Source organism: Protomyctophum parallelum (assembly GCF_964188405.1).
Source record: "Protomyctophum parallelum genome assembly, chromosome: 14".
Taxonomy (NCBI): domain Eukaryota; kingdom Metazoa; phylum Chordata; class Actinopteri; order Myctophiformes; family Myctophidae; genus Protomyctophum; species Protomyctophum parallelum.
The window spans coordinates 39,781,077-39,853,165 of record NC_139709.1 but is presented as its reverse complement, the minus strand read 5'-3'; the positions used below and the strand labels follow the sequence as shown (position 1 = coordinate 39,853,165).

The following is a 72,089-nucleotide window of genomic DNA, read 5'->3' as shown; positions in this document are numbered from 1 at the left end:
CACGTGTGAGCGAGTGAACATGCTGTACAGTAAAGCCATATGGTTCTCAACTGGTGAGTGCTGACACAAAGGTGCACACTGCACAGTTAATTTATCCATTTTGTATCAAGCTAGTCCAAGCTACATTTGTAGGCCTACACTCTGATTAATGCAGGGGATTCTGCTGTGTGTGGATTGCATTCTCTACTCTATACTCATTGCAGTAGCTAGTTTATTCCAAAAGGCCAAAATATCCATAAAAGTTACTGATTGGCAAGTGGCCATGGGATTACTCACTCCAAGCAGTGCATTGTAATTCAAGTTGTTTGACATGCAGGCACCAATTGCTTACAGTGCATACTGCATATGCAGCCATTCCCCCCCACACACAATTTCTACTATAAAATATACATTGGGTGGGTAAAATGGGAAGATTGCATTGAATAAAATGTGTATTGTGTGTATTTTGGATTAGCTCAGAATTCCATCCAATGTTGTCATTGTGGCATTAGCCTCGGGGACGGCAGGCGTTTTGGGGGAAAAAAGCCTGGGCGAACAAGCCAGGAAAAGTGGCATAAGAGTGAGAGTGAACCTTGTGCATGCCCACACATGCAAATGTGCATCATAGTTAGGTGTGCAGGGCATGTTATGGCATGGCATGGTGTCACATTAAATGGGCTTTAACTGAACTGACGTGTGCGCATGCCCCAAACCAATATCAACGTGTGGCCATGAATGGCGCTAAAATGGCCTGGAGTGCATCTCAGAGTAAAAAAACAATGAATAAAGCAAGAACACTACACACACAACTGGCTAGAATCTAGATTGTCAAAAGCCTACCCAAAACGGCATGTAGTGGAAATGGAACATGCAATTGTTTGTGACTACCGGAGGACGTACTGGAAACGGAAAAAAGGCATATGAATGTTGGCAGGATTGAGATTATGAATTCACAGAAATAACATGGTTTGTCGCGATGGGTTGGAAAATTAATATTCTGGTGTTGTCATTTGCAAGATTATACTTTAGAGACACACATACGATGCGAACAAACACAGGGGTGAAAACGTAACCTCTGCCGCTGCCTCTGGCCTGGCAAATATTAAAAAATAAATAAATAAAATAAACACCCCTGGAGGTCCCAGTCGCTGGCTTAGATGACAGTTTAGAATTCATCAGGGGAGACCTGAGAGAGTACAGAGAAACTTAGAAGTTAGGCAGAGAGAGAGAGAGAGAGACGGAGGAAGCTGGCTATACGTGTGGAGGAACTCAATTACACTTTCAAACAACGTCTCAGTTTCTCCCACTCTACTCCCTTCACTTCACCTCCGTCACGTTCCACCCCCTCTCAATTATTCTCAAACTGCCTCTTGTCCTCGCTCCATCTCTCCCTGCACATGTAAAATCCTGAGTGGTTTGTAACCACATTTCTCTTGAGTTACAAATGGATAAGATTTTAACATGAACTACCTCACTCACCCTCCATCCATCTCTCACATTAAGTGCATGCTACCTTACTTGCGCATGCATGTGCGACCGCTGACTGCACGCACACGCACGCATACAGAAATAAATACGCTTACTTATTGGACTTGGCTATAGTGAATATAATTCAAATTCCTAATTCTAGCACATTTCACTCACAACACTGGTTCTCAAAGTAGGGTCCGGGGACCCCTAGCTGAACCCTCAGTGCTCCTAGCTTGAGAGAGTTAATTTGAGGGGGTCCCTAGGTCAATTATCGATAGTTAGGTACCCTTACGGGACCGTGCAAATGGAACCAAATTAACCCGTAAGAGTGAAAAAGTGGCAATGGTTTACTTAACACACGTTTTCTGCCAGAACTTGCAGATGGATAGGAAACTACAGGACAATATCTGACTCCAAGTCTTAAGAATTAATTACTGTGTGAGTACACACGCAGTGCTACAAGTTTAAATGCCTTTAATGTCAAGCCCTGCACTTGCAGATGTCATGAAACAATAGGAGTCATTTTGGAACCTGGTAAGTTGACAGTCTACTATCTGGTTTATTATGCGTAAATCTGCACATAAAATCTGCAGGACCTGCTGTAGCTGAGTTTTCCCCAGTCGTCTACACTGAAAAAACAGTTTTCGTCTGGTTTTCCAGGCTAAAACGTGCCTGTTAGGAACCTCATTTGTGCACTTGGATTGCTGCCGTTTGCTATCCACTCCCAGGCTAATTAACTAAATGAACCTGAGAGAAGTGAGAAGTCTCTAAACAACTCTCACTTTAGAGCCCTTGAGGGTGCTACTTATACACAAACGTTCCGGCAGCTCAGCAGAAGACAGCGCCCCCAATCCCTCCCCGTGTGTGCATGTGCGTGCGTGCGCATGTGCAATTGTGCATGCGTGTGTAACTCCCTTTCAATTATCACTCGTCAACGCCCCAGCTTGAATAAAGACAAATCTACTTATCTACATATTCACCATATGTCCCCGCATGCCTTGGATTTCCTCTCGTTTCCCTGTCTCTTCTCCATCCTCTTCCCTTATTCATCGCCATGCCCATACCGCCCGCTGCCACTGCCCACCCAGTCCTCCCTAACCGCCTCCCATCACACTTATATAAACTCCTATGGCTGTGGACGACACCTGAGAACATCATTAGGTGTAATTGTGCAGTTAAGAGTCTGGTTATGTTGCGGTCGGGGGGAAGGAAGGTCCATTTACTGCTTCCGTTTGGTAATGGGGTTGGAGTTCTGGGCCACAGTCACAGCTAAAGCTAGGGGCCCCGATTCAAAACAACTGGGACAATGATGTTCCCAACCATGGAATGTAATGCAAAGTGTGTCAAAAGGTGAATGGGATTTCTGCTTTTCCCCCTACTTTCTTCTCTTGCAATGCATACTCTAACTGTTAGAGTATGCATTGCAAGAGAAGAAAGTAGGGGGAATGTGTGTGTATGTGTGTTAGAGTCTAACACACATGCACACACGCACGCACACACACCCCTTAATCAGCTCATGCACAACGGGTGCACTCTTCAAGTCCTCTCACTCTCTCTAGAGCTGTGCCTGGCACAACAGCTGAGAGGGTGCTGCTAAAGCTTAATTATGCTGTTTACACACACACACACACACACACACACACACACACACACACACACACACCCTCACACACACACCCTCACACACACACACACACACACACACACACACACACACACACACACACACACACACACACACACACACACACACACACACACACACACACACACACACACACACACACACACACACACACACACACACACACACACAGAGAGACCAGGCTGAACAGTGGGAGAACGGAGCCAGTAAACGGGAGGCTCCTCCTAACATCTGTGTTCATTCGCAGTAAGCAAGCAGCAGAAGAGATGTTCTTTTCGGTTCCCGTTTGAAGCGAACGGTGGAGCGGCGTGTTATTTCAGGCCGGCGTATTGTACGGGGCCGAGAGGGTCTCGTAGCAACACTGGAGCTTGTTCATGTTCTCACCTGCATGAATAATGCCTTTGGGGGATTCAACTACTCTTAAGGATTCATACCCTCGAGCAGTGGTGGAAATAACTAAGTACATTTACTTAAGGATTCATACCCTCAAGCAGTGGTGGAAATAACTAGTACATTTACATTAGTACATGTATTTCAGTACAATTTTGAGGTATTTGTACAATTTACTCCACTACAGTTATAGGGGGAGAGTTATATGTGTTGGGAATGTTGCTGAAGGTTATGTTATTTTGTCAGCCGACACCCAAATCCAAGAAACCATACAGCGTGTATTAAATTATTTGATATCTCCGACAGTCAACGCACTGCAAGGCTACAATGGAAGCATAATTCTGACGGATGGAATGGACAAGTTAGGGTATCAAGTTTGTTATTTTGTCATCCGACACCCAAACCATACAGTGTTTATTTAATTTTGTATATACATTTTATATCTAAAATGGTATGACTCCACAGTGAGGCAGGAAAATGTAGCCTAGCAGCCTACTACTATAGCCTACTGGTAGGCAGGAAAATGGCAACCAGAATAACCCGTTCCGAGTGAAACTCCTCCCTATGCACTGGCCCTATATGAAAACGTACTTACTTTGTAGATTCTACAGAACATGCATTAACCACTTCCCCTAGATATCCCTATATAGCCTACATCTGAAAATAGCCGATCTACAAGCAACGGGACGCATTGTGAGCTTGTAGTTCTAAAACATGTGAAAAGGGGACATTCTGCATAATGAGTACTTTCTACTATTGGTACTTTAAGCACATTTTGATACAAATACTTTGATACTTTTACCTAAATACATTTTTAATTCCAGACTTTGTACTTTTCTGACCACTGCCCTCAAGGCTGAGAGACAACATAGTGAACATACTAGGTGTAATATTACCCGCGGCAGTAATGTGGAGGGCCATTCAAGCCTCAAGCGGAGCCTGCGGCACCACCAAGGGCAAGGTGGAGCCTGCGGAAACCGTTGCGGCTCGAGAATCCACCATTACTGAGTAAAGTGCCTGGTGCTGGGAGTCTGGCGCAACGCACAGGGCCTGACCTGGTGAGAGCAGGAGTGGACCTGGTGAGACGTAGGAGGGGCCCGGACAGGAGTCAACCCACAGAGCCTAGTCCTTCCACGCCCCAGTCCCGGCAGAGTAGTTCAGGAGGAATGGATTGTGTGGCCCTGGTTTTTCCCTAATGGGACTGAATCGAGGGTAGCTACTGGGACGTAAGTCAGGACTTGATCACCCCGGCTGGGTCACCTGAGTGAGGGGTATGATGTTGGGAGACCCGAAACCCCGATGGCCTTGGGATACATCACTGAGGATACGTCCCAGGTGCATCCATGTATGTATGTATTTAGTTTTGTGTGTTAACGACTTGCAGTATAGACAAATTCAGAAACGGGTCTCATGGCCGCAGCAAACGTATTTCCTGTAGGCGGAGACGACATATCTGATAATCTGCCAGCTCTTCTACTACATTGAATGGTAGAGTGACTGATGTTAGTCTGCTCAAACGTTACTCTTTTACCTGCTTTTTACTAACACTAACTTTACAAAGAACATCTGGATGAACCTGTGTACAGTAGTGGCAAGTTTGGCAACATTCAACTTTGGAGAGAAGCGGAATGTCATAAAAATACTCCACGGTGTCTGAGACCAGAGCCATAGAGTAATGGTTGAGACGAAGCAGTGAAAGGTCCTGAAAGATACATAACGTCAGTCTTACACAATACCCAATATTTGTTATATGAACACAACAGTACTTTATACCTCACACTTTAAATGCTTAGTATGAAACAATCACACTTTCCAGCAAGATGCTCAAAAGTATGTGCCTTTGTGTCACCGAGGCTGCATGATCCTCTCATTATAGGCAATACATTCTAATATTTGAGTAAAGTTGTGTTCTTGGCCACATTGTAAAGAGGATGTTTAGCTTTACACAAATTATTATGCCAATTTACTGGCAATAGGATGGATGAGAGAGAGGTAAGCCCAACACACACCGGGCGCGCAGCGACGCGGCACAGGCGCCCGGAAAATAGAACAGTGGCGTATCGGAGCGTCAGGCGAGGCGTGAACGCGCGTCGGACGCCGCCGGTGTGGGATAAGGTTCATTGAAGACAACGGAGGCGGCTGTTTTGACGCGCGGCGTTCGCAGACGGTGTGTGTTGGGCTTGAGACAGACATCGAGGTTTATAAATTGTAGATGAATGGCACTAAAAATGTTCTCACTTGAATTGTAACCGTATAAAATTTTTTCTGAAAAGCAAGTATTTCCCTAAATTATTTGTAGAAGAATAAAGTCCCTTTGCACACCTACAAAGACGGACAGGAGCGTCGGCCTAATGAACTTGAACAAAAGAAAAGGGGGAGACCTACACACTGCAAAAAAAGATATACTGATACAATGCTTCGGTCACCGTCATCAGGCATCACGCTGGTCTATTACTATTGACATTATGCAAGGCAAGGTAAACTGCATTCAAACAGTTTTTTTGAGGGGGGCTAGCCCCTCCTATATCCAGCTTTTGGTGTCTGTCCACAAACTTTGTCCTACACAAACATTAAATTCCCATTGACCCTCACTTCAAACCGGTGTGATTTTTCATTAATCATTTATTCAGTTCATGATGACAGTACATGTAGTTAATTTAATTGTAACAGGGTGAACACCTTTTTGGAGTTACTGAAAAAAGAAACAAACAGGACAACATAATGGTCCTAAAAAAAATTTAACTTTAATTTTACAATAATAAAGATAATGTAAATGATGCTCAGATTGTGCTTGAAACCTCACCCACATTTGGAGTCATACGTCAGTGACGGTCAGTCATTGACGACTTACTTCACAGGCTGAAGTCACCAGCCTGTGAGTTACTTCTTTTTTGATCAAAGTTTCTTTATTAATTTTTCAAGTCGCATACGAGTCAAAAATAGCGTACAAAAATTATTGAAAGTTTTTACCCCCCGAGTTACTTCTGAGATGCAAATGGGAGCCACACCATTCTCATCTGGAGATGGACATGACCCAATGTTTATTATGTTTTAATGCCGTGGCTCTGTAATGAGGCCAAACTATTTCCTTATTATTATAAAAGACGGGTCTGCCTCATTTCGGGGCAAATCTCACAAACCAAAGCCAAATTTGATTTCCGTTTTACTTTTCCTCATCTTACTGATGGCCTTCTGCAGGTCCGACTGTCGGATGGGACGGATAGAATCCTCCGAACCAGACTCATTCAGGGGTTGTACAAAGTCTTGGAGACACAGCAGTGCGGCCTCGCGACATATCTCTTTGAGGTCACTTCCTGAAAACCCCTCCGTTTCCTTGGAAACGTCACAGAGGTCCACGGACGAATCCACCCTTTCATTGTTCAAGATCACTTTCAGGATCTGTTCTCTCTGCTTCAGACTGGGGTGCTTTATGTGAAACCTAGAGGGCATTCTCCTCAGGATGGCTGCGTCTATATCTTGAGGACGATTAGTAGCTCCCATTATAATCACTTGATGGTTGTCGTCAGTATCCAGGCCGTCCCACAGACTCATGAACAGAGCTTTGATCATGGCTGTGCTCTCGTGATCCGAAACGGAGCGATTCCTCAAGAACGAATCGATCTCGTCTATGAAGATAATCGAGGGCTGTAGTTTGAAAGCCAACGTGAACACGGCAGTGGCCAGCTTCTCCGATTCACCGTACCACTTGTCCGCCAACGTGGACGGCTGCAGGTTGATGAAGCGAAACCCTGCCTCCTTGGCTGTCGCCTTGGCGATGAGCGTCTTACCACAGCCAGGTGGGCCGTACAGCAGCACGCCTTTAGGTGGTTTTAACAACTTGGAGCCTCCAAACAGGTGTTTCTTCTGAACAGGAAGGATGACCGTGCCTTTCAGCGCCGTTATGACCTCATCAAGACCAGCGATGTCGCGCCACGTCGTATGCACACCGAGGGGGTCCACCAGAAGAGCCGCTATGATCATCTCATAGTCTGACAGTTTGACTTTCCCGACCCCAATCTGACACATCAGCTTCTCTGCCCGTTTCTGAGCTTCCACTTTCTTCTTCCTGGTGGGATCGACGGTGTCTATCCATTTGAAGGCGAGATAGGTGAGGGCTCCACATGTGGTGAGCATGAGGAGATGGCCCGCGATGGCCTCCTGGCGTCCCAGATGTGCCATGTTGTCTCTGCTGAGAATCGCACCTCGAGTTATCTCCTACCACGCACACAACGACTCGTCACGTCCGTGTTGCGCTAGTAAAGTCAATAATAATACACACGATCGCTACACTAGTGTCCAGTAAGAGCGTGACCAGCGATGTCTGACCCCACGCTTCAGGAATAGTACCGCCTATTGTTAGTGCAGAGGACGGCACTGTGGAGGTTGAGGGGCTCCCTTTGTAAACGATTAAGACTTTTAGGATCCTCTTGTAAGCACCAAAGAATGCATACTATATCTTTGGCTCACACTGCACTTCTTCACACTGTGTGAATCTACTTTTATGCTGACCTGCTTACGTCATTACCATGAGGTATTCACTGACCTCATTTGGCGCTTTGGCATGGGGGGTCAGATCAACATGGAATGAATCCTGTACTGGCCATATAAGGAGCATGTCTTGAGCGTACAGGGTTTGATGAGGTCAGATCCACATTATGGAATGTCAGAACAGGTCAGCTCCATACAGTGGAGACCTAAAGCAAGAGTGTAGAAGTAGGTCTTCCTTCAGCTGTGCTTTGTCCCAGATGTCCCAGAGTCATCTGCATTGGATGGATGACCTTTATATGCCACCAAGGTCAGATAGACAGGACGGCTTGTCATTGGCACAACATTGTTATCAGTCACCATTACACATGTCATAACTCCTTTATGATCCACTGTATAAATGCACATCAATGAGAACGATGTCTACATCGACCTTGGTTTGATGGAACCGCTAGTCGACAGAGTCCCAACCACCATAATGGCCCATAATGTACACTATGAATTATATATACACACATCTCAATGCTTCCCACATTATCAGTTCACTACCGTATGCTCCATGGTCAGCTATGGGGACTCATCGAGAACAACCCACTGACTTTGAGGAAATGTCAGCTGAACACCGATCAGTCATAACATCCACCAAGACACATACATTTTTGAGCGGTGCTAACCCCTCCATCAAGTGACTTTGTGTGTGTGTTATTTCCAAAAGGTCTGCCCCCAATTCTCATTCATGTTGATGGCAAAATAAACTAGAAAGATGCAATCCTGTGGGATTGTGATTGCCCATCTCTATAGGAATATTGTTCAATTAGAAGAGTCGAGTGGGTATGTCACCATATACTGCCCAATCAGATGAGGGCAAAGGGTTCCGAATTGTGGCAAATCAGGGGGGAGAAAAGAGTTATTGCAGCCCAAACCCCGGCGATGACCTTGGGATACATCACTGAGGATACGTCCCAGGTGCATCCATGCAATGTTTTTTAGTTCTCTAAACGATTTAAGCTCTGGAGTGCAATAACAATAGTCTGCTTGCCCATAGGCAACCACACTAATTACTATGATGTCATGTGATAGATAGTGGGTGCAGCAGATCAACTCATCAAAGGCAAATCTCACTTCACACTGGGGTGTGATTTAACCCATTCTGACCTGAGATCAGATTCATACGAGGTTTCCACTGGACACACACTGGTCTGATTAACCCATTCTGACCTGAGATCAGATTCTAAAAATGTCAGTCGTTCTTCCATTATTCAAAAATAGCAGACCTACAAGCTCGTATCGCGCCACTCGGTGGCGCGATATGAGCTTGAAGATCTGCTATTTTTCAATAGCTAAAGCATAACATGATGCCAACACCAAAATGGGTGCCCGGTCAGAATGGGTCAAAGGCAAATCTCACTTCACACTGGGGTGTGATTTAATTTGCCATTTAGCTGAGCACCTGTGCAGTACCCAGTGAATTGTGGAACCCCAGAGCTATCCGCTCAGCACCCACTCACATGCAGCACTGATCAAACTCATATCCCTCATCTACACATCACCTGCTTTATACAGTACAGTAGCCCGACGTGGTAAAAGGACGTATGTAAGTAAGTACAGGAGGTAGAGCTGTCCAATATAGCGCCGCCCATGGCAGCTGTGGTATAACTGCAATCTGTAACTGTACTACCGAAACAAATTCCTAACATGTTTACATGTATGGCAAATAAAGGCTTCTGATTCTGATCAGGAGGTAGAGCTGTCGCCTGGGAGCCTGAAGATTCTGAACCCCGAACTGCTCCCGATGAGCACCTTGCATCATGGTTGCCTGTGTGTGAATGTGTACAGTTACACAATACTGTACAGAGTAACTGTGTTCCGCTGTTGTGGTGTCTGCACGTGAATGGGTCAATGGATGTGAAGTACATTCAGTCAGGCCTATAGGCCAATACCTATAGGCTGGGTGCTGGATCAAAATGTAATATAATAAGTTTAAGAACACCCATAGAGAGCAAGCCTGTCCCAATCTGTCCCTACCCACCCGCTCAAAGTCATGACTTTCAGTCCAAGCGTTCTTACTAATAACTCCTTAAGTGGGTTCCAATCAGTCCCTCTGGGGAATATTTAAATTTCACTCACTTTGTGTGTTTATACCATTACCATTACAGGGCTATTCCAATTATTATGTGTGACGACAGAAGGCTTGACAATCTCTCCAACGTGGTCTCACCTAGACACACGGAGGCTTGAATGTGTGCAGACGGGCATGTGGGAGTTCTGCAGCCGCCTGCTTTAAAAGCAGCTCAAATCCTTATTCATAATCATATTCTGGCTCCCCACCATGTCTCCTTCACATGACCTCTGCATCGGTAAAGAACCAGCCGTGAGTGAGGTACACGACAGCGCTTGCGCGAGCACACACACGCGCACGAGCACACACACGTATGTACTTCTGAGGACATCAATATTTTATACTGTATTTTATGAATACCATTTTTCTCCCTATTCCGAAAGACGGAAATATAGGCGAAGCTCACATCATGTGATGTGCTGCGAGCTTGTTGATCTGCTATTTCAAACTAAGTCTAATTCAAGCATAGCTTTAACCCTATAACCCCTAAAGCTAGAATCTAACCCCGAGATGCCTTATCCTGACCTATAACCCCAACCTGAATCTACCCCTAGATGCCTTAACCACAACCTGACCTTACAATGTCCATTTCTCAAATTCTACTATATACTTTTGAGGGCCAAATGTCCCCACAAGTAATGCAAGTACACAGACACAGTGTAGCATGCACACAACTGGACCATTGGAGCTAGCAAGTCTCTATTTTTTTTTGTTCAATCAAATCCAATTACTTGTTTGGCTGGTACAGCATGCAGTAGCGAGGAGGGGTTGGGAGTGAGAGACGGTGCAGGGGAGGAGGGGGGGTGTGAACAAGGCAGACCTGTAGGGGCACATGATGCAACGAGGAAAAGTGTCTGAAGGCACGGATGGGAGGGATGCAGATGCACAACATCGCTGTCAGGCAGAAACCTTGTATCTTCTGTTGGCTGCATTACTTAGTTATAGCAGGGCAGTGTATGTGCAAAAGTAGATCTAAAATAGCCGATCTACAAGCTCATAACACGTTGCATCTGATATTCTTGATACTTTTGAATGTTTTTAACCATTTTTGTCTGTATGCCCAAAATAGGAATTCATGCCAGGTCGAAGTGGTCTGTATTTATGTAACCAATGAAACGCTTTAACAAAAGCTTGTGACTATACCGTAAATAATGACTACACACACATTCTTTCATTCCCTGACAAGAAGTAATGTTAAAGTTTTCTGCCTGGCATCAATGAACAAAATTAATGGTGGAAGGATGGAGTGAGAGGGAAAGGGAATGAGGTATCAATAGACACATGGATGAAGTTGTGCTCAGAGAGATAGTGGTGGATTTGACCCATTTTGACCTAAGATCAGATTCTAAAAATGTCTTCTGCATCCTGACAGTTCTGAAAAAGCTATGTCAGTCGTTCTTCGATTTTTCAAAAATAGCAGACCTACAAGCTCGTATCGCGCCACTCGGTGGCGCGATATGAGCTTGTAGATCTGCTATTTTTCAATAGCTAAAGCATAACATGATGCTGACACCAAAACGGGTAAGACAACTAGACTCTAGAGCCATGTAGCCTATTCCTGCTGGCCAAAGACTATATAGTGACAAAGCCTTATCTCCTGTGCTGTATCCCCATCTACTTTGCTGCTAAGCTAATAAAGACATTCCCATACATCCAAATAGAAAAGTCCAATCTGATTGTATTAAACAGAGCTGTACGAAAAGCGTATCCTCTTTCTATCTGCAATTGTTTGTTTCATGAAAATCCACCATAGACCATCATGAGCTATGCTTCCTGTCAAGAAAGTCCTTGCAGGCCCTGTGTACCACCTGTTTTGAATTTGCACACAATGCAGGAGGCAGCACGAGGAGGTTTCTTTACTCAAAACGAGCGCTTCCAAACTCCAACAGAGCGTGTACTGTAGATCTGCTATTTAAGCCATTTTACAATAGGGGGGAGCAGCAAGCGACTACAGCTATTTGGGGGTCATTTCCTTAAAATTCCTTGGCATAGAAATGTTTGGGCACCCTACAAAAATAAATATGGTCCTTGTAAGGCACTTTGGATTAAAAGCGTACTGTACACCAAATGGCACATGTTCAATTATAAAGAGCACAATATATGAAAGGAGTGCGGAGTTGAATGCGGAGACATGTCGAGGCTGTGAGAGGATATGGGCAGGTTGTATAATAATAGAGCTCTGGTACAGTAGTTACAGTAATTGCATTGAAAGCAGAACCTGAAACCAGACAAAGACCTAACACCTGCTGTACGCCCAGAGAGGAATACCTGCCAAGGAAAGTGCAAATGTGATGCGATTCCAGCTGAATAAACAGAGCACGTTCCCTAGACCACTCTTCTGAGGCAAATTCAATTATTATACTGGGTTCAGTGTTGAGCTCTTTGCATCCTTCAGTTCAACTTTAAACAACATTTCAGAGATTGCAGACAGAGACAACATTTCATGTTTTCTGGGCTGGAGAAGTACCCACAGCGGAGTGTAGCCGCAATACCATTCATTGATTGCCCATTCATCCAATTTGCATCTGCGATCTGCTTGTATTAAACAACGTTAAACTCATGACATTTTAGCTGTAGGCCAAGCTTGAATTATCCTCTTTCGAACTGCAAAGCTTTTGTTTCATAAAAATCCCCCGTAGACATGTTATGAGCTACTTTGTCCAAAATATTCCTAGAATATTCCGAGCGACGATGTTTACTCTGTGTGCGCGACTAGCCGTCAAACAATTTGTGTGGGAGAGTGCTTGTTTTACCTGCGTGAGCACCAGGTGTGCACACGCAGGTAAATGCCCAAAGAAGACGCTGACGCAGGCGACGCCCCGTCACACACTGCGTTCTATTAAACTAGCCCTCTCGCACACAAATTGTTTGACGGTCATCGGAAAGATTAAGAAAACAAGGCGGCTCGGAATATGCTGTGCAATATTTTGGACAGAAAGTAAATCACAACATGTCTACGGTGGATTTTTATGAAACAAAAGCTCTGCAGATTGAAAGATGATAATTCAAGCTTGGCCTAGAGCTGCAATGTTGGCGAGTTTAACGTTGTTTAATACAAGCAGATTGCAGATGCAAATTAGATGAATGGGATGTCAATGTATTGCAACTCTAGATTCATCCCATTATAAGAAAATCTAGAGTTGCAAAATAAGGCTAGCGGAGTGGAGAGGTGGGTTTGATTAAGCTAAATTATATATTAACAGTGGGTGTGTTGCGAGCGGATTCAATCATGATCAAATGATGGCTTTTCATTACCTTTCGGAGCAGCTAGTGTGCTGAGCTGTTGCTGGTGATGTTCCACAGTGTCACTGAAAAGGTAATTTCTCCCATGATCAAATTCCTTGTGCCCGGAGGGACAGTACGTGGATTCAACAGCATTTCTCCATTACATGGGGCTGATGAAGTGTGCTTCATCATCCCCATCCATAATTGATGATGACTAAACTACACAGGTGACCCACAAAATGGCGGCATGCATCGAGGCACAGGAGGTCTCCTCAGGGTCCCATTTGGGCTAAGGTCCTGTTTGTGTGGACTGCACCAACTCCTTGTAAAGCTATACACTTCACTTGACTGCTTGGATGTTAAGTCATTTTCAGGATTTTTGACAAATTGGCACTGTTTGTTGGAGCTAACCACTAATGCGGCAGCCATCTTGGCCTGATCCAAGTAGGTGGGCGGTGGCGGTGACTGCCAAATTGCAGTGGTGAAGTGGTTTCCACAATGAATTGCATTAGGGATAATTTTGTGTCATATCCCCTGTTTTACCTTTTCCCCCATTCAGCGTAATTTTGTCTGGGCATGAACTCAACAACATGTTGAAAATGTTCCATGGAGATTGGAGACCCACACAGCTGCCTCCAATTCTTCCCATAAGTGGTGTTGAGCTGGCTGGTATTGCTTCCAGTTCCATCTCATGCCACAGAATGGACTGAGATGAGATTTGTGGACCATGGAGGCCTGGATTAAGCTTCATTCTAACGTTTGTGGAACCGTTCCCAAGCTTTGCAAACAATTATTTTATTCATTCATTCATTATCCTGTAAAAAAAAAAAAAAAAACAATTTTCAGAGGGAATCACTGCTGCCATGAAGGGATACACCTGTTTGGCAATGATAAAAATCCAGCAGCATTCAAGCAAACATTGCTCCACTTTTATTGAGGAGCCCGACATACAGTGCATTGAAAACGCATCACACGCAAACACATGCCTTGTCTAGTTCTGAAAGAAGGTATAGGGCCTATAGAGTGTTGCAGTCCCACCCCCTGCGAGGGCACCAGGAAATTATTCCCCATTCATTTTCCCCATAGACATTTCAAAAATTATTTATTTAAAGACCTTAAAAACCTCAGACAAAGCCAACTGGGCAGGTGACAATAAACACATTTGACAAATAGAAATAGCTTTCTTTCTTTACGTGACCGAAGCTGACTGGAGGGCGCAGTCATCACACAGTTGACAGTTTTTCACTAGAGTTTGAGAGGACGAGAGGTTGTTGTTGTTGTTTTTTTTATACAAAATGAGTTAATAGCACAGGAAAACTACATATAATAAAGCATGTCAAGTTTTGTCACATAAAACCCCCCCAAAAAGTGCTTCACAAGAACAATGTTGATGTAACTCAGAGATACACTCAAAACAGTTTTTCACGCATAGATTATCAAGCCAACTTTCACACTCATGAGTTTCACTTTCACGGGACAATAAGTATGAAAGTTTACACATTATTCTACATGTGTATATACACATTATTCTATGTTTCCCCATTCTGGTGTTTTTTTGTCACATTTCACACCTCCACCAGCTGCTGACTGAATCTGAGTGAGCTTATAAGAATTGTGTTTAATTAAAACAGAGCATCGCGTTGGCCCTCGATGGGTGTTGTTGACGCAATGTGATTTCTGCCCAGTGCTCTGAATGTCAAAGTGAAGAAATTAAATCGAGCGCGGGTAAACGGCGGGAGTAACTATGACTCTGCAGACAGCAGAGTGGTATAATTGAGAGAAATGGAATAAATAAAACATAACATAGAAATGTAGTCATAAAATGCAGTGAAAATGAATGCACCACTTTTAAGCCCTATATTATGCTTTATGCCAGGTCCTTGGTCCCTTTTTAATGGAAATAGCTCTACAAGCTCATCTGCTATTCTCACCTTCTCACATGTTTTCCCCAGAATAGGGACGCCAGGATTCATGTGGTTGAATGTAGGCTGTAGTGTTCCAGGCAGAACAGCAGAGACCGCCCCAAAAAAAAGATTTTGGCATGCAGCATGATGGAGCCACCATATGCCCTAGCCAGTGGCCACATCGTGCCCTAAATGCTCAGGGGGAGCCCGCCTTAACCTTGTCAACTCCGAGATCTGCCCCTGTGTCGCAGCCACTGCACGAGCTCTCTCCACTGGACCAAACAGCTGTCAGTGGCCTCCACACCAATGGTCAGGTAGACAGCGAAATCCAGATGATTTCTTGGAGAAATGTAGGCTATTGCTCATTCATTTGCATGAAAATGTAGTTAGGCTACTGGACAATGAATTAGCAAATTGTCATCTGGCCTTGAACAGAATAACCCACTTTATTAACAGATGAACATTATAATGTGGCTCCGACATTTTTATTGGACTGCTGGGCCCTATTTTCATCAGTGCGTTACCCCTTCTTTGCCTTTTTTTTTTTTTACTATTTTGAAAAACATAAAAGAATTGTTCAACTAGCCGATATACAGCCGATATACAGCCGATATACATCGATAGTATCGAAACGTTGTGTGTACTATTCAAAAATGTAAAATAAAATAAAAAGAAAGGGCAAACAATATGGGGTAAGGTATTGACAAAAATAGGGCCAAGAGTCTATCAGGCACATTTCTGTGTTTAAATAACTATGTAACCATACGTCAACTATCAATGAGTCGGCTGGCGACTGGAAGTGCAGCGGCAGCCCAAGCCGAATGCGGAAGGGTTGGATTGGATAGAGCCCATTGTGCTTGTATGCATGCTGGGCCAAACCATAGATAAAATCACACCTCTGTGAAGTGAGTGGTGCAACTCTGTGTGGGGGTCCCCGTAAGTTCCCACCAGACCCACAGGAACACGCCCAGGGGGGGCGGGCCGATTCCGGCGAGCCGCCCCACTTCCGAAACGGTTGAGAAATGACAGTTACCGTGTGGGGGTCCCTCTACTGTACTCTCTACTGTACTGTCACTGTACTGTACTGGCACACCCGAAATCATCATATATACAGTTAATATGTGCGTGTGTGTTTGTGTGTGTTATGTTGCGCACAGGTGGTGAAAAACACCATGCTATTTTCGTGCTAGCCTCAGACCAACCCAGCCAGGTACCCAGCCACCCACCCAGCCACGTACCCAGCCACCCAGACAGGTACCCAGCCACACACATAGCTCCGTAAGGGAGTGGTTGTACCACTTAAAAATATATAGACGCCTCATTGGCCGCTGCAGGTCAATGGAGCGATGTGTCTCCAGTGTGAGGAGGAAGTTAAGCTGAAGTGCGGAAGGCACACTGCGTCACTGCCACTCAAGTGACTACTGGCCAATCACAGCACGTCTTTTCCGGGGAACAAACGTTTACAGCCAAAGCAAATGCCGCTGAGAAAGAGGGAGTCGCGCCTCTGATTGGCCTATACTGAACGTCCCCTTCCGTTACGCACGCAGCTTCCGCTATGCTTCGCAAAGGAATCTGGGGAAAGCTTGCCTCCATGTTGCCTCCCCTCGAGATACAGACACCCCAGAGCCGAAGGAGGTCCTTTTTATGGGCCAAGCCAGAGGCACCATGGAGGATTTTGCACCCCGTCACATGAGCTCCCCATCTTTTGCCATCTTGATCCAAAATGGAGTCCAACTGGGCCTGCTCAGCATTTTAATACAACGCCACAAAACATGCAGAACACCTGTATGGAAGCATCTGCATTCATTATATTTCTCCACTCATTTATTCTCAGGCACTAGCTTTCTTTAATTTGTCACCCATCTGTAGATACATGCTGCATATAGACAAACCCTGCCCTATAGACAGCTTGGCTTTCTGCCAAGCCATGGAAACCAGCAGCCGTTCTTGACACATTCGATACAGAACACCTGGCACCTATTATTATACCCCACTTTTCCGCTTGCACATTACACTAAATATTTGGCATAAAAAGTAGATCAATTTTGGTGGATGTATTTTTAAAAAGAGCATAGACGCAACGCATGTCCAGTTTTTTAAGTGTAAAGGGTCTGAGTGGTTAAAGGTCTGAGGCGTATAGAGCTGCGACATGGCTCTCAAAGAGTTGGAAGTATAATGTGGAGATTAACTAAGTACTTTTCTGCTTCTGCTAACATGATTTCACATCTGACATAATGTGTGTGCACAGTCTGCAAAATGTGTTAATTTAAGTGTGTAAAATAGTGTAAAATAGTATCTCATCCATTTGGACCCTACAGGGTGCATTTTTTTTTACACTCCATACAGAGTACATATTACAGGCACATGCACTTAATCTCTATTTCAGTTTCAAGTGAAAGTAGAAATCCTGTCCTCAGGCTATAGATTAGAAGACATGCTATGGTAGGATCACCAAATGTATGTTCATCCTCTGAGGAGACTGTAGGTGCAAAGCATGTAACATCATAGATTTCTCAGAACGTGGAAGTGGAATACTGCTGGAGTTGGTGGTTTGTGAATTTGGTGTAAACAGGGCTAAAAAGAGAAATGGAACCCTCGGGCCGGGGGGGCGACAGACAGACTGGAGCGCAGCCGCTTGGCGTCCCGATACAACCCACCATTCGGGCGCCATCGCCGTTTTAAGGCAAAAAGCAACGGCTCCAGAAAATTGTGACTGGGGGGGACCATGGGTGGGCTGGCTATTTAGAGTGGGGGCTAAAGCCTGCCCCCCTAGAGCCCCCCTGCCGGCCAGCTGCCTGTGTCCGCTCTGAGGAGTGCTGTGCTCGACCACTGTGGACCACTCACTACAGTTCAAAGTTCAAACGTACAGGTATCAATACAAAAACTGGAAAAGCACTAAGACTTGTATACATCAGGGTCCTCCATTCCAATTCATCAGAACATTTAAAGACGTACAAATATACACTTATATGAAAAAAAGGAAATAATCATAAAGAAAGTGTTAAATCTTAAATATAACAATAATAGTTTTTTACAAGGGCATGTTGATTTACAATTAGTATTACACTGGCAACTCTAGGACACAAACTGTTACTACGCAAAAATGCAATGATCGCCATGAGAAACATGTTGTAGGGCAGACTCAGAGATTAGCTAAACGTTTCAGCTTGAGTCTCAAAAGGTAAATGTGATGTTTCCACCCGAGACACAAATATAAACAAATATCTTATGAATTAACCACATAGCCGATCTCACAACAGGTCTCTATGTATTGCGTTGTGAGCTTGTAGATCTGCTATAATCTATTTATTTTATCCTTAGGGAAAGGAGGAGGGGGGGGGGCGTGTATGTGGGCTAAACAGAAACCGCGCAGCCACGGTCCACGTCCAGCTATACAACTGTTAGCCTCAGTACCCAGGCTTTTTTTTTCTTTTCTTTCGCGTTCGGCTCATAGACTGTAAAAAATATGGACAAAGCGTTCCCCGGGTCTAACATGAACCTAAAATGAAGCCTGTCAGTCCTTGAATTGTAAGTCGCCATCTTTCTAGATCCGTTTGGGCCCAGCTGGCCCATTGGCTGGCCCAGACAACGAGGCGGGACTTCCCCCCTTCTTCTTAGTTGGTTTTTATTTTGACTCGAGTGGGTGGGGAATCCCGATCATAGACTGTAACGGTAGCCACGCCCCTCAGAACATGCGCGACTTTATGGTCATTTTTTTAATAAATGGGACCATAGTTTTCCAAAAAGAATATTATGACATTAGAAATGAGACTTTAAACTAGTGACTGGAAGCAGAAAGTATTCATGACCATGTTTATTAAGGTAATGCAGTCTAGGTGAAGTTGGGCCCAAATACATGGACTTCTATGGGGCTATGGGTTTTTCTGGGCCCAATGACAGCGCCACAACAGGCCATTATATGAACTTTCAGGAAATCCCGATTTCCTTGTGGCTTCACAAAATATCTGTCTGACTGCCCCCCCTGGTTCGGCTACACAACTGTAGCCTGCAGTACACATTGCGCTAGGAATAATTAGGATATCTGGCTTGGTTCAAAATTTCCAATACACTTGCCTTCAAATACACAAGGCAGCCTTGTTTGTAGTACACAAACAAAGTTGTGGCTGTGTGGAGCTATTGGTATTCTTCACACATTGTTTGTGAAGCCTTCAGAAGCCTTCCGTGCCTTTCAGCTTTTCTACCAATTCCACAAAGTACCCATTTTGCTGTACGTTATATTGGACCATTTTTGCTCACATTATCCTGCAGGTGTGTAGTGTATACAGGAGTGGGATGGACAAAACACCTCTCCTATTCTGATAAATCAATGAATGCTCATTATGTTGATGCTATTCAAAACTAAAACACTACTATGTACAACAACAGTAAAACAGGAACCAGTATGCCTATGAGACAGAGCAGGAATGGGGGCTGAGGAAACTCGTGAAGTGCAGTCAGTGTACTTCACGCATCTAGATAAGTTGTGTCAGTATTACAATCCACACTGACAGGCAGTCAGTCTACTCCATTACACAAATCAATCACTGACTAAATATTACGCTCATCAATGCACAAAACTCAGATGAACATGATGCCGTGGAAAACATTTTGTCACAGGCCCAGGCAAGTTCATGAACTGCTCACATGCATTATGAAGTTCTGTTGTTCAAAATAAGGGGACGTCTTTAGATATAGTTTAACACAGCCACTGTAATACAGAAGAGGCTGTGTCAATCCTGTTCAATACAATCACATTATTGTCTTCCTATTTAGAATAAAGCACATTCACCTTTCTGCCCTCACCAAGTCATAATTGCCAGGGGCCAAAACAACATTTCCATACACACCATTTTCTCCTGACTTGTGCTTAATAAAATGTGCCCCATTGTACGACAGTAGGCCGGCTATCACATGCCGAAAATAGCAAATGTTCACAATGTGTCGCGGAGCTTGTAGATCGTCTATTTTTGTACTGTACAACAAAGGATTAGACTTTGGTCTTCCAAGTCACGGAGGAAACGCGTTGACATTGTTGTCTCCACCAGGCCGAAGGCATGGGGGGAGAGTATGTTTTGCACTCCGTCCGTCCGTCCGTGTGTCCGTGAGCAGCTAATCTCCGGCACCGTTAACCCGGTCGATGCCACATTTTGCACACACTCCCTGGATGCCAACGATGAACCTCTGCCCCAAAATGTCCAGAACGGCCTGTTATAGCGCCACCAGGAGGCCGCTTTGTGCAAAACAAGTTTTTGCACAGTACACCTACAGATTTTGTCCAAACATCGCGCAAATTGGTACACAGTCTCTCCATAGTCATGTGCTCAAGACGGATGTGTCTGATATTTCATATTCCATCCTAATTGGCTAACATTGGCTTTCAAATTTTGCAGGATTGGCCTGTTTTGAACAAAAAGCCTCAAATCATGAACGCAGCGTGCAATTTGACGTGAAATCTTTCACGCACTTTCCTACTAGGCTGAGGAATATAGCCCACCCATTTCACATTGGCCTGTTATAGCGCCACCAACAGGTGGATTGTGCATGCGTGCGATCAACACGGATCTGCACCATTTCCCATATTCCATCCTGATTGGCAAAGATTGGAACAAACAAACAAACAAAAAACATGTTTATATTACTCCTAAACATTCCTATCCTCCTGGTGGAGACCTGTGCCCAGAAGGGCACTTTTTCTAGTTGATAATGTAGCTCAGCCCCGGCTGTTGTGATATGATGCCGTCACACTATGACAGAGACAGAGAGAGGAATGGTTTGTTTGCCAAGTCAGCTCAGGGTGATTTAGAGAGGAAAGGAGGGGAGACAAGTGGCTGTGCTATTGATGGGAGTCATTCCACAGAGAGAAAGTGAGAGAGACTGAGGGAGATAGTGGGACTGAAAGTGAAAGAGAAATGAAGAGGAAAAGGAGAGTGACGGTGGGGATGATGGCACATCAAATAACCGGAGTACAAAGGCAGCGTGAGTGATGACAATGGCAGCTCTCCGTCTTCCCCCAGAAAGTCAAAGGGAGCCGTGACTCTTTGAAAATCTATGAAAGACAATGACAGGGCCGGTGGGAGATTGCAGTTGAATGCATCATTATATAGCTCGCAGAGATTCAGAGAATAGACATGGAGATGGAGACGGGATAGGACGGATAGAGCTTCTTTTAGAGATCAAAGTGCTGCCGTCAGCTTGCCGTCTAGTCTGTGGGTTTGAAATGAACATCAAGTTCATTTTGAATGCACCAAATTAGAAATTCACATGTCAAATTACTTTGGATTATTTCCATGTACTGTACGGAGCCCAGATGCATAATGCTTCTACTGAAATGACAAAAAGTAATTGGTAAACAAGCGAAAAAAGAAGAAGGAAACGAAGGGAAGAAAAAAAGAAGAAAAAAAGAAATGACAGTGTCACTGTCACATGCGCACGCATACAATGAATATAATGGAAGCAGCTGAGCCAGCTATGATCCATGTCAAAAGAGATGTTCCAACTGAACTCACTCATCAGAACCAGCTCTGCCCTGTCACTCCACACAAGATCAGCTGCATCGATCTCCATTAATGATACACACCGCCCCCCTCCCCCCCCCAGTGGATTACATACTTTTAGGTGACTCACTTATCCGAGGAGTATCGACCCCTAACTGTGTCACTTACTCTTTCTCTGGTGCTAAGATTATTGACTTGATCACCCACATTCCGGACATTCTACGCCACCCCTCTGCTCACACAGTCATTTTAAATGTTGGCACAAACGACATCAGGCAGAGGCAAGCACTCAAGATGCAGACAGATTATGAGGCATTAGCAGATGCTCTCATGAATATGAATAGATCCATCATTTTTTTAGGATTAATCCCCACCCTCATGAAGGGCCCAGAAAACTTCAGCCGCATTTATTGTGCTGATAATTGGCTGCGGAATTTTTGTTCAGCCTGCGGCCACGGCTACATCAGCAACTTTGACAATTTTTGGAAAACCCCATCACTGTACCGGGACCTAGTTCACCTTAACCGCACAGGTATACAAATCGTGGCCGATAGCATCTCTCTCCACATCTCAACTGTATGACGCCACTTTAATACTTTACCCAGTCAGTTTAATACTATACCCAGTCACAACATTTCTACTGTTATTTCAAATAGAGTATCCAACACAAGGAGTGGTCTGCAGAGAGAATGCTGTCTGGTTACTGTACCTCACAGGCATCACAGCCCCCAAAAATGTGATAACAAGCTTAACCTTGCCTTGTTTAACATCAGGTCACTAACAAATAAGTCCTCCTCTGTAAATGATATAATCTGTAAAGAGAAGCTAGATATAATCTTTCTAACAGAGACATGGCTTGGCTCGGATGGAGCTGTTCTCCTAGCGTCAGCCTGTCCCGCAAACTACAGTTTCATTCACTCTGTTCGCGAGGCTAAGAAAGGAGGTGGACTGGCAATATTTTTTTCAGACACATTCAAATTCAAGGCTCTGACCCTGGGCAGCTTTACATCCTTTGAATACCAGGCCACTATATTACTTGGTCAATCCTCTATGCCAATGATTAGCATTTATCGCCCGCCAAAATGCAGTAAAGCAATATTTCTAACAGAAATATCAGAACTTTTATCTATCTGCTCCACTAACTATGACAGAACTCTTATCTCAGGTGATCTTAATCTGCACCTGGATGATGCTACAGATGCTGTGGCTATGGGTTTCTTAAAGTTATTGCACTCCTTTGAGTTTATCCAACATGTTGTTGGGCCTACACATAAACATGGGCACACTCTGGACCTGGTGATTTCTAGAGGGATGAACATCACTGTGGAAAGGACTATTGAAAGGCCTGAGCTATCAGACCACTATTTGCTGTGTTTTAATATGACTGTCTCTGATCTAGAGAAAAACATCACTGAATATACCATAACAAAGCGTTTTTTTAGCTCTTCTGCAGCTGACGAGTTCTCTCGTCATCTGGGCCCCCCCCTGCCCGATACTCCCCCAGTAAATGATATGGTTCAAAATGTTATTCTTAAACTAGAGTCAGCTCTTGATATAGTGGCTCCCTTTAAAACAAAAAAGAAACATAACACCAGAGTAACGCCCTGGTTAAATGAGCATACACGCTCACTGAAGCAAGAATGTCGTAGAGCTGAGCGAGCTTGGAGAAAAAATAAACTCACCATCCACTTAGAGATTCTTAAAAAGTCAACAGTCGCCTATAACAAAGCCTTGTGTCTAGCAAGGCAGGCATATTTCTCTGGCATTATTAATAAGAACAAGAAAAATGCCAGAGTCCTATTCTCTACCATTGAACGACTTTTAACCCCCCCCCCCCCCCCCCCCCCCCCAGTCCTACAGTCATTCCCGGCCTCTAAAGCTAAGTGTAATGAGTTTGCATGCTTTTTTGATAACAAAATCTTTAACATTAGAGCTGATATTATGAATGGTGCTGCTGCTAGCGCAAACCTTCAAACAGCAGCTAATGGTCCCAGGGTAGATCTCTCCAGGGGGAGCCTATTATCGTTCTGCGCAATTGATGAAGACGAACTCCGCAAAACAATATCAAAGATGACATCATCCTCCTGTTCATTGGATACAATTCCCACCACCTTTCTCAAAGAGGTCTTAGACAGTGTGATTGGAGATATCCTTACAATTGTAAACAGCTCTCTACAATCAGGCGTCTTCCCAGACTCACTGAAGACTGCCGTAGTTAGGCCCCTACTCAAGAAACACAATCTTGATCCCTCTGTTTTGGGTAACTATCGACCCATTTCAAATCTACCCTTTCTGGGCAAGGTTTTAGAAAAATGCATCTCTCATCAATTGGATGTATTTCTACAGAACAATAATGTGCACAACAAATTCCAATCTGGCTTTAGGAAATCTCACAGCACAGAAACAGCACTTGTAAAAGTAATGAATGATCTTAGGGTGTCTGCTGACAAGAAACATGTATCCGTTCTCTTACTTCTAGATTTAACGGCTGCATTTGACACGATTGATCATTCAATTTTAATACAGCGTTTGGAGCACTGGATAGGCCTGTCATTACCAATCACGGAGTCAATTTTCATTTCTATGCTGATGATACCCAACTATATCTCTCTGTGGCCCCAGATGATCCCTGTGCTTTAGACCCGCTGTTGACCTGTCTGTCTAGCATCAAATGTTGGATGAGTGAGAACTTTCTCAAGCTAAATGAGGATAAGACAGAAGTTCTCATCGGTTCGAGCGAGCAGAAAGAATCAATAATAAGCAGACTTGGCAACCTGACTGTAGAAAGTAACAGTACAGTAAAGAACCTGGGGGTTATTATAGAAAGTAACAGTACAGTAAAGAACCTGGGGGTTATTATTGATTCTGAATTGAATTTTAATTCACACATTAATCATGTTACCAAGATTGCCTTTTTTCACCTTAGAAATATTGGACGATGCTAAAACGCTAATCCACGCCTTTGTTTTTTCTCAGCTTGATTACTGCAATGCACTCTTTTCAGGACTGCCTAAGAAAACAACTGACAGATTACAACTTGTCCAAAATGCAGCAGTTAGAGTTTTAACTAGAACTAAGATGAGAGAACACATTACTCCAGTTTTAGCATCACTGCACTGGCTTCCGGTTGTTTTTAGGATTGATTTTAAAATTATTTTACTTGTCTATAAAGCTCTCAATGGTCTCGCACCTTCCTACCTACATGACTGCCTGCCTAAATATGTCCCAAACCGGCCCCTAAGGTCTTCCACTGCTGGCCTGCTCGCTTTGCCTAAAGAAATGGCAACTAAGAAATACGGGGAAGCAGCTTTTTGCTTCTACGGGCCGTCGGCATGGAACAAGCTCCCACTGTACCTTCGTCAGGCAGCTCAGCTCAAGACCGACCTCTACAACATTGCTTTTAAGTGATCTTTTATTTTTTATTATTCATGTCCTCACTGTATTTTATTACTGCTTGTTTCTTTTGTGTCGTTGCCTTGCTTTATCTGTTCTTATCTTTGTACCACTGCCTTCTCCTGATTTGACACTGCGCTATTGTCCTATTGTTTTAACTGCATGCCTGTTTTAATGCTGTTTTGCTTTGCTTTTGTTTTTATTATCTTTTCTGCTCTGTAAAGCACTTTGAGCTACATTTATGTATGAAAGGTGCTATATAAATACAGTTTATTATTATTATTATTACTTAAATTGCATTAAATTAATTAATCCTCGTGAAGGCAAATTAATTGAGAGTATTAGAGCTTAATATGAAGGTGTCATACTAGAGAAACAGAGATAGGGAGACAGGGACAGATGCCGGCTCAAGCATGATTTTGCTTTCAGTTCAATATCTGTCTCAGTATATCACAGTCAGTCACTCATTCATAGTAAATTAAATACACTCTTGTGCACAACTGTATTTAGATTTGTTGAAGTTGGTCGGTCCCATATATGGGCACTGCGGTCACTTCTGTGGCTCTCTATCTGAGTTCTTGTCCCTTTCATACCCATATGGAGGTCGCTGATGTATATTCAGTATATTCCCTTTTGTGTCCATATATGGAGCTGGCCGGCCGGCTCTCCCATTAGCCAATTTTATTAAAGGGATAGGATATTTAAATGTGGTTTGGAGGTGGGGGGGGGGGGCATCTCCAGCTCCTGTGTGAAATGTGTGATCTGTATTAATTTGAACATGAAACTCAACAGACGGGCTACAGACACCATAGTCAAGTGCACTGTTTCCCAAACAGTGGGTCGGGACCCATTTGTGGGTCACGGACCAATTTTTATGAGTCACGACTAGAGTAGAAATCGCATTTTCTTTTCCTACATAATTCAAAAGATTTTGCCCTAGTAAAAAAACATGCATTATATATTTTATACATTTTGGTAGTAGTGGAAATAGGTCATCTTCAAGCTCACAACGCGGCACGAAGCGCCGCGTTGTGAGCTTGTAGATCTGCTGTTTTCACTAGTTTTGGTCTCTTTTGGGTCACGGGCTAAAACGTTTGAGGTTTCAAGTGCAACATTCTGCTTGACTCTACCCTTATGCTTTGTTTTCCACCACATTTCATCAGTCAACTACTACGCTGTCTAGAAAGATACTACAGATACACTGGAGACCTGTAGTGACCCATTTATTAATTAATGAAGTCCCCTGAGCCTAGAAGGGCCCCTGGATTTAGAAGTGTTATATGGTAATAAAGAGAATGATGACAAACATCTAAGCTAGAAGGTATAGAGTAGACTGGTATAATGAATCATGAGTTTGCAGCATAATTATAATCTAAATGATTTAATTGCTTTTGAGCTTTTAGCGTTATGCTTTTCAATTAAGATCTGATCAATTGCATGTACCATAACCTGAGAAATCACATTTAAGAATTTAAGTAATTGTATCAGAGCTAATTACATTATCAACTGGCAGATGGGAGAGTTTGATCACGACTCAAAAACTTCATCTTGAAGGCAGGGATCAATATGGCCTTAAGTTACGCCCCCTGGGAGAATGACATTTAACCACATTTAACCACTTTCATCTAAGATATGTAATGTAAAGCTAAAACAGACAATACACTAGTATAGAGCCCTGAACAACTCCAGTCAACGTCATTGAAAGATTTGCAAAATGACAAAACCACTTTAATGACAAATTAAACCACTTAAATCCTAGAACACCAACGTTGGGAGAATTTCACCTGAACAACAATTGTAATTATGTGATTTTCATAATGTTGCTGATGTCTGAAGTGGGTGGGTCCTAGGGTACCTTCAGGATGCTCACTGACTTTTGTAGGTATGCTGTGTGTGTCGATACATAAATTAAGCATTACAACGTCGAGGAGAAAAGTCAGGGTCGTCTGACTTGCTCACTTAATCAGCATGTATGCTACGTGGAGCACTGTGCTGGGCCGACGGGACACATCACCATGGCACCAAACCAAACTGTCCCCTTGACCTCTCAAATCATCCATGGAGCAGATAGCAGCCAAGTCAAAAGCCAGTCTAGGGCCTACTGTATATACTGTATCACCCGTATGACTGTGTTTCTCAGTAGGCTATATTATACAAACTGGATGGCATTCCTACACAAAATGTGGCCCAGGATTACACTACAGACAATTGACACTGAAAAAAGGGTTACAAAAATTGTGAGAGAGAGGGGAAAAAAGATGGTCATTTGCCCATGACATGTGTGGTCCAGCCCTATGAAATGTATGGAACGCACAGAAATATGAAGTTCATCAGTTGCCAGAATTCTAAATTTGGTTTAGGCTGAAATTGAGAATTAACAGTGACTTCTGTGTTTTGATATTAGACTTATAATAAAGCTTATAGTTCCGCAAAAAAGGCAAAGTAAAGAGAGCCTTAAAACAGACACTCCACTGGGGAGGACCGCAACACACGGTCTCAGGGAACTGTAGGAAATAATGAAGTTCAGAACAGTGTTCGGGAATCCAAGAGTCCTAAAGATATGCATTAAAATCTTAGAAAACAGAGTGAAAAGCAGAGGTAACCCAGATGTCTGTGTTAATGTTGTAAATGTATTGGTGTCACTGCCGTCTGTGTATTCCTGTGGGTGGGGATTCCAGTCACAGCAATCAACAGCCACCGACACGAGTGATTGCAATTGGCAATCACTTACCTGACCCTAGTAGAAAACAGTGTCCCATTTTATAACGAAATGTAGAAATTTTAAAACTAACAAATCTGCCTATTTACATAAATACATAATTAAGAAGCATTGAAAATAGCTGATCTACAAGATTGCGGCGTGACATGGCGCTTGTTTGGGTCCCATGCAAGCAAACGTCTAATCTCATGGGTCTCGACCATAGACTGTAAAAAATATGGACAAAGCGTTCCCCGGGTCTAACATGAACGTAAAAAGAAGCCTGTCAGTCCTTGAATTGTAAGTCGCCATCTTTCTAGATCCGTTTGGGCCCAGCTGGCCCATGAGACTTTAAACTAGTGACTGGAAGCAAAAAGTATTCATGACCATGTTTATTAAGGTAATACAGTCTAGGTGAAGTTGGGCCCAAATACATGGACTTTTATGGGGCTATGGCAGCGGCGTCAACTCCGCGGGTGCTCAGGCGCAGAAGCACCCACGGCAACCACGTAGAGTCTGTGGGGGCCACAGGGACGCAGCCCCCATGAAGACTCCCAGGGCCCCTTTAGGCCCCCATGAAGATTTTCGTGGACATTTTACATTTACATTACATATTTTCTGGGAATTCCAAACATTTTGGACCTCTCCGCCGGCAATATGAGAATCCCATCGTCAAATATTCGGGAAAACAGCGCCTCCCCTGTTGTTCCTCAATTGTTGCAGGCAACAGTCTGTCTTGAGAGACTATTCCGCCGGCCGTCCAAGAGGTGTTAAAAGGTCTCAAATGCTAATCGGGTTTCCACAACATCAAAGCGTGTCAGAATTTCATGGTAGTTGTTCTTGAGTCGTGACATAATAACACTGATCAAGAATTCACCAAAGAGACCTAACCCTACACAGACTAGTGAGACTACACACTGACTCGAGAAAAGACCCATATCGTCCAAAATAGGTTGATCAGTCGTTGTCTGTGTATAGGCTAATTCATTGGTAAAAGTATGCTAAAATAACTCATTTTTAGACCATTTGGGAAATAAATAAATCCGCGGCGGCGGCCTCGCAGTCCCCCCCCCAACGCAATTCTGTAGCCTACCCAAAGTTAAAACGCACCCGCCGCCTATGATCTCTCTGTCTCCCTCCGTATCTCTATATATCTCCCTCTCCCTCCCCCTCTCTCTCTCTCTCTCTCTCTCTCTCTCTCATAATAATAATTGCGAACGCAGTGAGCCACTTACTATGACAGCAAGGGCTGAATGTCTGTGTGTGTGTGTGTGTGTGTGTGTCACGCTGTTACACCACCCGCCCGCCACCAGAGGGCGCAGCTGTAGCACACACACACACACACACACACACACACACACACACACACACACACACACACACAGGGCGCAACTGTAGCACACACACACACACACACACACACACACACACACACAACCACACACACATGAGCTGCGTTCGCTTCCCGCGTTTGCGCGTCTTACTTGTAATATAGTCCTGAAAGTCCTCACCTTGGCTTGGACATTGGCCTATAGAAGCTGCTTTAAAAGTAGGCTACCAGCGAAAACAACAACTTATTTTTTTCCCGCGCTGCGGCGGGGGACGGGGGGTGCGGGGAGGCGGGGCTGCGGGGGGGGGGGGGGCGGGCCCCCTTGAGGATTGATCAAACTCTTCGGCTCTGACCCACGGGCAAAATAATAAGCGGCGCCAATATCAATATGCAGTATATGCACCAGAGTATTAAAAGGATAGAGACTAAACTGGCGCGAGGCTCCGCCCCCTCCGCTATTCATGTCAGTGGAAGTTGCTCAGTGGCGTTTTGAAGCACCCGGAAGGCTGCCGGAAGTACCGTCTATTTCCGCATTTTTCCGCTGATTCAGCATTTGGGCACCAAATTTTGGTGCCCAAATGCGGAAGTGCAGCTGGGCTTTAACATTGAGCGCTCGGTTGCACGGGGTTTCCTCGTCATGAATCCACGGGTCCTCCTGCAGTCCTTCCTCCTACCACTAGGGCCCAGCGCTTCAACATTGGAGTGCCTAGCTGGCCCCTTGATATGCACCCACTGCCCTGACTGAAATGTCCCTTCCCCAGTGGACATTGTTGTCATGCACGTAGTCACATACCTTTGGCTTTACGGGGGGTTGGGGGCGCAAGATAGGTGTTGGGCCGCCGCCCATGGGCATTCAAATGCTAATAAGGTGGCTTTTGTTCTGCTGCCAGGTAGTTTCTTGTCGGGAAGGGCGACTGCAAAAGCATAGTGCAGTTCTACTATGGGAGTGATTTTGACAGTGAGCTGCTGACACTGCATCGTGACATGTTGCTTGCCATGGCAAAGAGTGCACCCACCGCCGTTATAGGAACCTGACGCCTCTGGGCTATGGGTTTTTTTGGGCCCAATGACAGCGCCACAACAGGCCATTATATGAACTTTCAGGAAATCCCGATTTCCTTGTGGCTTCACAAAATATCTGTCTGACTGCCCCCTTGGTCTCGACCTGAAAAGTTTGGAACCAATGATCTTGTCCTGCCAGGGCGTGTAGACCTAAACTGCAGCTATACACCACTTCACCTCATATCTCTGACTTTGCCAGGAGGGTTGGGAAGGGTTGAACCTTGGATTTGCGATTGGGATACATGTTGAACTATATTGTCATATTGTATTGATGTTCTTTGTATTTATTTTGCCTCAATACATGGTACCATCTGTGCTACTGTCTCTAGTCTCCAGTGGTTAATGTCATCAGAGATTGGCTGATAGGTAGCCGCATGAATTAAGCCATAAGAGGGAAAAAATAATGCAAGGGTAAGAGGTGTCCCTGCAGTGTGTGCGCGACAGCCTGACACGCACGTGTGTGTGTGTGTGTGTGAGAAGCGGTAACCTCAGATACACTCAAAAGTTCATAAAGGACAGATGGCGGTAATACAGCATTGAAGACTGTTACCATGGTAATGAGGGTACTCAGGGTAGTCTCATGTCTAATGAATCAGAGGCAAGAGAAGATCGAGTTACAAAACAGGATGGTGTTGTCTTATCATCAACATTGCCTTCTTAAATTGAATTAAATAGGATTAAACCTACATTTGTGAGTTTGACTAGTTACTCATTTTACTAAAAGGGGATGAGCATGATCCTTTTCAATTAGGACGATTTTACTTATCCTACCTACTTTAAGAGGTGGCCAGTGTCATGAGGAGCTGATTTAGGAGGCCAAAAAAATATTTTCCCCAAAGAATTACTTATTAGTTCAAGGTGACGTGATGACAATGAGAGGCTGAGTTCTAGTGCATAAATGTAGCCTACAGTTTACACTGTAAACAGTCATTTGATGCTGTAAACTTAAAGTTTACAGACTTAAAGTCTGTAACTTAAAGTTTACAGCATCAAATGACTCGACTTCAATAATGGCAAGTTATCCGTTTGTGACACAAGGATGACACCTAGTGTTCATCATTAGCAAGGACAGCTACGTCACCAAATAAGGGATTGAGTTGGTTTTACAGTCTATGGTTGTATAGGGATATTGCTCACATTGACTTTGATTTCCCAAACCGAGACCTCCATTTTGGGAACCACTGATCTAGATAGGGAGATCCTAAGGTTCACCACAGATGCGGAACTAAGGGAAGCTAGGGTTCATGTGGTTAAGGGATGCCATGATCATGGTTATGCCTTCAGTTACAGCCATGAGGAAATTTATCCTGTCATCTTTTTACCTAAAACAGCCACTTTTCTCTCATTGTATGTTTTCACTTTGTCTACAATAGTTAACAGCTGACGACTAAATATGTACCTATGTTGGATAGTCTCACAGCTCAGCATCTCACACTAAATCATTAAATTACAGAATCCATAAAGAATACAAAAACAAAACGTATAATTAATTTGCAAGTCAGGGCCTTTGGTTCAAAGACCCAGAAAACCAACTTGAGGATGTTAATTTATTACAGTATACATAATATCAGAATTCTAGATTAATCACACCCTGTGACAAAATTTTGTTTTACTAGACAAGCAGAAGACATAGATTTCCGTGCCGTGATTTTTCCATTCTTTCATGTGTTTATGAGGCAATGTCTTCCCTTTGTTTTTAGGATTTCTTCCTGGAGGCTGAAACCTTGACAGTCAAACCAATGAGAAAAAAAAAACAATGAATGATATAGTGACATCACAATATCATCCCCTCCCCTAACCCTTTATCATACAACAACAGCTGTGGGTGCAGCTTCAGTTCAGGTGGATCACCACCCACCAGGCATATACTACTGTACTTAATGAACTGGTGGGCATATTCACATAAAACCTAAATTTGAACAAATACTGTATAATATTTTGAAAACATGACATCTCCTAATATAATAATACCCGATGATCATGTTTAAGGGTGGAAAAAATGAGGCTTCTCAAGATATAAAAGAAGAGAAAGAAAGAAACCATTTGTCACTCAAGAATAGATCATTGCATGTACCTCCAATCCCACTACATACAGTACATCCGAAGCTTTGAAGCAAAGACATGAAAGACTTTCAAACAGGTTATGCACCCGTGTACAGAGCAAGGATAAACATAAGCGGGAAGGAAGCATCCTACTTTTTGATCAAAGACAAAACAAATTGAGAGAATTTGAGAGTTGCAAGCATTTCTTTACTTCAGAAAAACCCTTAATTCCGGCAGGACAAAAAGCTTTGCCATGTGTGCGCATATGAGCATTTGGGAAAGTCTAGATGGAGGAAAATACTCAAGTCTCTTCTATCTTGAGTAACTGTAACAAAATGTGTCTAGGATTGTTTGGTAACATGGATAATATGGACGTGTTTGAGTTAAGGATGCAAATAATCTATTAATTGATAACCTGATCGAGTAACCGGTTAGTTGATAAGCTTATTTCCCTCAATATCTAGGAGGAATAATTTTAATGAAATCAAAAGTGCAGTCTTGTCTGTCACATACAAAAGCAGAGACGTTTCTGTGGCTACCCCATATTTTTACAGTCTATGTGTGGCTACCAAGGTGGGGGCCCAACATGTGCGTTCCTCGGCCGCGCGCAAACAGCATTCACTAAAACCCACCCAATGATAGAACCGTATAACTTTGTTAACTGTATTTCTTAACGACGATTAAACGATTAACTATTAACATCCCTAGGGGGAGTAATATTCTAAAATGTTCATTGATTCTAAAATATACATATTTACACGCTGTCACTCAATCTGTACGGACGCAAGGATATAAAAAAATAACTTATAAAACATCTAATTTATAAAACACCTACCTTCCTCCACTACCTTATCCTGTTTTGTAACCATGTTCAGAATTAAGTAGATCTCAGATCTCATTTAAACAGTCTGAACTCCTTTGACCCTTCTATTTTTAACAATACTCAGCCAGAGAAGCCAAACCTCTTCATAAAATCTGCCATTATTCAGCAACATCCTCCAAGTCATTTAAAAGACAGTCAGAGTAATGGATTGTTCTTTGACCTTCCTCTGCGTCTCCCTCTGTCCTTACAGGTTTGAGCCTCGCCTATTCTCTTGGGTTTCCCCCTTGTTGGATTAAAATCAGAGTCACTGCTATGCTCTTCACTCTCAAGGTCAAAATCAGAGTCACTGCTATTCTCTTCACTCTCAAGGTCAAATTCAGAGTGACTGCTATGCTCTTCACCCTCAGAGTTCTTTGGTCTTCCTTTGAATCTCCAGGTGGTCTTTCTCATTTTCTTGCCTGCCCTCTTCTCTACCTCATCTGCCGAGTCACTGTTGCCCTGGCCTTCCTCATTTGCATCACCGTCGCATAACTTCCTCTTCAACTGGTCACCTGAGGTGATCACTGCCCTACTCATCGAGTTTCCTTTAGCTGTGAACGTATTGTTCCATTTCTTTGTAGCCCCCTGCTCTTCATCCTCCTCCTCAGAGTTGCACGTGTCATTATTTCGCTCAGCCTCCTCCTCATTAAGGCCACTGTTCTCCATTTCAGTCGTGTCATCTAATTCAGCCGCAGACTCATCCTTCTCTGTTTTCTTCGTTTGCACGTCCATCCCTGGGTCAGGGACGTGTCCATGGCAACGCTTGCTGTGACTCTTCAGGCTAACATTGTGATTAAAGCTCTTATCACAGTGCTGACACTGATAGGGTCTTTCTCCTGTGTGGACACGCATGTGGGATTTGAGGTGGCCTGACTGGTTGAACGGACGTTGACAAACCGTACATACATACTGCTTTTCTCCCGTGTGCACAACTGAATGCCTCAGCATTTTATGTTTGCAATCAAACCTCCTGTTGCATGTGTGACAAACGAAAATGACGGGACCTGCTCTGTGGCTCTTCTGTATGTGTTCACGGCGCTCGGGGAAGGTCTTGAAAGTCTCTGGACAGTCCGAACAAGAATAGGGTTTCAATGCCGGCGGATGGCTGCACTCATGTTTAATTTTGTCTGGCTTTGTTTTGAAGGTTGCAAGGCAGAACCTGCACACATATTTCCAGCTTTCCTTGTGGATCCTGTTGTGATTTTTTAGATCGCGCTCAGCGGCAAATCTCTTACCGCACAGATTACAAAAACAAGGCTTGATTTTGTGCTCACACGTATGAGGCTTCAGATCTTTGAACAACCTTCCACATTCGGGACAGAGTTTTCGGAGCTTTCGGCCAACTGCGCCACCCTTGTCAAAGTTCTCGTCACTATTGCTGAAGCTCTGAGTGTCACCCCAGGGCACAGTCTGGAAAGATAAAGAAGAGGTGATCAGTAACGTGTGCGGTAGCAAAACATCTCAGTCAACATGTCTAGTTTGATAGTGACCCGACCTGGAAAAAAGCAGACAACAAACGAAAGGCCCTATTCCCACATCTGCATGTCTGTGATACACTTCCAATGGGAAAGTGGAGGACGCACAAGCTTAAGTGGAGGACGCACAAGCTTAAGTGGAGGACGCACAAGCTTAAGTGGAGGACGCACAAGCGTAATCACAAGGAGGCTGCTTCTCTCCCACTCCAAATTAACCCATTTAGGCCTGACCTCAACATTTTTCCGAAATAAATATTTTCACGATTTAAAATAAATAGCAGATCTACAAGCTCATAGCACACCGCTGAGTGGCGATGTGTGATCTGCTATTTTTCAATAGCTAAATTATAACATCATGTTTAAAACACCAAAAGGGTTTCCCGCCCCCAAAATGGGTTAATGAATGTATTGATTGATTGATTTTTATTTTAGTGATACTGCAAGAGCACAGAGCTGCTTTCCGACATATTAGTCAGCCATCACGATTGCCATTGCGGTCCTCAAAGAAAACATGACAAAACAACACGAAAGCAATACATACTGTATACACAAAAGCAATACACAACTATACAGACAAATATCAATACACTACAAAAGGTCATGAGCTCTCTCTCTAAAATAATATGCAATCAATGCATTTTCCACATTCTGGTGACATCAAGCAAACATCCCACTTGAATAAAGTGCATTATGTGCATCCATCCACCCTACAATATACCAAGGAAAGGCCGTTCACAGGCGCAATGCTTGTTCACGTGGGAGTAAAAGAAAATCACTCTGGCGGAAAAAGGGTGCCCACATGCGTATTCTCAAAGAAATACAATCTATATAGTTTGACCAGACCTCCCTGTATGGTCGGGATTGGCGAGAACAGTTGCGTGCAATAAAGCGTGTGGGACGAGTGTGCGGACGGCTTCTTGTTGGGTTCCATGAGTAAGAGTCCAAAAGCCCTGCTTAGACCCCCACCGTCCCCAGGAGAATTTTCCACTGAACTCTGGGCCGTTTGCAGTATAGTATGCACGGTGCAGAATATTACACAATGTGCATTAAAGTACAGAATTGTTGCACAATAGGCGGGTGGGCTCCTAGTAGTGGGTGGCTACTAGGAGCCTGTCAGACAGTCGCTGGCTGTTAAGTGGAGCAGGAAGCCGATAGGCTAATGAGCTGCCAACGATATATTTTATTTGTGTTCACATTTATACAGGTGAAAATCCACCTGAGATAATTTTACGAGGGTGCCCCGTTAAAAAAACTGACGTTGAATACGAGCTTTTCTGGAAAACTGTTTTGTACGTGAATATATTATATATACATAGCTGATGGTCAGACAGGAGTGACTCTTTGACTTATCCAAATCCCATATAGCTTGCACCCGGTTGGCTGCCCTAGGTTGAATTGATTGGGAAGCATTTTGAATCCAGAATCATTTCGTATTGACCATCGATTTTAAATCGAATAGTGACCCCAAGAATCAAAAAGGAAACCGGTTATTTTTTTTAATGTCCATGGAATATCTTGGAATATGAACTTTAAGGAAGGACTTTAAAGAATCAACACCACTGAAGGCGCTCTGTAAAATGAACCCATTCTGAACCGCAGCTAACCTAGTGCAAAATGAACAGCGTTAAGGTTTCCTGGCACTGTATCGTCTATTTCTCGCTTCAAAATGATTTCAAGAACATTCTTGAGAAGTTGAGAGCAACGTTTAGCTGTAAATGACTGTGTGTTTGTTTACATGGCTGTCATGTTGGATACGGCATAAAATGCAAGCAGCGCAGCAAGCAGCAGGTGCTCTGAGGCTTTGATTAGACAGCGTTATAGAGAGGAGCAGTCATTATCAAGAAATAACACACCACTGAATTCGGCGATTGACCAATCAGGGGCTAGCACCCCTCAAAAATAGCAAAGGGAAAAAGGTGTTGTGGTGAAAACGGCCTACCTGTTGTGGTGGTCGTTCTTCTCTCACTGAGGTGCTGTTTATACTGCGGTGCTCCAGTGGACCCCCGTCCCAGTCGGAGCTGTGCTCGCTCTCATCCCCCAGCCTCTTTCCTCCTCCTCCTTCAACCAAAGAGTCCTTTTCTTTCTCTTCGCTCTCGCTGCCGACCGTTTCCTCAGGCGTCCAGTCACTGTCTGAACTGTGATCTCCACCTCCTCCTTCATCGGAGGAGTCAATTCCTTCGTCGGGCGAGTCGTTTTCTTCATCAGACGAGACGTTCTCTTCGTCACTAAAGCCAATTATTTCGGTGATGGCGGCATCGGAACTCTCCGGATCGTTGGTGTCACCTGAGGCCACTGTCTGTGATGGTTAAAAAGCAGATGATCTGATAAACCTCCGCTGTCATTAGAATTAGAATGCATCTCTAGTTGCGTTTCATCCTCTGTTTTAGATACTAGTGAAAGTATTACCTGCTGGGGCTTTCCTGGTATGCAGCAGTCCACAGTAGCGATAGAATCCATCTTGGAAAACCTGAAAAACATGACAAATGTTAGACTAGTTTTCCTTTCCTAAAAAATACGACATTTCGAGAAATAGATGAATATAATGTATATCGTCCTTTATTTATCTCAGAGTGGAGAAACTGGCCGACTAGTTGTTTAACTAGGCCTACCTATTATGTGTAAAATAAATAATAATAATAAAATAAATCATATTTGTAGTTTAACAACTGTGTACATTGGTGACTATAACTATAATCTAGCTGCTCTTGAGGCCTACAAAAACAGGAGGAACCCCCGCCCCCCCCCCCCCCCTCCAAAAAGAACCTTTTTTCCCTTATCAACTAGCCAACTAGTACCAACGAGGTCAACTAGTGGATTTACTAGTCGACTAGTTGAATAGTCTAGTTGCTTAAAGCCCTACTGTCGAACTGTACGAACCACAGCACCAATCACCGTCAAATGTCTTGTGCCGTTGTGCACCCTATCCAATCCATTAACTTTAAAAAGATAGTTCACCCCACAATGACTATTTCTATTGATTACTCACCCCATGGAGCCTTGAATTCATGGAGATTTTTTGTATATGTCAAATGTATGACTTATCTCTGGTAGGAGTCTGCTCTCCATTGAGTTTCCTACATGGGTCATCAACTAGATAGAATACTTTATTGGCAGTTTCAGAAAATTACAGAAAATGACATTTAAAAAAAAAGCCAAATGGACTTAGACACAAAAAAGCCTTCGCTTGTTTCCATTGTGGTCCACTTTGTGACATGAAACTATACACATACATACTGTACAGACAAAACAACCATGGAACATATAATACATAATCCTTATATATAAGGCTGGGAGCTATATACATAGGACAAGAGGTACCCTGAGAGAATAGTCCTGAGCATGGGAGATGGGCTATCCAGGGTCGGAAGCTAACTATGACCAGTTAGTGTGTAGATGGAGCCATGATTTCAGGTCTTTCCTAAATATTGCAATAGTTGCAATAGAATGTAGGGATTTCAGGGCTGGAGGGAGTGCATTCCACAGAGTAGTGGCTGCGTAGAAAAAAGCATTTTTTCCCATGAGTGTCCTGAAACTGGGGGGAACTAGGTCATAAGGACTTCCTCTGGTTGAGTACCTGTGAGCATCCCTCACTCTGGGCAGGTAGCCCAGCAGGTACTCTGGAACAGAGGCACCTAGGATCTTGAAAACCAGACACAATGAGAGCTGAGATACTCTCTCCTCCACCCTTAGCCATCCCAGGCTACTAAAGTGGGCAGAGGTAAGATGAGACCTGGGGTGCCATTTTGAAGATCCGTTTTACAATGGGGGAAATTGCCCTCGCTCTGCGCACAATGGTATTATGAAAGGCATATCGGCCCGTGTTGAACGCACTCAGCCCGTGTTGAACGCACACACATATGGCATACGGCGTTCCTGAACATTTTAGCATTGTGGGAGTGTCCATATGTTAATTATTTTCGCTTTGCGCAATTTGCTATTAAGCCCCTTGACCTAGAAACACTCAGCGCATAACGATTAGACGTGGGTCTGACCACCTCATAAACGCAACAAGCACTGTTTGATTTTACACTTGAGCGGCTCTGGGAGGCTGCTAGAGTGTTGCCATGTCTGTTTATTATAAGCGGCTTCTTTTTCTGTAAAGTTGCTTGTAAATATTGGTAGTTGTACTATTTTGTGCTTTTCTTGTTTCTAAAGTGGTTATTTGGGCTTTTCTCCTAATGTTGTTTAAACCAGTGATCCTCACACAGCACATTCCCATGTCAAGGATCCCCAGATGAATGCATTTGCCCAACTAAGGAGTAAGGACGGCTAATCCAAAAATTTAAAAGAAAAATTCCAAGATTACTTTTGAAAATAGCAGATCTATACCAGCTCACAATGCATCACATTCATTCATTAAAACTATGAACTCTGACTGCAGGGGGATATATATAATGATCATTATAACAATGTGCAAGAACATATTTAAAAAGAAGGAAGAACTTTATATTTGTGGACAATCAAAATATGTTTCAAGTCTTCTTCAATAAAATGCTACGAGCGAAGACTATATAGCCTACCATCGGGGCCACAGGCACAGCATTAAGCAGCAGCATTCAACTCATTCCTTCATCATGACTTGAATGAAATAAAATATAATAAACGTTATTTTACTGGTGTTTTTCAATAGAAACAAATTATTTTGAGGCATAAAGGTGACAGCATGCAGTGCAATAGGAATAATTAACCCAAATGTGACAAAGTCATGTCATGTCTTCTATGGTGCCAGCCTGAAGAAATGTAATACCACGATCCCCAAAGTGCGCATTCCGTATGTGACATCAGCTGACTGGTAAAGAGAATAGTACGGACATGTTGATTGGGTACGTCTCAAACACGCCTTAAACACACCCATGACTAATTCAAGGCCGTTTTGCGCAATCCACGGGGTGTCGAAAGCGCTTCTTAACATGCCCAAAATTGCAATATGACATACAACATGCCCCCAGCTCATAAAACTGTAATATGATTAGTAATATTATTTGAAGTCCTAAATGGCACCCCTGGGGTTCAATTTTAGTAGTAACCTCACAAGCTTGTTTTGGGAGTTCTGCAGCTTTGTTTTCAAAAGCTTGGACATACCTCTGTACCATGAAGTACACACATAGTCAAAGTGGCACTGGATGAGGGCACCGGCCAAGGTCCTCATTAGCCTGGTTAATAAACCAGACTAATATCGCACGGACCGCGGGATATTAGTCTGGGGAGGCTCAGCTTGGATTTCATTTCCAGGGAAACATTTTCTCTTTGACGCATTTGGTCAGAGCTACTGTCAGTCAAAGGTCTCAAGCATTGAAAGTCACTGTACCAAAGCCCGCCGATTGGCCGCCCACATTCTCTGGTGTAGGAAATGGGCGTACAATTGAGCCTCTCCAGACCGAAATCCGCCGGCAGGCAACTTATTTTTGCCAACGGCTGATTCGGTCTGGTTTATTAACCAGGCTAGGTCCTCATAGCACTGCTGTTGACATAAGGGGATATCCTGCCCAAGAAACGAGTTCTCTGGTTGACCTTTGAGATCACTTTCATTGCCATTTTTTCACCTGTGAGTTTGTTATCTAGTATAAAACCCAAGTAAGTGACCTCTTCACTATTTGTGACCACACTGTCACCCACTCTAACTGTGAAGCCTGGGGACTTGTTGAGGTTATGACTTGAACCAAAGAGAATAGACTCAGTTTTCCCAAGGTGCAGTGACAATTTGTTGTCGGAGAGCCAAAGACAGATGCTACCGAGCTCTGTGCTGAGTACTCTCTCGACCTGCGACTTATCTTTGTCCGAGACTAGGAGAGCTGAGTCGTCTGCGAACAAGAACAGATTGCATTTACATGCCGAGTTCATGTCATTTACATAAATTAGAAACAGTAGAGGCCCTAGGATGCTCCCTTGGGGGCCCCCACACTCTACTGGGAGGGAGGTAGACAGGGTACAATTTACATTGACCACCTGTTTCCTTCCCTCAAGGTAAGATCTCACCCAGTTTAATGATGGGCCATCAAAACCGATTGCCTTCAGCTTGTTTAGCAGTATGGAGTGGTTCACAGTGTCAAACGCCTTTTGATGGTCCAGCATGACCATGCCACAGTACTTGCCTGAGTCCACCTCACGTCTGATGTTATCTGTCAAGTATAACAGACATGTGTCAGTGGAGTGAGATCTTCTGAAGCCTGACTGAAATTAAAAAAGAAGCTTGTTTTGAAGCAGATATGAATTTATCTGTTCATACACTAGTCTCTCTATGACCTTTGAGATGGAACAAAGGATGGACACAGGGCGGTAGTTCCCAGGGTCCAACTTGCTGCCCTTTTTATAGAGAGGAACTACAAGTTTGCCATGTTCCTGTGGAACATGGCCCTGTCTGATGGACAGGTTTGTAATGTGAGCCACAACAGGGGCAATAGAAACCGCTGCATCTCTGAGGAACCTAGTGGGGATACCATCATGGCCGGTAGCTTTGGTTGGCTGTAAGGCAATGAGTTTTGATAACACGTCCTCTGTTGTTACGGACAAGATTTTGAAGCTGTCCTCAACAGCACCGAGACCTTTGTAAAAAGAGCTTATATGCTGCTCTCCATAAAGGCCTGAATGGGAGGGCAACTTGTCCACCAGTGTGGAAGCTATGGTTGTGAAGAAACCATTTAGGCAGTTAGCCACATTCAGCTTATCAGAGATGAGCGAGCCATTTATTTTAATGTTGAGATTCGTGATCTTTGTTTTGAGCCTGTTGTTACAGCCCAGTTCCTTAACCCATTCTGACCGGGCACCCATTTTGGTGTCAGCATCATGTTATGCTTTAGCTATTTAAAAATAGCAGATCTACAAGCTCATATCGCGCCACCGAGTGGCGCGATACGAGCTTGTAGGTCTGCTATTTTTGAAAAATCGAAGAGCGACTGACATTTTTAGAATCTGATCTCAGGTCAGAATGGGTTCATCAGACCAGTGTGTGTCCGGCGGAAACCTCGTATGAATCTGATCTCAGGTCAGAATGGGTTAAGGGACTTCCAAAGTTTTGGGGGCTTTTTCTTGTTTTCTTCAATTTTCTCATTGAAGTAGGTTTGTTTGGCTGTCTTGATCATGCCATTTACCTTGTTACGCAATTGTTTGCATTTGTCGAACAGCTGCTCATCTCTGTTTTTTCTGAACTTGGCATAACTCTCATTTCTCGTTTTCATGGCCATTAGGATGTCGGCATTCATCCATGGTTGAGTTCTCGCTTTCGCCCCTAATGATTTTCATGGGAGCCAGGCTGTCAACCACTGATAGAAAGGCAGATTTAAAACGAGACCAGGCCTCTTCTGTAGATGTACAGTTAAGGACGTTTGACCAGTCCAGATTCTCCAGAGCTGTATTTAATGCTTCACAGGTGTAGTTTTTTAATGATCTGAATCTGATTGTGTTATGACAATTGACTGCAGATTTGTGAAGTTTACGAGTACAATAAATGATATCATGATCACTTATATTGCACTGTATGACACCACTTCTGGAGATCTTAGTCAGGTCATTTGTCAAGATGAGGTCTAAGATGGTTTGAGAGTCAGGGCATACCCTTGTATAATGAGAAATCAACTGAACCAGGTTATGCAGGCTACAGTAATTTCGGAAGGACTTATAAATTGCTGTATCTTTTACCAAAATATTGGTGTTGACGTCGCCAAACAAGATTGCCCCCGAACATCCTTTCCTTATTGGCTTAGGAACAAAAACTAAAAGAATCTCCATGTATTCAAGGCTTCATGGGTTGGGTTAATTGATAGAAAAGAAGATTATGACAGACATAAATGACAACTAGAAAAAATGCCCTTCCGGGCACAGGTCTCCACCAGGTTATCCACAGATCCGTGCAGTTAGAGGTAAAAACACTTTTCGGCCAGTTATAGCGCCACCTTGAGGCTGAGTTGAAATTGTTCATGTGGCATTTCGTCCTCGGCCTAGTGGGAATGTGGGTGCACAATTTCACGGAAATCACGCGATGTGTTCATGATTTGCAGCATTTTGTTTGAAACTGAGCACTCCTGTGAACTTTGGAAGCCAATCTTAACCAATCAGGATGGAGTCTGATAAATCTGAAAGACCCGTTTCGTTGAATGGCTCTAGAGAGACTGTGTACCAATTTGCGTGATGTTTGGACAAAATCTGTAGGTGTACTGTGCAAAAACTTGTTTTGCACAAAGCGGCCTCCTGGTGGCGCTATAACAGGCCGTTCTGGAAAGTTTGGGGCAGAGGTTCATCGTTGGCATCCAGGGAGTGTGTGTGCAAAATTTGGCATCGACCGGGTTGTTTTGCACAAAGCGGCCTCCTGGTGGCGCTATAACAGGCCGTTCTGGAAAGTTTGGGGCAGAGGTTCATCGTTGGCATCCAGGGAGTGTGTGTGCAAAATATGGCATCGACCGGGTTAACGGTGGCCGAGATTAGCTGTTCACGGACGGACGGACGGACGGACGGACGGACACACAAACGGACGGACGGAGTGCAAAACATACTCTCCCCACATGCCTTCGGCCTGGTGGAGACAATAAACTAACTAAAATAACTAATAATGATTGAAATATGTTATAAAGTAGAAAAAGTATGGTTTTCATTAGTTTTAGATCATTTTAGATGCTATGGAGAATGGACAACATACAGTCACTAGATGTCGCACTAGATCAGTGATTCCCAACTATTCCTGAACAATTTGAAATTCCAAAAGCATTCGTGGGCCACCCATCATGCCGTTAAGTGGTCATTTTAATGATCAATCGATCGTTCCAGCTTGGATGGAAACAACATTGAGACAAAATGCGATGGTGTTTTTCACGTCCCACAAGTAGGGAATCGCTGCACTAGCCCATTTTGGGCGGGAACCCCTTTTGGTGTTCAGAAAACTGTAAGGATGTAGAAGACATTTTTAGAATCTGATCTCAGGCTAAAATGGGCTAGATTAGCACTAGACAATAATTAGTTATACCTTTCCTCCAGGCTGTCCGAGGCCGAGAGAGTTTCTTCGTCACTGCTCCGTGGCTGATGATGCTCCCTTCAAATAACAACAAGTAGCTACATTGTAAAATAATGATATATGGAGATAGGAGGTTTCTGTGTGACAATGGGCGATATGTTCTACCTGGAATTCAGTCAGACCTTAGTGTATTAGAGCATGTCTCCTCTCCCCCTCCTTCATCGTGATAGTACTTTTCTTCAGCAGGGAAGTATTTTTCTTCATCTGGTGCGGTATTTTCTTCAGCAGGTGCGATGTCTCTTGTTTCTTCTTTGATGGCGATGGCCGTATCAGAACTGTCTAGATCATTGGTGCAGCTGTGTGTGTCACCTGCAGTCACTGCCTGTGACAGTTAGAAAGCAGATTAACTGATAACCTCCACTGTCATTACAATGCATCTCTAGTTGTGTTACATCCTTAATAATAATAATAATGATCTTTATTGCCCCGAAGGATATTCGTCTTCACAGTCTGTTCAAACACCCCACATTTTAGATACTAGTAAAAGTATTACCTGCTGGGGCTTTCCTTGTATGTGGGAGTCCACAGTACCGATCAATTCCATCATGGAACACCTGAAAAACATTGAGAATGTTAGTCGCAAATGTGTCGCTCTGGTCTCACAAACCACAGCACCAATCACTGTGCCTTTTTCACACGTTTATTATTATTTTAATTTTATAAAGCAGTTGCATCAGGCTAAACCCAAATATGGAGCCATATGGCATAGATGACAGTAGTGTAATGGTGATTTTTGTTTTATCTTTTTTTGGTGTTATGGCATTTTAATGATATAAGCATGCACACAGAACAGCTGATAGCCAGTGTATGAGTTTTAGACACATTAACACAAAAGTAGACTTATACTAATCAGACAACTTCTTTACTGCACTGCAGTAGAGAAACTAAAACGTTTGCTTTTGACAAATCTCTTCTTCTTCGATGGAGGAGGAGGCATTTCCTTTTATACCGTGTATGAGGACGTTCAGATAAACAGTTAAACCCGTTATGCAGTAAGTAACTTATGCAGTAAGTAGCCATTTGAGTTGGGTACTTGGTGCATCTTGAATCTAGGGGGACACGCCGTGGTACCCCGTGCAACGAGCATGACCCCACTGGATGACAGACGTCACAGACTGGCCACATGAAGACCAAGATCCACATGGGAGCCATGCCATTATTATTATTGCTTTTACACTATTAAACAAAGCTCACTGAAAACAAAACTCAAACTAGGTCCAAATGCAGTCAACTAGGTACTCAAGCATTACAGTAAGTACGTGCCATTACCAAGTATCCAATAAATTACCTTAGTCAAGACAATAAACACAAGCAAAGGCATGATTTATCCAAAGTGCTTAACAGCAAACAAAACAAAGAAATATAGACAAACAGAAAAACATTGCAATAAACTAACAAAAATAAGTAATAAGAGTAATACGTTATGGAAAATTAAATGCTAATAATTAGTCAAAAGTAGTTAAAATGTTAAGCTTCTATTAGACGCTATGGGGTGTTCCACAGTCTCAAGGCTGCCACTGTAAAGCTTGGCCATAAGTTTTAAAGTTGCTACAGACAACATACAGCCACTAGATGTCACAGTAGCGCATTTGCGACTCACCAGACAACTTAACAGACAGCTGTGCATTTTCAGAGCATGTTTATTTTAATGATAAATCAATTAATTGCGTTCCACCTTGGATCCACTGTAGTTACGATGTTGCTTATTTCTAACCTAAAATTATTTTCAGACACATAGTGTGACACTGCTGATTAAGTTTAAAATGAGTAACACACCGTTTGGAAGTCATCTTGAATGAGATTCAAAACGGAGTAACTCTGTAATAAAAAACAAATCACACCCGTGTGAAGTGAGGGGTGCTCATATCATCATACATCATCTCATTCCGGCCAATCACAATTTGCATACTCACTTTTGTCTTCAATGTTTGTGTTTACACAATGTTTGCGTTTACAACACTCAAAACTAGTCATAGGTGGTGGTAGCAAACACAAACCCTCATAACTGGACACAGGAGCGCCCCTCAAAAACAGGTGTGTTTGGAGGAACTATGGGAATCACACAGGTGAATGCAATCAAGATTCATATTCATATGGCAACTAATGATATGTCCTCATTACTTGCGCAAGCAGAGCGCGCAAGTAATGTTTTCGCCCGGTCTCCTTCGTCGTGACAGCTGTTCCGCCATTCGATGCTTACGCAGAAAAACATCAAATCTGTGCCTGTGTTGCTGGACCAAATGACCACAAATGACCATATCTCTTACGTCATCATTTAGAGCTAGTCATACGTATACTATATACATAATCAGTAAAAAATTAAATAGCAAATTGTGCCTGATCTGCTGGGACCAGAGTACGTGGTGTGTATGTGTATGACTAGCTCTTAATGATGACGTAAGAAATATGGTCATTTGTGGTCATTTGGTCCAGCAACACAGGCACAGATTTGATGTTTTTCTGCGTAAGCATCAAATGGCGGAACAGCTGTCACGGTTTTTGGTGCAAAGTAACCACAGTATACCGCTAATCAACTTACAACTACACACTTTATACAGTATAGAGTATATATGTATACGTATATAGTATATGCCTATATACTATATATATACAAGTAAGACGCGCAAACGCGGGAAGCGAACGCAGCTCGTGTGTGTGTGGTTGTGTGTGTGTGTGTGTGTGTGTGTGTGCTACAGCTGCGCCCTGTGTGTGTGTGTGTGTGTGCTACAGCTGCGCCCTGTGTGTGTGTGTGTGTGTGCTACAGCTGCGCCCTCTGGTGGCGGGCGGGTGGTGTAACAGCGGGACAGACACACAGACACACAGACACACAGACATTCAGCCCTTGCTGTCATAGTAAGTGGCTCACTGCGTTCGCAACTATATGTTGCGAACGCAGTGAGCCACTTACTATGACAGCAAGGGCTGAATGTCTGTGTGTGCCTGATCTGCTGGGACCAGAGTATGTGGTGTGTATGTGTATGACTAGCTCTTAATGATGACGTAAGAAATATGGTCATTTGTGGTCATTTGGTCCAGCAACACAGGCACAGATTTGATGTTTTTCTGCGTAAGCATCAAATGGCGGAACAGCTGTCACGTTTTTTGGCGCAAAGTAACCACAGTATACCGCTAATCAATTTACAACTACACACTTTATACAGTATAGAGTATAGAGTATATATGTATACGTATATAGTATATGCCTATATACTATATACTATATATCTTTTTTACGTCATCATTTAGAGCTAGTCATACGTATACTATATAAATAATCAGTAAAAATAAAATAGCAAATTGTGCCTGATCTGCTGGGACCAGAGTATGTGGTGTGTATGTGTATGACTAGCTCTTAACCCATTCTGACCTGAGATCAGATTCATACGAGGTTTCCGCCGGACACACACTGGTCTGATGAACCCATTCTGACCTGAGATCAGATTCTAAAAATGTCAGTCGCTCTTCGATTTTTCAAAAATAGCAGATCTACAAGCTCGTATCGCGCCACTCGGTGGCGCGATATGAGCTTGTAGATCTGCTATTTTTCAATAGCTAAAGCATAACATGATGCCGACACCAAAATGGGTGCCCGGTCAGAATGGGTTAATGATGACGTAAGAAATATGGTCATTTGTGGTCATTTGCTCCCAGCAAACCAGGCACAGATTTGCTGTTTTCTTGCATAAACATCAAATATATCTACAACGATAAAACAGTATTTCTTATATAGATAGAAACTTGAATCATACTTAATAATACTAGATGTTTATATGTATAAAGTAGGTAGCAAATAGTTACATCTAAACATTAATCATTTCAAACGTTCCTTCACAGAGATACTGAGATTTGACAGTTTACAGCGGCCGAAAGAACTTGCACGCTCTGCTTGCGCACTAGTTGGCCATTTATGGCCTACTAGTGTGCAACAAGCAAGTATGCACTCGACAGAGTGCAGTTCTAGTTATTACTGTGGGTCTAAAAGTATGAAAAGCACATTTTCCCATTTATGGGTATCATTTTCGAAGCTTTTGAAGAAGAAACACTGTATGTTTTTCTATTAAATGTTGTATTATCAATAAAATCTTAAAGTAATATTTCACTTTCAAATAAAATAAACATTAAAAATATATATAAAACATGAATGAATTGTAATCACAGCCATCACCTTTTCAATTATTTTCTATATATTTATACCTTTCCTCCAGGCTTTCCGAGGCGGAGAGAGTTTCTTCATCACTGCTTCGTGGCTGATATGGCACCCTTCAAACAACAAGTCGCTACATCAGTAAAATCATTGTTTTAATTCACCTAAACATTCTTTGGCAATTTGCTAGACTCCTTCTTTGACTCAGTGTCTGGATGAGATTCTATCAGTAATAGCGTTTATAGCACTCACCGGTCTGGTGAAAGTGAACCTGAAGTCAAGCAGGGTTTGGAGGTCGATGGGCCAGTTAGATCATGCCTAAGAGTAACATAATAAGCATATACTGTAACATGTTTAAATGTGATGTTGGTTTTCAAATTCAATTACATTACATTGAATTTAGATGAGCTAGGGTTATATCGTCTCTGTCGAGTAGAAACCTCATATTTCCAAAACTGTTACTTTTCATGATTCAAATTAAAAAGTAGCTGAAGTATCAAATGAGCTTGCGGATCTGCTACTTTTGATGCTTTGTTGTGCATTTGGGGTGCTTTTGCATTTGGATTATGGAGATAAGAGGTTTCTGCGTGATGACGATATGTTTTACCTGGAATTCAGTCAGACCTTAGTGTATTAGAGCATGTCCCCTCTCCCCCTCCTTCATCAAGAGAGTACTTTTCTTCACCGGGGAAGTCTTTTTCTTCATCACTAAAACCAATCATTTTGATGGCGATGGCCGTATCAGAACTCTCTAGATCATTGGTGCAGCTGTGTGTGTCACCTGCAGTCACTGCCTGTGACCGTCAGAAAGCAGATGAACTGATAACCTCCACTGTCATTACAATGCATCTCTAGTTGTGTTACATCCTCTGTTTCACATTTTAGATACTAGTCAAAGTATTACCTGCTGGGGCTTTCCTTGTATGTGGGAGTCCATGGTACGGAGCAATTCCATCTTGGAACACCTGAAAAACATTGAGAATGTTAGACTAGTTATTATTATTATATATTTATTTTAAATTGTTTTACAAATGGGGCCGAGTACAGTATGTATGCCCGGTCTCGCAATCCACAGCACCAATCTCTTTCTCTCACTCACACACACCATCCCCCTTGAGTTTTTTGGAAAGAACTTCTCAACTCCATTGCAGGCTCAAGCTGTCTGTAAAAGCACCTAACTCCACCACCTCTCCCCTGTCTGTGAAAGCACCTAACTCCTCCACCTCTCCCCTGCGTGCCACAGGGAGTGGAAGATGAACACACTGCTCTCGCTAGTTCACTGAAACGGCAACTCTGACTCCGCGAATCCCTCTTTGCAGAAGTTATTGTAATATTTAAAGTCCTACTTATTATTGTAGGCCTGTATAAGCAGTGTCATGAAGCACCGGGGCATTCGTTCACGCGTTGCAATGCATTGTGTGAGCTTGGAGATCCACTATCATCTGTTCTTATCGATGACGGAGAAAAACACTTGAGCTGGATTCTGGGTAAAGTGGTGATAATATAATGACATGGAAGTAACTGACAATAGAAGATATGCGCGTGACATCATCATCATCAAACTCGGAAGTTATGCAGGAATGCCTACTGAGTGTCAAAAAACTACTTTCTGGCCGTGACAACCCATGCATCCAAACAGAAAAGTCCTGCATTAAACAACGTTAAACAATGTTAAACTCACTTTGCATGTTGCTTTGCCACTCAATGTGCCATTCACTTTAAGCATGCGCATACCGTCTACTTATATACAAAGTCAGAATACCAACTTTGATGGGGCAGTATTGCTTTGTTTTAAAAATAAGGTTTCTTCACCACTGCTCCGTGGCCGATCTTGCACCCTTCAAACAACAACAAGTCGCTAAAAGCTGCTTCTTTGACTCTGGATGAGAATTTACAAATGCAGACAGCTATCATATTGTTAACACTCACCGGTCTGGTAGTGGACCAGAAGCCAAGCTGGGTTTGGAGGTCGATGGGCCAGTCAGATCATACCTAAGGGTATCAGGACGGTAACATAATAAGCATGTCATTAGTGCCTGGCGGTTGCACACTACACAATTTTAAAATCTTAACACCAAAGCAACCACGGACCGTGTTGCGTCGCGTTGCGTTTTGACAGCGGCATTGACATTGTCAAGTTGACATCCAATATGCTCCGGTACCATCCTAAAATTCAAGGAGTGCAGCAGGTGCTCTGGGGCTTTGATTAGGCAGCGGTTAGCCTCGATACATCATTTAGAGCGACGCCTACGCGGAAGGGTTGACTCCCACTTTTAGACTGGTTCAGCCCACGGCTTTTTCCAGGCTTTCATCTTTCGCGCAGACGAAATGAAAGCCTGGAAAAAGCCGTGGGCTGAACCAGTCTAAAAGTGGGAGTCAACCCTTCCGCGTAGGCGTCGCTCTAAATGATGTGACATAGCGCTGCACTAGGGGGGAGAGGAGGGGCCGGGGGTGACGGACAGATCGATGAGATCCAATCAGGGTGCGAGTTTTTCTGAGCCGCGGCCCTCCCATCTAGGCCAGAAATGTCTCTGCTTAGGTCAGGCTAGGCAGCGGTCAGCATTCAACCAAGCCGTGTAATAAATACATTTAATTATACAATGCAATTACATTTAATCATATTTTATATTGGATGGGTGTGTTCGGTGTCAAAAAATGAACCAGGGGAAATTTTGGGGTTGGGCGCCGTCATTGAACGCAACGCAAGGCAACGTAACGTCGGCAGTGGAGCACCCTTCATCGGTTAAAAAGGTTACATTCCCTGCGTTGACGAGACGCTGACGGACCCCCGATGGCTGCAGTGGACATTGGGCTCCACTGCAGTTGTATATAGCAACAGAGGCTGAAATCCTTTTCTTTTTCACTGCTGATTTCTTGTGCCAGCTCATAGGTATGTACAGCATAAAGGCCTAGGTGATTTGGTATTTATTTTGAAGGTGCCGAGGATCCCGATTCCAGACTGAAATGGTTAATACAGTGACTAAATATAATTCAAACAACCAATGACTTGTGTGCATTTATGTCGGCATGTTGATCCGACGAGATGGTGTCAGTGTAGTTAGCAAACCTTAGCTTACCAATCAAGAAGGAAAGTGGCCACCTCTGAATGTTTCTTCAGCCGTCGAGTCTCCATCAGCACGCTCCAACGATGAAACGCTGATCCAATGTTCACCCTTGTCATGGCCCTCCTTTTCTCAGCAAGCACTGTCAGCACTGTTGGCAACTTACTGGGGTAAACAAAACATACATTTACAACAACTTACTGGGGTAAACAGAACATACATTTACAACAACTTACTGGGGTAAACAAAACATACATTTACAACAACTTACTGGGGTAAACAAAACATACATTTACAACAACTTACTGGGGTAAACAAAACATACATTTACAACAACTTACTGGGGTAAACAAAACATACATTTACAACAACTTACTGGGGTAAACAAAACATACATTTTGGACAAAACTTGGTTTTGTTTTTGTGTGTTTGTACTTTTATGCCACACCTTTCTAAAAAGCACCGTGGATGTGTTTTGTATATAACTAGAGCAGTAGGAATGGGAAACTAAAATCTGTATCTGCCTGTCCACAGGTCTGACCCACACTGCCCAGGGCACCAGTCTAGTGTACCGTACCGTACCATACTATACCGTAACATACTGTACTGTGCTGTTGTGTACTGTACCATACTGTACTGTACCTTACTGTAGCATGCTGTGCAGTATTGTAGTGTAATTTGTTGCTGTGTGTGTGTGTGTGTGTGTGTGTGTGTGTGTGTGTGTGTGTGTGTGTGTTGTGGAATGCACTTCCCATTGCAGTCAGAACTGCAGCATCACTCCCAATCTTCCGCCGTAGTCTGAAAACCCACCTTTTTAGACTCCATCATGGCCCATAGCACTTACCCTACCCCCTTAGATAGCATTTCTGTAGACTTAGATAGCATCTGATACAGACTTATAGCATGTTATGTAGACGGCACTATAATTGCATTGTATATAGTCATAGCACGCCATAGTACATATGTATAGCATAGTAGTATATATATATAGTTTATATGTATAGTCTCATAATATAGATATTCCACTGTTACTTTCTTAGCTTACACATGTTTTATGATAAATGCTTTTGTGATGTATTCCCATGCTTTTGTTCTTGATTATTGTAAGTCGCTCTGGATTAAGAGCGTCTGCTAAATGCCTAAATTGTAAATTGTGTGTGTGTGTGTGTGTGTGTGTGTGTGTGTGTGTGTGTGTGTGTGTGTGTGTGTGTGTGTGTGTGTGTGTGTGTGTGTGTGTGTGTGTGCGCGCGCGGGGGGGGTTGTGTAGTGAAAAGGGGACTGGTCGGTGATTGTGGAAATGGTGATGTAATTTGCATCACAGCGAAAGGTTGCGCAATAACAGTATGGCACGCAAAAGCAATATTTATTTTGTACAGTAAATATGGCAGTTGCAGGGCTGCAATGTAATAGAATTCCTGTGTGGCATGCAGTTTTTTTTGCACACATGGAGAGATGTGTGCTGGTGCGGTAGGAGAAGCCAAACGGATAAACGGCCATGTGCTTGTGTACCCCCTTTCCATTAGGGTAGAAGGATGCGTTTAGTAAAATCCCTCAACTTCTCTACAAGATTCACATGGATCACATTCTCTGCACATGACCAGACCCCAAATTATTGCAGGACTTAACGGCCCAGTTCCAATGTCCCCCTTACAGACATCCTCAGGATGAACTGTGGAACTAAACAAGAATACAGCAAGAGGGGCATGTCTTTCTACAGGAAAACAACACCACATTAAAGGCATTATATGCAACTTTCAAGCCTAAATTTAAAAAAAACGTGTGTGTATATGTATATATATATATATATATATATATATATATATATAAAATATATATTTAATATTTATATGTTTTAGCATTTTTTCCCCCTCTATCAGCGACTATATTATTATGCTGGGGTGTTTTTCTGGAGAAAGATACATCCTTCTGGCTGTATTTTGGATTTGTTCCACTGTTTATGTTGACATTCCACTGTTTATGTTGCCGTTTCTGTCTGTGGGGGGAGAGGGGCTTGGCAGGTTGATCCCTTTGAACTTCAAAGGGAAATATGCACTGAGTTGATTCTATGCCTTGCATGCATACTAGGTAGAATCCCAGATCTGTGTGTGTGTGTGTATTAAAATGATTGCTGTCTTCGATGCATTCAATGATTAGAGAGAACATTAACTTAGAAGTATAGAACGAGTTTGACACTTTTATGGCCCAATCAATCAACTTGAAGAACAATGTTGAAGGTACCAAAAGTTAACTCTGAAGCTTCTGTGGTTGGTGAGCAGTGCACACAGATCCCCACAATATACAACTGTTTTTAGATCGTTTTGAAATTTGTCTTAGCTTCTAGTGGAACAAATCCAGGAAAACACCCATAGTTGTATAGTGGTTGATAGAGGGGAAGAATGCAAAACATAATATATATTATATTATTAACATTTAGTTAAAAGTTAAAGTTACCTAGTTCGCCTTGTTTCACTATTTTACTGCATTTCTCTCGTCTAAATGAACAAAGATATGACAATACAATTTAAAATGAATATACAAACCCTAATCTAAACACTTTAATAAAACAGAATAACCTACATTATAATCAACAATTAATCACAGCCTTTAAAACACTGACTGACTTCAAAGTGCATAAAAGGAATGGGACAATTCCTTTAACTTTTTACGGTGGAGATATTTGATTATCATTAATCACTAATACTTGTATTGGGATCACAGATTATATCTAGTCTGTACTACGTACTATGGATATTGATATCTGCATCTTGGACACACCCATCCTGCTGCCAGGCATACTTTCCCACAGCTAAGCTATGGATGTATTATGTTATGTCAAATTAGATGACAATAGGTAATAGCTGACACCAATTGTTGTTGATGTTGTGATTTTATGGCTGTGTGTGAAATGCATGCAATATTCAATAACATAACATGATGGCACAGCCATTCCAAGGTATACTGTCGTAGGAGCGTCAAGCTACATTAGTTAGGCTATAGTGGAAAACCCCGACATTTTTGCAGGGTGAACAACCTGAGCTAGACGCCTAGACCTACCTGTCCAACAGAAAAAAGCCCAAGTGCTCGTCGCTCCTCATATCCAGCCTGGTCTTCATAGCACGCCAGCGGCTGAACGCCATGCCAAGATTCACTCTCGATTTAGAACGAGCTGCGTCTGCCTCTCTTTTCCTTAGTGTAGTTTTTCTCTTCGTCTTGGTGCCTGACATTGTTCCGGCGGCGTTTTCTCCGATGCACAGCATCCTGTGGGCTACACTTTTGAACTACGTGAAATAAATAAAATGTCAGACTGCGTGCGTCTGTGTTGTGACTGTGTGAGCAATGTCAACAATGCTGAGATGATGGGGAGGAGCAGGTGGGGCGGGGCCTGTACTCTAAGGGCGGGGCCAAGTAAGCAGTGGCGGAAACTTATTTTCTTCTTTTTTCCTCCGCCAGGCTGTACACTGACAAGTGTAATGCTGCCCTCCACAGGTGATGGGTTTACTATTTTACCATACACTTTCGAATACAGAACAGAACAGTAGAGTGGAGAAAGTTCAAGACTGTCAGTTCTTCCAACATTCTGGAAGTTTGCCTCTGGTGTAAAATATTAAAAGAGAATACCTCGAGGCCCTGGTCTGCCGATTCCTCAAACATCTGCTGTCTCTCATTGCTGTAATTCTCAAACGAGACCAAGGCATGCTGTACCGTCTCCACACTGAGTCCACCTGGATGTTTACCTATGATATTATTTAGGCAACTGGCTAGACCACAGTGTCCCAGTCTGGTCATAAGAATGTCATCCCTTCTCCCCGAGTTCATAGTTCACTTCTTTATTTTTGAGTGGTGCAACTGCAACCACTCCTACATCCAGCAATGTCCGTGTACCTAGGTAGGTAGGTACCTGTATGTGTACCTGTATGTATGTATAAGTGAGCACGAGTATGTTACTTATTTATACCAGTAGGGGGCACCAGAGTACAGAGAAGAAATTGGAACGATACAGAGAAGAAATTGGAACGATACAAATTGGAATGATACAGAGAACCAATAGACGGGAGTTGCACCACTCGGTTCACACTGGTGTGATTTTTATTTTTATAGATGGTTGTACGGTTAAAATCCACCTTCTGCCCACTCTTTTTGCCAATGTCTCTCTATAGTTGTTCTCTATATATACTATTACTAAAACATTCAACTTTCCTAGTTGGACCTTCAGGTCTATTCTCTTATTTTTTTAGCGCTTTCTTGGCCACTCGGTCGGGTACCTGTCTAACCTACGGTTTGTCGGACTATTGTCCCGTCTAACCCAAGGGGTTTCTAACCTAAGGGTAACCTGTCTAACCTACGGTTTGTCGGACTATTGCGGGAACTTCTGTCTGTCTAATGTCGTGTCAAACTGTTGGAGTAAAAAGACGGTATTTCAGACAATAGTCCGACAGTGTCGGACCATTGTCCTGTCGGCTAAAAGGGGTGTCGGAAAAAAGACCGCCTCCCCACACAAGCCACAAGGCAAGCACACTAAACTCTGGTCAAAACTATAAAGACTTTGAAACAACGTGTTTTACATTCTATCTCTCTCGCTCCGCGCCTATAAACTCTCGTCCTCTCTCCTAATTATTGTGCAGCGCAGCTGTACACACACACACACACACACACCGAGTAGCCTACTAAGTAAGTAGCCTATAGGCTACGGCTCTAAAAACATTAAATACTGCGGGAGCATTATTACCACACTAAACAAAGTTGGATTTGTACATTGCAGAAACTGCAGATACATAACGTAAGTGTTCTTATTATTGTCCGTCTACTCTGGGTTTTATAATGCAGCGTGTGTCCGCGATAGCCGATCTGCAAGCTCACACCGCGTTGCGCTGATTGACAGTGCACGTGCAGCAGCTACTGTATAAAATTATATTTAAGTAGGCTACTTTTTAGTGTGACGTCTGTGTGTTATTTACTTCTTGTTTCTTAATGTGGGTTTATCAGAGCGATATAGCAGCTGTGAGTCAGTAGCTGCTGCTGCTGCGTCCGTGCACCAATAGAGCGACCGCGGCGGCACGCATGCTTGAAATATTAAATAAAAATATGTCGTTTCTGGACTGTACCAACGGGCTTAGGGCCGGACGGGCCTTAACTCCACGGGCCCCGGGCCGAATATTAGACGTCTATTAGACCAAAAAATGCCGAGTGGGATTTTTGACCATGGGCTATAGCCCATATCGTACGGCATACTATAGCACGCCGTTTTTCATCATTTTTGAGGATTTGAAAAAAATGAAAAAATGAAAAAAAATTATAGGCTATCGTTTTTTTTTATTTTTTTTAATCCTCGTTTTTCATAATCCCACTGAGCAATAGCCGGCTATTAGACGTGCGTCTAAAAATGGGATAAAAAACATCTAAAATTTAAGTTTTTTAGACGTCTATTAGACGAATATTAGACGTCTATTAGACCAAACAATGCCAAGTGGGATTTTTGAACATGGGCTATAGCCCATATCGTACGGCATAGCACTAGTTTTTGTCGCGCTATCGAGGAAGCGCAAGTTTTTGTCGCGCTATCGAGGAAGCGCGAGTTTTTGTCGCGCTATTGAGGAAGCGCGAGTTTTTGTCACGCTATTGAGGAGGCGCGAGTTTTTGTCACGCTATCGAGGAAGCGCAAGTTTTTGTCGCGCTATTGAGGAAGCGCGAGTTTTTGTCACGCTATTGAGGAAGCGCGAGTTTTTGTCACGCTATTGAGGAAGCGCGAGTTTTTGTCGCGCTATTGAGGAAGCGCGAGTTTTTGTCGCGCGATTGAGGAAGCGCGAGTTTTTGTCACGCTATCGAGAAAGCGCGAGTTTTTGTCACGCTATCGAGGAAGCGCAAGTTTTTGTCGCGCTACCGAGGAAGCGCAAGTTTTCGTCGCGCTATTGAGGAAGCGCAAGTTTTTGTCGCGCTATCGAGAAAGCGCGAGTTTTTGAAAAACATAATACATACATCAAAGATCAATAAACATTGCATCAATAACGTCACATATCAGTACATCATATATATAAGCAGTTTCATATATAAAAGTAAATCATATTTATGCATTGGCATTGCACATTTCCCATATATACACAGCCTACATTTCTAATAATCTACACAAAGCATCCAGAATCAGCCCACCATAACACATTACACAATAGATCAAGACCATAAAACTCAATATAACATTTATAATAAACTTCTAGGGAATTCAACAGACAAACAGTACAGAGTAGACATCCAAACAAAATACCTTTTTCCCCCCTTCCAGCTAGGCGCTAAATCATTGAGATATGAACCGCTCGTCTCTCTCAAGGTCCATTCTTGTGTTCTCTCAAAGTTACCTGTCCATGGGGATCGCACCAAACATGTCTAGTTTGTCATGTGATTCCCCATGCCGTCCGTCCATGCCAAACAATTCCTCCCCTGCACATGCTAAGCTGGATTTAAATAGCCCTCTCTGATGACAGCAGGAAGGAGCTGGCTGGCGCTTCCGGCCATACCCTTCAAAATAAAGTTCAGCCTTCTCGGGGTCCGTTACAACCAGTTATTTTGTTTTGTCCACATTCAACTCTAAATAGTTCAGTGCACCACTGTGTAAATGAGAAATGGTGTTCTGATAGACCGTATAAGAGTTATTGTCATGGAGCAGTGTCAGCGTATTTAAAGTATGTGATATTGCTGGGTGAAGGGCGAATAGTCATTTGTGTGTAGTGTAGTGTGTGCTTGAAATGTACTGTAATTCTGCAAACTGTTAATAAATACTTCCATCAATCAAAGTGAGTTTAATGCAATCAGATAGGACTTTTGTTTCAGTGACATCTAGAGGCAGTAATTGGTTATTACATTAAATTATGAGCTCCAAAAAGACTGAATTAATTAATCTAAAAAGCTCTTATTTCAAAACATTGACACTCAATATATTGCACAGACATTACAACATATTTATGATATTCAATACCACAGGGGTGCATTCGCTCCCTTGGAAGGAATGGGCAGTAGAGGACCATGTGCCATTCAGACTGAGCACCTTGACCAAGGACTCCATCGGTGAAAAGTCCAGGAATTGCATGATACGCATTTGAAATATTATGCTGGTTAGTTTGTTGGATGTGAGCTGATCCCCAAGTTTCTCTGGTCAGAGAGAGTATGTGTGACACCAAGGTATATTTCAACAGAATAGCAGTTCATTGTCTTCAGTAAGCCATGGTTTCTATAAACAAAGAATATATACATAGAACCATTAAAATACCTCCTGGCATCCAGTTTATCTCAGAATAAATCTATTTAAGAAAGCAATGTGTGCCCAGGCCGTAGCGTAACGGTCTGGGCACCGGACTGGTGATCCAGTCGCAGTGTGCCACGGGTTCGACTCCCGGACCCGACACGGCCTTTACTGCATGTCATCCCCCCATCTCTCTCCCGTTTCCTGTCAGCCTACTATCTGTCCCTTAAAAAATCAATAAAAGGCGTAAGCCGCAAAAAAAATATCTTTAAAAAAAAAAGAAAAAGAAAGCAATGTGTTATTTGGGTGCATGATTGTCAATGAAGGCAAAAGGCAACCATAAAGTAGAAGTAGAAGAGAGGGTGGGGGTGGGGGTAAGGAGATCACGGCAGGAAAGACGAAAGTTTTGAGCGTTTTCACCACAAAAAAGTACAAGTAAAGGGTTTCAGATATTTAGAAGCTTGTTTCACCAACAGCACACTCGTAGGGTCTCTCTTAGCTTATTTACAAATGGCACAGCCGTAAGGGTCTCTCTTATCGTATATATATATATATATATATATATATATATGCTGAACACAGGCATTATATATATATCTTATGATTCTTGATCATGTATCACCTTGTGTTGTTCTTGCTTACTGTAAATCGCTCTGGATTAACAGCATTTCTAATTGCCTAAATTGTAAATTGATACATAAGGTGCAGGACATTATTCAAGGTGCAACGTTATTCAAGGTGCATATAGTCCGCGGGTGGTTCAAGAAGAGCTGAAGTCCAGGTCAACTAGTCCCTGGTATAATCCACAGTATAGGTTCAGGGAGAGCAAAAGGGAGGTCTACGGCCAGCCTAACAGCATTGACTGTCATCAGGCCGCTGATGGCAGAATCATGCCTTGCTTCAGCACTCTGACTGCTGTCAGGTGGAAGGTTCCTTAAAGCCTGGTGGTGCTGCTCTTGATACTGCGGTAGGCCCCCTTGCCCTTAAAGCCTGGTGGTGCTGCTCCTGATACTGCGGTAGGCCCCCTTAAAGCCTGGTGGTGCTGCTCTTGATACTGCGGTAGGCCCCCTTAAAGCCTGGTGGTGCTGCTCTTGATACTGCGGTAGGCCCCCTTAAAGCCTGGTGGTGCTGCTCTTGATACTGCGGTAGGCCCCCTTAAAGCCTGGTGGTGCTGCTCTTGATACTGCGGTAGGCCCCCTTGCCCTTAAAGCCTGGTGGTGCTGCTCTTGATACTGCGGTAGGCCCCCTTGCCCTTAAAGCCTGGTGGTGCTGCTCTTGATACTGCGGTAGGCCCCCTTGCCCTTAAAGCCTGGTGGTGCTGCTCCTGATACTGCGGTAGGCCCCCTTGCCCTTCCACGTTATGAGGGCTTGACTATAATAATGTGCCATTGTGACACGTGTCGTGTAATAAAGAAATAATTGAGCAGAAGTCATGAATGTTATACCATTTCTCTTACTAGACACAAACAAAATCAGAGTCACTTTGTTTTTTGCAAACATATTTCTAACAAAGTAGGAGCAAACAGACTTATTGATGATTGTACTAAACACGAATCAAATATTGTACGCATGGCATGGGGGTCCCTGGCACAACATATTTTCATTTGGTGGTGTGCGGCTAAATGCATATTTGTTTGGGGGTCTTCTTTGGAGATGAAAACCACTGTTTTATACCACTCAGTTTTCCAAAACAGAGCGACCATGAACCATCCTAGCTGTGTGCCTGGGAGTTCAACCCCCATGACATCAGCAAGGCAGCTGGAGAATGACCCATAATGCTGATCAGTGTGGGAGGCCTCTTTTTGTTTCTCAGCGGTGGAAGTACCGCTAAGTTTTATTTATGTAAGTAAAAGTGGCAATATTACAATGTAACACTGTCTATTTGAATAACAGATCTACAAACTCACAATGTGCTATTTTGTAATAGCGAAAGTATCAAATGGTGCCTAAGTGGTTAATGTACTGTATGTTGTATTAATACTTAAATCTGCAAAGAACTAGTAACTAAACCTGTCAAATAATTGTAGCGGACTAAAGCGGAGTGAAAGCACATTATAGTTCTATACTTGCGTCTGACAAAAATTGTAAGAGACAAGTATCTTCTTCTTCTCTCTTCCACTGTATTTCAGCCCCCAGCCCCCCCGGGGCCTAAAAAAAAAAAGAAAAAAAAATCCTAACTATAATAGACAAGCTGGAATTATGTATACACATTCCCCCACAAGCAAACACTGACACATGACAAATCAAAGGCCTAATAAACAGCTTTGCCGAACAGCTAGCTACACCCCCCCACCCCATCCTCCCCGCTCCCCAAGCAAAGGATCAAAATAAACAAAAAGTGTGTCAGGGGGAGGCCTGGCCGGGTCCGTTTGGTCGGGTCTGTGTGTCTGTCGGTGACTGGGTGGCCTAGGGCTGCTCGGTGTGAGGCCTGGGAGGGAGCCACAACTGTTTCCTGTGAGCAGCGCGCCCCTACCCCCCACTCCACCCACCCACCCACCCACCCACACACACACACACACACACACACACCACCAGAACCTCTCCACAACTGGCTTAGTGGGTGGTATACCCCCCCCCCCCCCCCCCCCTTCCACTCCCCCTATCCTCTCTTTACTCCTCGTTCTCTACCTTCCTCTGTTTCCCAACACTTCTCGGGCCCTGCCCTGTTCCTGACAAACCGTTCCACCCTTCCTCCTCCTGCTGAAGGTAGACAGTCAGTCAATGTCTGTCAATCCAGAGCCAGGCCCCATGCTATAAACACCAGTGCTGGAAAGAAGAACTCTTTTTTTTTACTTCAGTCAAGCAGCAATACCGCAATGTAGAAATATTCTGTTACAAGTACAAGGCCTGTTTTAAAAGTTTTACTTGAGTAAAAAGTGCAAAAGCATCACCCAAAAGTAAAAGTTCTTAACATCTTTTGGAAATGGCGAATCTACAAGCTCACAACGTGCCGACGCATCATTGTGAATACATTATTAAGTATAAACTATAGAGCACCGAAGTCTGACGTCACTTTCAGTAGAGGGCGTCAGTCCCCAGGTTCATGCATTTGTTTAGTTGCATTGAAATCACCATAGGAGGAGTTTTAGATTGATTCATATAAGAACTGTGTTTGAAAAATAAACATGTCATCCCGGCCGCTTCACTCACATGGATATGAAGAATCAACTGACTGAGAGAAAACGCTAATGTTACTGCTGCTGAATTAGTTAGATTTTCGCTAGAAGCAGACTGTATCATATATGAGTGACTGACTGTTGCAAACGATACAGAGACACCTCCCTGACAATAACGCCGAGACAGCTTGTTTATTTTTGGACCACAACGCTTATAGTAGACGATATTAAGATCACCCCATGTTATTCTCCATAGAGAAACTACTTCCGTGAACCAGGGGAATCGTCGGGATGAGCGAGTTACGTCAGGACTTCGGTGCTCTATAGGGCAGGGCAGAAGGGGGTGCGACTAATAAAAGTTAGAATATGGAGATATGAGGTTTCTTGCCCGACAACGAAATGTGCTTGGCTACTTTCCAGCACTGCTAAACACCTTCCCCGGGGGTTTAATTCATACAGAGTGCCAAAGGGCTCCAGACTGCTGCTACCTGGCAGTGCTTAAAGCCTAATACTGTATGCTTCATCACACAATGGAGTCAAAGTGAAAAATGTTGATGAATGTTTTTTTGTTGCTTGTACTGTACGTCAATTCTTAACGGAGTAGTTCCCCCTAAAAAAGGACTTATTTCCTATCCACACTCCATGAAACCTTGAATTCATTATAGCCCAACCAATATTTTATGACCGCGGCGGAGACTCCGGTAAATGCAGGTCAACATTCCATGAATTCAAGCATTCATGGGGTGTGTAATTGATAGAAAAATATGTCATTTGTTTGGGTGAACTACTCCTTTAAGTCGGTATATAATTAGGCTGTAGAAAGAAGCAGATATGTTATTATTCTTAATTCTTAAAAAAAAACCCTGCTATTTGCATTCTCTGCTTGAATTCATTTGTATGTATTCATTCTTTCTGATTATGTCGTCGTTTTTTTAATGAAAATATTACAATGAACTATGTTTTGTTTGCTATGTTTTCTAAACCACATAGCATCACTATTCTGGGGGATGAACATTGGGGGAAAAAAGCAGTAGGCCTATATTACGCTCACAGTAGATTGTCTATTCTCGGGCCAAGAGATTTGGTATGGAGGGGGGAAAAGGAGGGGGCTTAGTATTGACCCCTGTGGCACTCCGGTCAACTAAGTATAGGGTTTTTAAGTGGTTAACCATTTATATGTCTGTCAGTCACACTGTGTGTAGACTAGTCTCTGAAGCCAGACGACGAGCCTTTTCCACAATCCTCACATGTTGCACAGAGTCTGTAATTATACGTCCCCTGAAGGGTCCGCGCAGGAAGCTGTCGTCTGTTGGCCAGTTCCGCTCTCAAAAATACATTTTTAAAAATAACGTATTTTTTGAATTTCCATTTCTCCTGAGCACCAAGCTAGATAGATATATATGCTTTGATTAATTTGACAGAACCGCATCTGCCTTCAGTTATGCAATACCTGTTGTTGTATGTAGACTGTCTTATCATAGTGCTCTATGATATCATGGTGATGACAGATGTCACACGGATGGACAGACAGATCTCCATATGAACCTAAAAGGGACACAGACAGACAGACAGACCAGACCAGACCAGACCAGACCAGACCAGACCAGACCAGACCAGACCAGACCAGACAGACAGACAGACATGAGGGTTTATCGATAGTTCTACTATACTACTTCCCACTCGGCACATCACTCCCTGAGGTCCCCTGTGATACACGTGCCAAGTTTGAAACCTGACAGTTTTGGAGACATGTAGGGACACATGTTTTGTGCATTTACGCATTACGCATCAATGCAAGACTACTGTACATGCACCATATGCATTGCCTGTGTGTGATTGCTACCAGACTGGTGATGGAAGTACTCATGTGTTCAAGTAAAAGTCCAGTAATCAAAATGTACTTGTGTAAAAGTACAAAGTATTGGGATCAAAATGTTCTTAAAGTATAGTAAAAGTACTCATTACGCAGAAATATGTCCCGCCCGTTTCACAAGGCATCATATAAAATGTATCACAATCTTTTGAAAATAGCAGAACTACAAGCTTGTAGATCGGCTATTATCAAATAGATACGTTTAAATGAAGCTGCATCGGTTTGTTTTGTAATAATAATTCAAAATCTACAAAGTACCTAGTAAAGTTTTCAAATAATTGTATTGGAGTAAATATTTGATTCTGAGATGTGGTGGAGTGGAAGTAAAGTTGAAAATTGGAAATACTCAAGGGAAAAAATAAGAGCTACAGGTCAAGTTTACTAAGTATAAAGAAGAGCTAAAGATCAAGTTTACCAAGTATCGGGTGTTAAAATAGTTAAATGTCTGAAAATATACACGAACATGAATCCAATATATATGAATAGAAAGGATCACGTGTAAACAAGCAAGCAAAAGAAAACATGAATTTACACAAAACTGATGTCAAACAAGTCTATGAAGGTATATGACATCTATGATAGGTCAAAGGTAACCCAATTTTAACAGCGGGGGTCCCTGGCTGCTTCATCTCCCTCTCAGAAAATAGGACACATGGCCTGAAAAAAAGAGAAAGACCCCTGCAGCTCTATAGTGTTTTCTGAAATTACGCCTCTGTCTTCGTGTTTCTGTTGGCCCGGAGTGTGTTTACGCCTTAAGAGTATATTATTTACGCGCTCCCAGGTTTCCAGCTGTCCACATGAGGCATAGTCTCTCAGTGTAAAGTGAAACTGGCAGTGGACATGCCTCTGTTCCCATCACCTCAATGCAGACTAAATAAACAACACACACATGCAATACATGGTCATGGGACTCATGGACACACACACGCACACAAGCCACCCAGACGCTGCCTAGCTCTCTTTACCTTGGTGGTCAGTCTCTGCTTGTTCTTATGGCTTATACTGTACGTGTGGTCCGAGTGTGGGAGCGAGTATGTGGTCAACTGTTTGGATGCGTTATGTTGCCCATTGCTCAGCTCTATAAGCTCTCAGATGAAGGCATATTGCATGAGTCTCCTGGTCTAATGTCGTTCAGTGGAGGAGCAACACAATAAAGCCAGAATATTCAGTGGCGTGCACAGATAGACACTAGGGGGTGCTAGAGCACCCCCTGCCCTTTTGGCAATTTTGCTCTTAAAAAATAAAATAAATAAATAAAAGTTTTCTTTTTTTTCTTAATTTGTAGTGTGTGGACCATGCGGTGACATTGATCAAATCTTGATAAAAAAACCGCTTCTACTACATTATTTAGGCCCCCACAATCTAAAGCTATGTTTCTATGTCAGTGGTTCTTCGATAAAAAAGAAAATAGCAGACCTACAAGCTCATAGCGCGCCACCGAGTGGCGCGCTATGAGCTTGTAGATCTGCTATTTTTCAATAGCTAAAGCATCAAAATGCGCTGCACAAGGTGCCCTTTTTTCACTTGAGCACCTGCCCCTCTAAATATTTATAAGTGATAAGTTATAAGTAATGAAACCCATAGCTTTAACTGTAGCCTACTGGAAAAAGGGACACTGACCTATCAACATCACTGTCAAGGCGATTGGGGTAAAAAAAAAAAAAACATTTCTGGCAGGTAATGGAAATGTGGACATAAATAAATATAATTTCATATTACTTGTGGACAGTGACATGATTTGCCTAATGTTTTCCTCTTCAATGTCTGAAATAAGTATTTTATGTGTTGCATTTTACCTTATGACCAGCAGAGAGCAGTCTAACAGCAAACAGAAAGTGATGAACACAGATTACACTAGGACAGGGGGTGCCCAAAAGGTAGATCGTCATCTACCATTAGATCACAAAGGCTGTTCAGGTATAGATCACATGACATGGCCCTAAACAATATATAGATCCTTTTGTGCCCACATTAGAGCTGGCATACTTGGTCTGCATATTGAGACAGGTAGATGTGTAGGCACGGTGGAGGAGGATAGACTATGTAGTCTGTGTGATCTAAAGGTAATCGAAAATGAAATGCATTTTGTTTTTTATTGTCCATTCTAACAACTCCATTAGGGAGAGACTTTTTAATAAGATAGAACCAGACCATGAATTTGTATGGTTGGAGGACTTCGAGCGCCTGTTTCAAAAGTACACCTTTTCATTTGCCTCATTCCTTGAAAAGGCCTGGTCAATGAGGAGGAGGGCCATTTACATGTAAAATGGCCTTATGTTTATTTTCGTTTTGTTTTCTTTTTTGTTTGAATAATGTACAAATATGTATGAACAGGAAGGACTGTAGTGTCAGTTCTATTCAATGTACTCTGTGAAATGTGTCATATAATCCCATATGGGATGGGCCAGAGTGGCATGACACGAAAATAAATATTTCATTCATTTATTCATTCATTCATTCATTCATATAGGCCTAATGAATTGAGGCCACTTGAATTAAGGTGACTTCATTGATTGACATAAAAAAGGGCCTGTCATCTCAAACCCACAATGCAATAGTTCGTTTTCAAGAGTGTTGCACACAAACGTCAGTAGCATTACATAAGTTATACAAAACAAAACAGCACCAATTCCATTTTCCCCATCCCATTCCGAGTGTATTTGTCTTATATGGAACACCAGCACTGCTATTCCAAAGCCCCCGCCTTAAGGTACAGCTATTTGTGTGGGTACATCTTGTTGAGCCGGTCATTTTGAAAGTAGCTCTCAAGTCCAAAAAGTGTGGGCACCCCTGCAATAGGACCTATATACACTTGGCTAAGCAGCCAGTGGTGGAAGAAGCACTCAAATTAGTTTTTTACTTCCATAAAAGTAGCAATACCACAATTATAAAAAATACTTTGTTGAAAGTAAAAGGCATAGGCCTACAAGTCGTAGGCCTATATGCAACTACTTGTGTGAACAATAGAAATATAAAACACAACTGATAAAATAATAGAACTGATTTCAAGTAGTGAAAGGTTTAGCCTACACCAGAAGTTCTCAAACCTTTTAGCTTGAGACACAAGACATAAATGTGATGGCTCCTTGGGGCCCCAAGCGTACAAAAATACGTACAAAATGAATGATTCAAAGGAGCATTTCATTTCAACTGTATCTTCATATCATTGGGCCGACTCCTCGCCATAATATTGCTCATTATAAGAGGGCACCATTTTTGTCTACTCACTCTGCGTTTCATTGGGGAGCTGTGGACAGTTCAGAAACTACATGTCCACCAATGAAATCATCTGTGAAGTTGACATCTTGTCTTGCGAGATTGAGTAGACGGAGTGAGTAAAAATACCTTGCTAATATCTGCCAATATCCCTTTTTTTAATGTATGGATTTTTGTTGTTGAAACAACAAAGGGGCGGCAGTGGCTCAGGGGTAGAGTGGCTGGATGGTAACCGCAAGGTTCCCAGTTCGAACCCGGGCTCCCCCAGAGTTAGCTTCGAAGTGTCCTTGAGCAAGACACCTAATTGCTCCTGATGTCCTCGTTGGTGCCTTGCATGGTTTCCACTGCCATCAGTGTATGAATGTGTGTGAGATTGGGTGAATGTAATGCACAATCTATGTAAAGCGCCTTGGATAAAGGCGCTATATAAATGCACCATTTATATATTTCTTTTGGAAAAAGTTTGGAATTTCGGGAAAATCCAGATTTCTTTTTTAATCTTCTGAAAAAATAATTTTGTAGGAAACGAAACGAGAGACATTCGCATGGGTCTGGGACCTATACGTATGGCAAACACTAGGTACACCACCACCACAGCCCATGTCCATGCCCACACCACACCACACCACATCACATTATGTTTGCCCAGCTGCGGATTCTTTCTTTTTGTTTGTTTCTTCAGCAGTAATTTTGTTTATTTATTTATTTAGGTTTTCCATGGTAAATGAGCAGGAGGACAGCAGGTTGGTACACACAGGTGTAGCCACACGGGCTCCTGGAGAGTGTTTTCTGGACCCGTGGCTGGCTCCGTGGCACTGGACACACAACCACTATACAGCATGTTCTTTGATACCCAGCTCCCATTTCAGAGCCATGCAGAACGGGATGACTGGAGCCCGTTTCACTGGTGGAAACACAAGGCCATGGGCCTCTTGTGCACTGATGGATTCCTGACTATAAAACTATGATGAACTAGAAAAAGTGCCCTTCTGGGCACAGGTCTCCACCAGGATAGGAATGTAGGACATTGCAGCTTGCCTTCATCTTGTGGTTGGATAAAAGGGCAACAAAAGTAAATTATCCACAGATCCGTGCAGTTAGAGGTAAAAACACTTTTCGGCCAGTTATAGCGCCACCTTGAGGCTGAGTTGAAATTGTTCATGTGGCATTTCGTCCTCGGCCTAGTGGGAATGTGGGTGCACAATTTCACGGAAATCACGCGATGTGTTCATGATTTGCAGCATTTTGTTTGAAACTGAGCACTCCTGTGAACTTTGGAAGCCAATCTTAACCAATCAGGATGGAGTCAGAGAAATCTGAAAGACCCGTTTCGTTGAATGGCTCTAGAGAGACTGTGTACCAACTAACGCTGCCTGTGACAAGCTTGTAGATCGGCTATTTTCAGCATGCAACCAAGTGTAAAATCTACCATTACGACTCCATCTATAACCCGCCAAAATGCATTTTTGTCAACTAAATCATTTAGATTTAGTCAGCTAAAATGATATTTAGTTGATTAAAACATTTCAGGTGACTGAAATATCACTAAAACTAAATGAAATTGTATACAAATATATGACTAGAAATGTAAACGTTTGAGAATCACTTCCACAAGTCTGTTCATGCTTGCTACCATTACAAAGTTATATTCTTCATGTTTCTGTCTGCTATTCGTGGAGCTTTAATAAACGTCTAAAAATAGAAAAATGTCGTTTTGATTTAACTAAATCAAAATTAGCTGTCAAAATCAACACTGGATGGAAGAAGACCTAGACCATTTAGGGCCTATAGGGCCTAGGAAGATTCTACAAATTACTTCTAAATCAGAAGTCTAGTTGTCACACTTGTCTGTGCCAAAAAAAAAACACACGTGTGAACTGAGTGGTGCAACTCCCCCCCCCCCCCCCCCCCCCCCTCTCTCTCTCTCTCTCTCTCTCTCATTAGCAGGCAACAGTGCAGCACTATCTCTCTCTCTCTGTTTCTGGCACAACAGCGCCACTTTTGCCCCTACTGCTACTCATAGTCACACAGGTTAACACGGACATTGCTCATAGTCACACACATAGGTTAACACGGACATTGCTGTTCCTTGGAGTGGTTGCACCACTCAAAAACAGCAGATGTAGGAAGCTCTGTGAGCCTGCTATTGTAGGCTATAGGGTGCTGCGTTGCGGCTTGCCTATGGGGCCTGGCTCTTTAGCCGACTGGTCACTCTTTCTTATCATCATATAAATCATCATACATCACATTCCGTGCTCAGCCAATCAGCTGAGCACATTCCGTGCTCATACACACAAACACACAAAGCTGTGCATAGGAGGGGCTAGCACCCCTCTGGAAAAAAAAAGGAATGACCTACAGATGATGTCACTGGTAGGTTTCTGAACTGTCCACAGCACTGCTCTGAGATACAGGCCAATTACACAGAAATGGTGCCATTTTATAATGAGCATGACATTCTTTTCAGAATTTGTCAAACCTTTTTCAAAAATCACCCTTGTGTGAAGAGAGGGGCGTTCTTATCATCATACATCATCATCATATTCCGGCCAATCACGATTTGCGTCAGAATACACAGGCTAAGTTCCATTCCTGTCAGTACTTGACAATGTTGAGTATTATGTTGTGCATATCCGGCTGCTGCATGGCGCAACCATGCATCCTTTACTATTGGACTCATAACTATCCCTACTCTCTGATGGTCTTCAATCCCCCATACTGTACGTCCCCTTGTTATTTGCGAGCAAGTACTGTTTTCGGCTACAAAAAACATTTTTCTTTGTTTTTCTCTCAGACCCCTTCCCAGTGGGAACCGGTTCAGTTCTTTTTGGTTTTTAGTCCATGAGCCAGAGCTCCAAAATTGGCGGGCAAACTATAACCTATATTAAATTGTTTATAGGATCAATACAAGTAAATTAATACATGATAACCCTTCCACAGTAGTAGCTTTTTCATGTTTTTGATTATTTTGCATATTTTCCTACACAATGCCTCATTTGCATATTTTAAAATGTAAAATTTGTAATACAATAAATCATTGTCTTCGTGTAAGTACTCAATTGGGAGAGTTTAATGGTGATAATCTAATATAGGTATGGTTTTGCACACTCAATTCATAATTCACGTTTCAATTTTGGAGCTCTGGCTCATGGACTAAAAACCAAAAAGAACTGAACCGGTTCCCACTGGGAACCAACCGGTGGAAAAGGGGCCTCAGTGTAGAATCACATTTATTGCTTTGCAAAGTTCTACAAAAAACAAAACTACCTTCAAAAATGAAACGGGCCTACTCCAAGTGATTTTGTTGCTAGCACACAAAAATGTATTAACAATAATGAAACAATAGGCCTATCTAGTATGTGGCCACACTAGTGAAAATAAATCTAGGGCTTGTACTTGCGCCGAACAGATAAGTACAATGTATAAGTGTGATCATAAGTATAATGCAACAATAATGCAATTTAGGCCTATCCAAGTGTGTTTGCGGGTAGTGAATTTAACAACAAAAGTAAAACATCATCATCCATCAGCTGCCGTCCTACTAGAAATGCGCCACGTCTCTGCGTGCATGCGTGCATGCGTGCGTGCATGCATGCGTGCGTGCGTGCACGGTTGTAATGCACATAACTCAGTTTGCCCCACCGACTTCAAATTCGACAGTGCAGGGCACGGCATCGAGTCGGTCGGACCCACTGGGCCTAATGAGCCCAATTCCTCTCACCTATGCAATTTGCAGCCTCTGCCTCAGCCAATTGATTGGCATGGCAACCCCCACACCTGCCAATTGATTACTTAACCAGTCCACTTTTCACAGTCAGTTTGTAGCACTGTTCAGGCACAGGCAGACAGACAGATACAGAGATCTCCATGTGGGACACAGACGAACAGTTAAAATGGGTGCTATGACAACAGGTACTTCATATAAGTTGGGCTGTATTTTGCGTGTCTTAAGTACCAGGTCTTATTACCTAACTTGAGTAAACTAAAGACCTGGAGGCGTGATCAATGCCATTTGGCTATTCTGAGTGGCCAAAGAGCATTGATCACGCCTCCAGGTCTTTAGTTTACTCAAGTTAGGTAATAAGACCTGGTACTTAAGACACGCAAAATACAGCCCATCTCCATATACAGTGTGGGCACAAGGGACACAGATAGTTAAAACGTCTGGTATGACAAGTTGACAACAGGTATTATTAGGTTCCCAAGTTGCATCGTTCTCAAATAGGCCGGATGCCCGTGGGCACGTACGTACAGGTCTAGTCTTTATGAGGAGGAGAAGTTGACTACAATTATGAGCACTGTTTGATCGCCCTTGATAAAGTTGAGGACAGATATGTTGGCATTCTCAGACAATCCGTGGTCTGTGTCAGAAATGACAACGACATGCCAAGCTCACGTCCTCACTTTTCTGTCCTTACATTTTGAGAGGTACTAGCCCCTCCTATGCCCAGCATTGTGTGTGCGTGTGTACCCCATAGCGATGATTTGATTGGATGAGGGCTTAAAATGTGAGGTCGCCAAAAGTGATTGGACGCAATGTGATGACATACACTATACACTAGTATATGATGTACATAAGAGCGCCCCTCACTTCACACGAGTGTGATTTTTATGCTCAATTCCGTAGTCCTTTCATTGTCAATGGCAAATATTGAGACGTGTGGGGACAAAAGATATATATATATAGTATATAGGAGGGGCTAGCGCCGCTCAAAAATGGAAATACTTTAGTGAAGTAAAATGTCTGAAAATCGCACTTATAAGTGCGATGTTTTTGATGTACTTTCCACCACTGCGGCGTGTGGAACAGTGTGGATTACAGGAGCCGGTCTCAGCGGAACAAGGCGAGGGGACCCTGGTGCCAAACGGGGACACAACGGCATCATTCACATCTCACTCACTTCTTGTTTGTTTGCATTGCGGTGAATATTTGATGTCAAATGGAAGAGTGTGTTGGAAATGAATAGAATGCATATAACCTATGCTACTAGGAGCTGGGTTAATATTATCCAGTGGAACATTTTACATTCAGTGGTTTCCGCATGGTTTCCCCCTGAAGCCATTTGAATACTAAAATGGTTGCGTAATTAGCTGAACGCTTGTATTAAAGCAATCGTCACCTGCTAAAATGGTGCGACAGCGTCACAGCCCACACGATAACATCATCGGTGTTCGTTTAACCATGGGTTCTGTCTACAGGCAGGCACTGTTTCCCCAGACAGTGGGTCGGGACGGGACACATCTTTGGGCCGCGGACCAATTTTAAGGGGTCGGCATGAATTAAAAATAATTCCAAGTAGTTGTATTTCACTTTTTTTCATCAAGTAAAATGAAAAATAATAATAATAATAAATAAATAATTATACAAGCTCACAATGCAGCGTGAAGCGACGCGCTCAGAGCTTGTAGATCTGCTATTTTCACTCGTTTGCGTCCCGGCCTCCCGGGCAAACGATTATTTCTCTTTTGGGGCTTAAGCTAAAAAGACGGACCCCGTCTAGGACCCCTAGAAGAGATACGTGATATTCAAGAGTCTAGAGGGTTTTCTGTGTCACTCACTCATACAGGTACAAGCAGTGAAATGTCCCACAAGCCTGTGCTGACAACTAGGGCTGTAACTAATCCCTGTAATCGATTATTACAAATTAACGATCATTTCATAAAATAAACACATACAAATAACACACTGAAAATAACGAATCCACAAGCTTGCTATTTTCACAATTTTTCCATGAAAGTGTTGTGCAACGAACGTATGATATAGGGCTGGTTAATCAATTTGTTGATGTGTAATGTTTTCATAATTTAATTCCATGAATCAAAAAAGTTATAATCGTCATGAAAAGAATGGATTGTCGCAGCCCTAGCATTAACA

At 43.0% G+C, this 72,089-nt stretch overlaps 2 protein-coding genes across 2 annotated transcripts; both read right to left on the bottom strand.

The window, feature by feature from the left end:
- Positions 1 to 6,616: 6,616 nt before the first annotated feature.
- On the bottom strand, positions 6,617 to 7,663 carry LOC310871311 (outer mitochondrial transmembrane helix translocase-like; the record flags this gene model as incomplete). The annotated part of the gene is made up of 1 exon (XM_083782797.1): positions 6,617 to 7,663. One exon carries the CDS (start codon positions 7,661 to 7,663, stop codon positions 6,617 to 6,619), a length of 1,047 nt encoding a protein of 348 aa, XP_083638923.1.
- A 25,592-nt stretch (positions 7,664 to 33,255) lies between these two features.
- Positions 33,256 to 49,681, bottom strand: LOC310871310 (uncharacterized protein; the record flags this gene model as incomplete). The annotated part of the gene is made up of 10 exons (XM_083782796.1): positions 49,649 to 49,681; positions 48,344 to 48,413; positions 47,972 to 48,037; positions 47,770 to 47,835; positions 44,069 to 44,129; positions 43,698 to 43,897; positions 43,528 to 43,593; positions 36,981 to 37,041; positions 36,514 to 36,870; positions 33,256 to 34,509 (listed from the first exon to the last, which is right to left on the bottom strand). The coding sequence occupies exons 5-10, from the start codon at positions 44,120 to 44,122 to the stop codon at positions 33,256 to 33,258; spliced, it is 1,992 nt and encodes a 663-aa protein (XP_083638922.1). The 5' UTR covers positions 44,123 to 44,129; positions 47,770 to 47,835; positions 47,972 to 48,037; positions 48,344 to 48,413; positions 49,649 to 49,681.
- Positions 49,682 to 72,089: the final 22,408 nt, after the last annotated feature.